A 72,089-nucleotide genomic window follows, 5' to 3' on the forward strand; every position below is an offset into this window, starting at 1 on the left:
CCCGCCTGTATGTGACCTGGTTTACTGGTTTATGTTTTGCATCTGATTGCGACAGGCATCTCATTTTGACACTGTATATTCGTGAAAAATTAGGATTTGGACTCGTGTAAATATTACCGGTAGCTTGCCAGAGGGTCACATTTGGTCGCACCAGAAATTTGTGATTACATAGCTGTATAGCGTGGATTAAAATCACAAATACAGTACTTTCCGCAACGACGATTTTAATGCAAAACTGTTTTCCTCATTAAAAAAACTGCGGAAAATTTGGAGCGCTCATTGCAGAAGCGGGCGTTTTAGACATCCGGCAAATGAAAGCTCCTTCCCACCAGCCTGTCGGTTGTCCGCCCCAGTCACCCGATGCTGCAGCGGCCATTGTTCTGTTCAGCGTTCACTGCTACTTCCGAGTTTAACATGTTATGTCCAGAGCTACGACAAGGCAGTCAAAAGAGAGCCGTCTCTAGGAGCCTTGAGTGAAGCCAAGCTCCATGAGACGGCAGGTTACTGTCGACGCAGTGGGTGTAGCCCATACATTGCCAATAATGCCTCCGGTCGCATGGCTGGATAATCCGTGGCACTCATGCAGATCCCGGTGACGCCGTCCCATGGGCTGCGATCACAGTAGCAGCCGGGCTCACACTCTCCGCCAACTCCAGACAGATCGCACAGCTTGAAAGAGCAAGAAATAAAAAAACAGCGCGTCTCAGTTATCTCTAATTGTGTTCAGAAAAACAGGATATAACTTTTTCTAAAATGCCAATGCAGAAGTGTTTTACTATTTAAAGTAAACAAAAACATTACTAACGAGCTATTGAGGCAGGGAACAGTTTCATCTTAGGGAATTTAGGCGCAATACAATTTTTAATGATCTCCATCCTAAGCTGCTTTGAGCGCAAGTATATTAGCGCTGGTGCACTCGCTTCAGTACGTGTATAACGGCGCATGTCAGCGCCTGCACCGCCATTTTTTTTTTGTCTTCCGGACATTCTCCAAAGGCAACAGCAATCTGGCCCACGAAATATTACAGGCAAGGGCGATGAGCGAAAAGCGAGCGACTGCGCTTGTGCTCTATCCGAAGAGTTATCTGCACAGAAAACACATTCCTTCGCGGCACAAGCGCTCTGACCTATGCACAATCTGCGTCTTCTTTAGCTATTTACGATATATTCACTGTCGCTACGAGAGGCTCGAACGCGCTTTAGTTTATATTCCAGGACGCTGCCCTCATGAACTGTGGTAGAGGCGCGTTGTTTCGGGATAAATTAGTAAAGACGGAGGAATTGCAGAGGCCACTTTAATGCACACCGGTACATGAACACCACCACCGTTGGGTTGCGTTTCCGAAAATTAGTTTCTTTCTCTTCGTCTGACTGCGTCAAACTGGCAGACGAAGACAAATTCTTTGGTACTCGTAGCTAAATACACGACACGATTTCCCCAATGAAGGTTATTTTAATAACGCATAGAGAAGGGGAAATGGGAGGGCGCTTTTATAACTTCATAATCGGATGAGTGCTGTATACAAAACAACACGATTTAGTTCTCGCTAGAATGCACCTTCTTACGAGGAAAAAAGCGCGCTGGGATGTCCCACTTTAATAACTTTTATATGTTATGCCCTTCTACTGAATCCTATTTTGTTTAGTCACCGAAAAAGTAATGTTTTTCGGACGGTATATCAAGAAACGGAGTAAATTAGCTTATTTCTTGTCCTTCTGTCCTTGTTTATTAATATCTGTTATGCATATTGTACTCTGAACAGTCCTCTGAACATTCAAGGCGTTTTTGTTCGCTTATAAATGTTACTTTTTCTGAAGTCTGTACTTGGTTTTATATGTTGTGTACTGTTCGTGTTTTGTTGAGTACTATATAGTCGGACCAAGTGGTTGCTATGAACCAGTGAAAACGAGTAGCCGGAGCCGCTATGCAGCTCCAAGCTCTGCTTTACTGTTCATGAAAAGAAAAAAAAATCACTCGTTATTTGAAGAAGGCAAACCTTAATGGTAGTCATTTGCACCAATGTTTCACGACGGCATTTGACGTTCTACTGTCTTGATGGCCTTACTTACTTACGCAGCACTTAAAACTCTACGACTGTCTGTAGTTAAGGACGGAGCAGCACCTCTGTCCCTGAGCCATCAGGCCCGATGTGCACTTGCCGCAAGTGGTTGTTCTGATATCGCAATATGGAATTATTTTTGTCGAGTCCTCTGCCCTTTCACTGCAGACAAACTACGTGTTTTAAGCAGGTCTCGCTTCTTTATATGATTATTTAAAGGGACGCTGAAGTATTACTAACAGAGCTCCAAGATATTGAGTCAATGGAATGCTCGAATCCTGTAGGTAAAGCTTACGAAGCTTTTCAGCTTTTGATGGCATTTAAAATCGTGACACAACCGCCAATTAAATGTCATTCATCTGACAGCGCCTGATAAGTGCGGAGTAACTCCGTGCTGACAAAACGAAGGGGGATATTTCTAATTTCCCCTGCATTCAGCCACGCCGCACCGTGCGTCGCAGGATGCGATCAGACAACACTGTGCGGGTGTTAGTTTCCGGGCGGTTAGCTTTCTTCCTTCGAAATAAGTCTTTATGCTGAGAACCCTCAAGGCAGTGGCCGTTTTATTGGCTGATAACGTCGTCATTCCAAGTTCCAGCACAACAATAGTAGGGATTGTTGACCTGCATATTCCAGACAATCGATCTCTTTAATCTAGCAAGGAGAATAGCGTCCTGAGGTGCACTCATTCTACCAGGGTGATGGTCATGAGGAGCATCGCCAGCGAAATCTTTGGCCGCTACAAGCCTGAATAGTGTGGTTAAAAGCTATCGTTTATCTCGCAGTAATCTCTGCTATTTCGCGTTCAGAATATTGTTTCAGCGAGAGTTCACCGATTTCCACGCGGTCAGTATTTGGACCATAGGCCACTTTCCGAAGAACCGCCCTCATTAGCGTTCAAAGCTGCGGAGTACCTCTAATGATAATGGGTGCACCTCAGGGTGTGGCGATTCCGTTTTTCATTCGCCACTGGATAAAACGAGCCAAAATGTACTAGACTTGGGATAGCTGATTTGATAAGCAACACTGACCCCATTAGGACGTTCAGGGGATGGGCCGCAACGGCCATTCTTTTTTGAAAATGCTATCGCTTCCTGTCAAAACAAAGGCGTAAGTGCAAGCAAGCAGGCCGGATGCTGTTTGCATTAAGAGCCCTCATCTGGCCAGTTAACCCGACACGATCTGCGCGACTGCGCACCCTAGGAGGGTTCTTCAGCACATGTTCGCGCTTTGCAGGCCGCACTGAACGCGACAATGCAATGCAAATTCCCACGACACAGAAGATAAGCAAAGGACGCCGAGGAAAGTGCTGATGAATAGACAAGGACTGTTAGTCTAACACGCCTATGACTGGTGTTTCACCTGTTATGTTGTTTTCATTTTTAAGTGCGACTTTTTGGAGGTGTACTATAATCAGCGCGTTAGAGGCGACAGTTTATTTTTGAGAAAACTGCATTATCGAGTAATTCTTCTTTGAAATGAATTGTGAATTTCGGGTTTTAAACTTATGAAGCGACACAAGGGGTATTAGGGAACCCGCATTGGAGTGCACGGGCTTAACTTGACCCACTAGGATTCTTTCCCGTGCTTTGACATCACAAAGTGCAATGGCGTTTTTGTATTTTGCCTACAAATAAATACGGGTGCTGCGGCTATGCTAGAACCCGCGACTTTCGGATCTGCAGCTGAACGCTGCGGTGGGTCGTCTGCAAACATCAGGTGCAGTGTTGTAATGAATAACCTCAGAAGAGAAGCATCTTTGAAATCATAATTACATGACCAAGGATATCGAATAATGATAACAGTTGAGGTATTTGAAACGCCTTTGCGAACAAATCGGGCAAAAAGTTTCAGCTCCTAAGAGCGGCCACACCAGAGCATGCAAAAGAAATGAAAGGGAAGTAATGTTGTTACCGTTGGTCTGCATATTACGCCGTTTTCCAAATTTTGGCCCCGTGATAGGCATCTGCAAGCAGAAAGCGAAGACATAAGTGATTATGGATAACTTAATTTGGCATGAATATATCTGCTTAAACAAGTGCCAATTGTATACGCTCTGCCGCATAACGTGCTGAACTCTGCGAAAGCTGTCACAACGCTGTAGCCACTGTTGCCGGGTGGCAACTCGGCATCAGAAGCGGCTCTTTACGGGTCGGGTACGGGAAACGCCTCCAAACACATTTCCCGATGCTGCTTGCTGCTTGCAAGGGTTACAAGTGTGGGGTGCGTTGACGGTCGGCTTCCACCCGGCGCCAGCCGTCCATACATTCCACAGTGTCATGCACAGCGCCATCTTTTCTGCACCTTCGCTTACTTTCTCGAGCAGGGGGGGGGGGGGGGGGGGGGGTGAGGAGACTTTGGGGTAACGTGGACTATCACAACGATCAGCAATGGATCCGGCCCAGTGCACTCCGTCTGTGCAGTGTTGCTCACAGCTGTTTGTGTGAAATATGCTGCAGCACTCGAACGCCGCAAGGTTGTCGATTAGTTTAGCTCCTTAGGCAACGTAGGTTAAACGAGTTTTTGTACAGTATCTAGAGTTGAGCTTGGGGTGGTCATTTTCCTCCCTGAAGGATCTAAATTATGAGGGAAAGCCGCAAATCTTGCATGCAGGGCGCTGACTTGGCGCTGTGGTTAAAGCGAGTCCAGACACAATCCGCTTGATACTGGCTTCCAAACTGTTTTATTATAGGTCGATTACTGTTGCGTTGATTGAGACAGCTTGCTACTAATGCGTCAGCTGCACAAAGGCCTATATCAATAAGTTACGAACAAAATTTCCGCCATGGATGGATAGGATGGATAGATACGGCTGAACCCTTTAAATCGGGCGGTGGCTCAAGCCGCTTAGCCATGACATAAAATTTTACTCTTCTCTTGATTTTAGCCACCAATCAGATAACCTTCGCTTGGTTATTTCTACCCGCTTAAAATCTACTTTCCCTCCATTGTCCTTAAACCCCAATGCCTTGGGTAAATCAGCCCCGCTGCTTTCTACTGTAGGGTGAAGCCCTTTACAGAAAAGTATCAAGTGTTCAGCCGTTTCCTCCTCCTCTCCGCACGCAACGCACAACGTGTCTTTCTTGTGGTACCTGACTCTATATGTCTTAGTACGCAAAACTCCCGTCCTGGCCTCAAACAACAAAGAGCTTCCCCTACAATTATCATAGATATTTTCTTCGGCAATTTCTTGCTTAAAAATCCTGCATGCTCCCAGTGCTGAATTCGTCAGCATCCCTGTTTTCCAATCTCTCTGTTTCTTTAACCTTTTTCTTAATTGATAATTGCTGATTTGCTCCCTTAATGCTGTCCAGATATTTGCTTGTCAATTTTTAGTTCGCTTTCTCCGTTTCGTATCAATATTCCTTATATACAGGTACCTGAAAACTTTCCAAGCCCACTGATTTTCCCCCATTTTTCTCAATCGCTCCTCAAATGCTATCTTACTGCTAGCTCCTCTGCTCTCGAAAGACGCCCATCCCATATCACTCTGTACCCCCTGATTTGGTGTATTGCCATGTGCTCCCAAAGCTAGCCTCCCTACGCCACGTTGTTTAATTTCTAACCTTGCTTGAACATCTGGTCTCATGCACAGGACCGCATTACCGAAAGTCAGGCTAGGAACCATCACCCCTTTCCAGATCCCTCTTACCACTTCATACCTATTGTAATTCCACAGTGCCCTATTTTTCATGACACCTGCATTCCTACCATGTGTTGGATTCGCGGCGCCATCTGTTTTAAACTCCACAAATCACAAACATTTTCGTTGAAACAATCGGCGTACAGTTTTGTTAAAATTCGGTGTTATTGATAAGAAAACATCGTTTTGAGTGCGCACATGCACTCGGACAAAGTAAACTTCCGCAAAGAACGAGAACAGGAACTGCACGAATGGTTTGTCAGCAACGGTGTAGTGCTAAACGATGCAAATGAGTTGGCTTCTCCGCAATGCATTGATGTTTTTCAGCCATATTACCGCGTTTAGCCAAAAAGGCGCGAGCGGCACCGGCCCATCGATCATATTGGCATAATGGTCAGGTCTCGATATAGCTGTGAAATCACCGTCCGAACAGGGCGACACAGTTTGTGACGGCGGAGATCACACGTACTCGTCGGTCGGGGCAGCGTGGCGAGGCACATGCCTTGAGGAAGCGTCTGGACGTGCGTGCAGTGCACTCTCAAAACCAGTGCTCAAAACCAGTGTTGCATATATATAAATATATGGCTGAGAGGAGCGACACCTCGAGGGCCTTTCCAAGGCAGCCCTGAGGTGGTGGGAAAGAATCTCCCCTTTTTTGTAATTTTATTATCATAATCTTATTGTTGTTTTGATATTTAAAAAAAATCTGCCTCTCCGGAACACCTGCACCGATTCTCTCTCTTCCTTTGTTAAAAAAAAAAGTTCTTCCTGGTCTCTTCCCCCCCCCCCCCCCCCCTAGTGTTCTGAACTCGTGCTTTGCTGTAAACTTGTAAACTTTGTACCTCGCGCATTCTCTATAAAAAACTGCGTGTTTCAAACGCTGTACTACACTCGAAAAAGGCTGGTCCTCCAGCCGAAACGTTGTGAATTGAATCCTGTTATGTTTCTTCAATTTTTGGTGATTTTATATATATATATATATATATATATATATATATATATATATATATATATATATATATATATATATATATATATATATATATATATATATATTTATATATATATCCTTCTTTCGATCCCGTGCATTCCACTTAGCATTGTATACGCGTCCCAAGGTCATTTCAAAGAGTCAAACTGTTTATTCAGGCAACGTGTGGTACAGTTGCCTAGGGCGCAGACCAAAAAGCAAATGGATGCCTGACAAAGAGTCTGTGCCCTTCTTGCTCCCAGTCGAGAGCACAACACATTCAGCGTATAAAATAAACACTAAACGAGGAAATACAGAGTGGTTGGTTAACAATGAAACTAGAGTTATTTCATATTGAGCATTTATGTGCAAAAGTTGGGCAAATACTGCGAGAAACAACGGAATAAAAACAAAATGAGTGGTCATGCCTGCAGTCACAACAGATACATAGTGATGCTATTTTTGAAAGCTTTCAATGATTGACTTTCCTGGATAATGCTTACAGCAGGATGGTGATCATTTAAGAAACTGGATGTTCTGTAGCTAAGTTTCTATGTGCCGTAGTTTGTACGTATTTTTTCCTTATTATAACATATGTTCCGGGTGTTGTTATTTAACAGTTACATACTCTTTTTGTTATTTTTCTCTTTTATCGCATTATTGTTTCTCTGTTTTGATATGTTCTTGTCACAAAAATCTTGATTTTGCCCCCCCCCCCCCCCTCCCCTTATGTAATTCCTTCGGGCCTTTAAGGGAACTTCCTTCGGGCCTTTAAGGGAACAAATGAATGAAATGAAATGGAAACAAATGCGCAACTGTAGGTATTTTACCATAGCTCTACAGTAAACGTAGTCAGTGTTAGATTTCCGCTCAAACTGACGCCTCAGTTTAGCCTAACGAAAAATGATGGTGAAGGGAGAGTGACACAAAGCTCACTTTGGAAAATTTGATGCGAAACCTTCGGCCACTAAATAACAAAGATCTCCATAGCGGCGACATAATTTGAGAGGTCCGTTCTTCCAAAATGAAGCTTTCAATATGACACATGAATGATGATTCATTGAGGCATTTTTGTCTCCAGTTCGGCGAAAATGCACTTTGGGGAGTAACTATTAGAACCGCCTTCCTAAGCTATTGGCACCAGTTTGAAGGATGAATGGTAGCCTAATGCTATGATTTGTTTCATATTCGCTCCACTGGAATGTGTTTAGTGTGCTGAGCAGGATTAGAAAACTACGGTCATATATATAAGTATTACTTTACGAACGCGTTACGCAACTTGCTTTCCAGAGTCGAGCGGTAACATTTTTACAGGAGGCGGAGAAATACCTTGCTACCGGCTCTCGACCCGGACGTCACAGCTCGCAGGTGCTGGAGATAAAGTGGAACTGAGGTAATTAATAAAAAAGGAATGGTTAAAAAATGCGGTCCCTGATGCAGCCACTGCGACAAATAATAGAAACTTACGAGTCACTGACTGATGTTCGATATTAACTACAACTGGGTAATGCGCTATTTTCTCACATAGACAGATGGCACTTCACGAAAACAGAACAGGTTAAAATAATGGACGAACTTCCTGAGACGCGCGACATCCAGTTGATTTATTTTCGTGTGTGTATTGCGTTTTGCGTGTTCCTCACGAAATTTAGCGGATTATTAAAAATAATGGTAAGTGTTGCATAACACAGGCAAAACGAGAAACCTCTAATTGGGCCGTAGGGCATGACGATAATAAATGAGTGAATGGTTCGCTTTTAGAATTGTTAGTATGGAGACTGGACTAAGAAATCAGAACTTGAGCGACAAAGGTCTCAATACGACGCTTCCGTTATGAGTCATAACTACAAGTTCCGCTAAAACCTAGTGTTTTGGCTGATTATTTAAATTACACAACCTTCATAGACTACACTTTCGACGACAGAAAGTTGATCGGCTTTCTCGCCTTTGAAAGCTCTCATGAATCTCTCGCAGTCAAAAGTTTGCTGCATTGGAGCTTTGTAACCTTAGGTGTTCGGAAATCTGTGGGGATAAAACGAATAGCCGCTGAACCCAAACAATTTCGGAACGTTTCTATCTAGCAGTGTGGCTCCAAGACGTCTTCTTTCAAATGGGGGGGGGGGGGTTGATTCGATGCGCATGCGCGATTCGTTGTGCTAGTTTTGTACGAGTGGCGAAGTTTGTGATGGCTGAACGTCACAGGCCAAGAGTATAAGCCACGCCAATTTGGTGGGTTCGCGTGTCGCCTGAACGTGGTGCGTTCGAGAAGAGGTGACTGCTAATGATTATTGTAGCGAGAGCTACACTACCCCAGCTCTTCGAGCCTTGAGCATGACACCCCTTGAGTTCCGTGGTGCGCCGTGGTCACGGGGCCACGACTGGTTACGTGATGCGGAGCACCTGCTGCTGCCGGCGCCGCGGCGCGCCGGCAAAACCGAGCTGCAACAGCAGTGTGCATGCGCCGTATCGAGTGGCGAGGAGGGTGGAGAGGGGGAGAGAGAATCCAGCGCTAGGAACGAAAACGAAGGAACGCCCAGTGTAACGGAGAGGCGAAAGACTGACTTTGTAATTCGACTGAGCGAGTTCCACTCGGCCAGATGTAGCTCTCGCGTCACTCCAGGTTTAACCACAGCTACACCACTGCTAATTTTTTTTGCAATAGCGCGCCGCATTTAAAACGGCGCCTCCTACGCAGCGGAAATCACGGTGCACTTGTACTCTATAGAGAGTCTGTCTTCGAGCGCGATAAAGCTGCAGGACAAAATAAGAAAGAAAGACTGATTTGGAAAATTGAAACACAGCCAATCCATCACCAAGACGGAGAAGGGACTTTAAAGGTCGAATGCAGTGGTTGCTTGCGCCGTATTTGAATCACGTTAGCCACCGGTTCCGAATGCGGGGACAGCGTGCGTTAACCGAGAGATTAAACAAAGCGGATACGTGCAAGCGTGGGCGTACACCTGTTTACCAGATGCTTCCTGCGCACGCGCAGTGGGCCCACCTGGCTCCACCCACGGCAATACACGCACGTAGTAGGCGTCCGGTAAACACGCGCACGTCTACGCATGTACGTCTTCGCCTGCACACCCCCGTCATGATAAATGTCTCCACTAGCTAATTTTTGCATAGCGCATACCGCTTTCCGTGTACCGCGCCCAACAACTGCGCACGTTTGCGCAGCAACGGTGACACAGCAAGGCGTATTCATCCTAGACGAACGCAAAAGGCACGGGAGTGACTCCCGAACTGCAAACAAGAAGATGCGGTAGCTGTATATAGGAACCTTTAATAGGAACCTGTATACCGGTCCTCACGCCCGCAGCAAGGACTCGCGCAGCTGCATGAGCAGGCGGCATTCTCAGGCAACGGAAGTGTCCCCGCGTCGTCGTTGCTGTCATCAATGCCGCGACTGGCATCGTATTGTGGCCTATCGCTCACCGTGACGTCACCGGTGCTTGTGGCGTATCTTCTATAGAAAATAGTACGAAAAACCGCCCCGACACGGTGAGAAGTCCCTTTGCTAATTTCAGAAATCACGGTCTCTACCATTAAATATAAATCATCAGCTCTCATCCAAAGCATAGCTCGTTAGAGTGCTAAAAAGCTTTCCTTGTACGCGTTGAATGTTTTAAGCGACAATCTTCCACACTGCTGCATAGTCCCTTGAAGACGAACTCAGTTTGCTTCGCCAGTGTAGTGCAGATAAAGACAGCGGACACAAAGCGCATTCCTCGACGAGAGGGCGGGGCGGCAGGACTTTGGCGAATCAAAATAGATTACTTATAAAATACTGAGGTCACTTGAGAAACATGATGGGTACTTAGATCCCTGGTCAAGCCGTACGGCGACCTATGTGGAAAGGGAATGCTAGCGTGCTAGCGCGCTTAGGTTAGACTGTTGCCGGCTTTCATGATTCTGGTAGCTTTAATACTGAGCGAAAAAGGCAGCAGCAAGATTTACTCGTTGTGAGGCCACCGTGAAAAACGACATTATAAAAAACAGCCCAACTGAAGTAAAACTCCTGCTTAGAATCATATGAACTCCAGAAATTGTTTGTTAGGTAGTGCCCTTGCTTGATGTGCAGTACGACTGTACCATGCGAATAAGCGTAAAGATATGAGGCGATTGGATACATATCCCATAGAGAGATTTCCCCACCTCTTTGTTCCTCAGTTTGCAAAAACTCTCACAGCCATATCGGCATGCTCATCGAAGACAACAAAATCATATCAGTTGTTCACACTGCCCTTCGAATGTACTTACACGAAAAGCAGAGTGGCTGGTAGCAGAAACCATGAAAAAGCAGCGCCTCTCATCGCTTCCGGGCACGAGAGTGAAATGTTAGAGGTTGAGGATGGCCAGATGGCAACTGTCTAACGAGGCTGCTTGATATGCAGCATGCTGCACACACGCGAATTGCGCAGGAGTCAAGCTTTTGCAGAAGTGAAACGGCTGTGTAATGTCAGAAGGGGAAAGGTTTTTGAATAAGTAGTTAGTTAAATGCATTCTCTCAATATTCTACTTGATGTGTTTTCTTACGAAGATTCTAGTTAAGATATTTTTGTGCTTATAGAGCTCGCTATGCCGAATTGCTTATTCTTTAGCCTATAACATATTGCTATGTGGGCCAAGACCAAATTTTAGTCTGAGGAATGAAGTGCCCATTTAATTTATTTTACTTTATATTAAACTAAGATATCCTGCAAGCTTCTTCTTTTACCTACATTTGGGAGTATAGATCGAAAACATCCGCATAGTTTGAAGTTACTGCTCTTGCATCATTCATAGCAGGACTACGCATGTTCACTTCACTAATTAAAATGTAGCAAAAAGGTCATGATGCAGAAGATCTGATGCTAGAAACTAGCTCGACCAAGCTCTGGCTTCTATAGATGAAGCATTTTCGCAAATTTGTCACCTTTTATCTAAGTGATGTAAGCTTATCAAGAGGAAAAATTCGATATTTGCGCGCTACAAGCTGAGGTATATTCACGAGACGGTTCGCTTTCGTACCGGTTCGCTTCTCCGCGGTTCGCAGCACGCTATTGGCCGCTTTTCTGCGTGCCGTCAGGAAGCCTGGCATCATGCGGCGAACCACTGAAAAGCTAAGCTGATTCAAAGCGAACCGTATCGTGGATATACCCTCTGGCCCCGACTGGTCCGTCTATGTTTCCTGCCATTCCTAAAGCAACCATCTCGTCATGTGCGTTCGGTAAAGGCCTTAGTGGCGAAAGCTACATTACCCGCAGTCTCGCCGTTTCGCTGTGGCTGTCGGTCGCCAGTTCTGCGCATGCGCGAGGAGCCGGGTGACGTAAGAGCTTCGCAGCTGGTGCGCCGCGCGCCGACCACGGAGCAGACGCCGCTGTCCGACCGTGGAAAGACGAGTGACGTCAGAGTTGAACAGCTGCCGGCGCGGCACGCCGAGCGCGGAGCTGACGTTGCTTGCTTCCGGCCAAGGAGACTGCGCATGCGCGTGGAGCCGATTGACAGCCGCCTTCACCACATGTAACCTCTTTAATGTCTCACACCTAGCCATGACGATAAGGAAAACAACTAGACGTAACCAGGGATATACCTTATCTTTCGTTACGTGTATCCTGGCATAGCAGAGATAAGCCACCGCCAATTTTCTTAGACATTGAGTATCCTGTGCGCTCAGCCATTGGTGTACTGATGTCCCCTTTTATACCGCCTTATCTCATCTACTGCTTGCACGCAGAAACCAATGCCGCGATTGCTACCTCTGTCCCCTAGAACGACTTCGTTGGCATTGGTTTCGGACATCTGCAAATGCTTATTGCTTTGTATTTAATACAGTACCTGGTACTCGCTTTCGTTCCCTCTATGCTGTACACTACGCAGTTTATTATTAGCCTTGACTTTATTTCATATTGCATTTTACTTCTGATTTATCGTATTTGCTTCCATCAAGTGAAGCAGGTTAATTTGCCTTGCTTAGCTTATTGTAATCTGCCTCTAAATGCACTACCCAGTTTTTACCTCCTAATATCTTCCTCGCGTTTTTTAAGTTCAGGTAATGTCGTAGGAAATTCAGGTCTTTTATGCTGTGGCTCTGTTTAATTTCCGCTTTCTTCTGTGATAGCAAATAGATTTGCTATACCGTCAACCTAAAAACGCGGACTTAAGAGAAAGTGGGGCAGAGCTCCGCAAGAAAATTTTTCTCACAAATGGCTTTGGTGTAGAGTCCTAAAAAGTTAAACGCGATCTACCTACCACAGTGTCACGTCAACTTTTTAAAATGGTCTCTACCAGTGGTAATTTTCCTGTATATAATTTATTAGACTCCTTTACAGCATATTATACATAGGGACTGGGGAATTTCGGCTTAAACCAAAAAAAAACTATAAAAGTACACCGAATTCAGTTTTCGAAATTCAGCTTTCACTGGAAAAACGCAGTATTATTTGCATGCAAGGCATAACCAGCTTCCTGTTGAAAACTTCCTGTTGTCCGTGAAAGCTTAAGTGAAGTAAGCAGGAAGCCAGGAGCATGATGCAGCGATGGTATTGTTGGACAAGCTGCGACGGTCTGCAATTTAAGGTATTGCTCCGCTGGCTTAAACCCCTCTGAGGACCGGGAAGCACCACCTCCTCGCCGGCTGATAGCAATGCGTTGTTTGTTCGCTATCATTACCTGCTAAGAGCACTTCGTAGAGTATGTAGGCTAGTAAACTGCATTCAGGACACTGGCACGGAACGTGCATGGGCGTCACGGCAAAGTATGTTTAGGCTGCCGTGACAATTTGGTGGCAGCTCCACCGCTGCCACCAACACGCATACCACGTGATTCTCCGTCCTCGCGCTCAATCCAGCACGACAATACAACAAAAACATGTCAGCAAACTTCAACTTAGATTCTTGTCTGTCGACTGGTTCATTAAACCTGGGCTATATGCTGTAGGTCGTAGAAATCACCAATGTCATCATGCTGCTTTTTTTTTGTTCTTAGTTTAGTAAAGGTGTCAGATAGGGCATCATGTTTAGAACCTTCAATGAGACCGTTCTGTAATCGCACAGAGTTTTTGAGGGCCACGCATGACCGTCGTATAGCGTTCAGCCAGCTGTCATCTTCCTTGAGCGCGGCCGCTAGTTCTTCAGGGGCCTACAGTCTTCCAAGAGACTACGTCCGAAAAGTTGCCGCCGTCATGGCGACCTGTGAGGAGGAGAATCTAGCGGGTTAGTAATAGGCTCCGAGTAGGTAGGGAGTAGTGAATTTCATGGCCTTAGCGACAGTGACCACTGGTCGGCGTAAGAGGTCGGACGCCGTAATTGACCGGGGATGTTTGCTTTTGAATGCGTATATGCCCTGGTCCTTGACGAGAAGTTTAGAGGACATGTCTGGGCTAGAGGATGGTAACCTCCGCCATACCAAGGGGTAAGGCAGATACGCAAGCTGCAAGGCTCCTTCTTTTGGAATATTTTCGAAACAGGAAAAAAAAGGTCCGCCTAGCGAGTCAGCCCTAAAAAATTCGTTCCCACAGCAGCACGAGGCTAGAACGTGTCCCGAAATTACCAGATGAACACCATTCGGCTGGAAGCTTCATTGGAATTTATCTCCAAGCTACTGAGGTGAAGAAGTTCCACAAAACCAAAACCCATTGTTTTCTTTTTCTTTCTACCTTCCAACTCCCCTTACGCAATGAGGTAATAAATAACGTTAAAAAAGAAAGACACCATGGTCGCGCGCTTTATAACTGACCATGACCAACATGAGTCGCAACAAGCCCACATCTCGAGGCAATAGCGCTTACCTATTAAGCTAGAATAATTTAGTTATTTCTGAAGTTAAGATTACAGAAATCGCACTGGCAACTGCGGGCATCAGGCAGAAGTTATCGTTTCATTGGAATACCTTATATCAATTTGAAAGCACGTTTGATAAGAAATTGCAAAATTTAATAAAAAGTCAGTGTAAACACACTTGGATTCCATGAAACTTGTGCAACCTTGCACCGAAACAAATTAAGGGCGCTTAAGGGGCAGGCCTGCTTAGCGCATCCTTATTAAGAGAAGAAATAAGAAAAATTAAGGGTTTAGAAAGCGCACTGTAATTCGTATTACGCCCTTCACGGTGCAATTTATTTTATATCTTAGCCTTATATATTGAACGTCAAGCGCAACAAACTTAGAACTCTAATAGATTTGCGGATACAAAGCTGACTACGAGTATGCGTTCAAAGCTGAGAGCTTACGCTAGTTAAGCTTTACACCATACAATTTTTTTACATGAACCACTCGTCCTGCATCCCCCTAACGGGGTCAGTCAATACTGCAAAATTAGACAGTGCATTCTAAGAACCATTATTTTACATTATAAAAAATAGGAAATCGCTTGCAGCGGCACGAGAGCACGGACTTCCTGCGGTCCAAAACCTTAGCGACTAAAGCAGGTCGGGCCGCTTAATTTTTGAGTTCCTGATCGCGTGTTTCATCTCACAGGCAATGCTTGAGTTGCTGTATTATCCTTAACACTTCATTTGCAGTGCACATAATTACCTTCTCACAATCAGAATTTTACCCACAGCCCTGTAGAATATTGCGCTAATATGTGCGACACTGTGTGATATCTATGTCGCTAACCAGTTGCGTTAGCCTTTATTTCGTTATAGTCTGTTGTCACGTGAGACGTGTCCATGAGTCTCACTTTGATTCCCTCCATACAATTATTGCTATTCTCTTCATAGCGCAGTGAATGTTAACTGCAAAATCGTGATGTCAAAATGGCTCTCTTGCCTGTTTACGCTGCGATTAAGGTTTTCGCTAGTGAAGCTGTGAATACTCAACAGAATGTCAAAAATAAGCTTCATTAGACGTGAGTTTTCTCGTGATCTGACCTGACACTTCTCCAGATTTAAACTATCACTTCTGTCAGTCGCCCCAGCGACTACTTCATACTTGCGTTTGGTTCGAAACTGACGTCTTTCGTAGTTAAATGTTTTATGCCGATCATCACCACAACGCCTCTGCGATTTCTCTACCAGTCCTCTTCACTCCGTATGCTTATTAACAGATAACGCTTGTGCGGGTTGTTTCTTGACATATAAATGTTTTGTTTCACACGCCCGTTTTGTGTCAATTTTATCGCCCACACACTGAGGCGAGAAAACGTTCTTTGCTTTGTTCTTTCATTAAGTTGTCCTTTTCATCCAACAGCGTTGAAATGTTATGATAATACAGACTACTAGAGGCATTCAGCATCTTAAATAGTTGAGCACAACGCAAAACAGGCCATCGTAAGCTACACAAAGAGGTCTAATGTTTGGACAGTACCAAATGTGTGTGGTCTTCCGTTTTCTAATCATTTATTGTTGAAGTAAGAGTTGAATGCACTGGTAATATGTCGCTGAGAATAGCCTCAGATAAAAAAGAAATAGAAAAATCTGTGCTTTCATCGTTTTTAGTGAATGCTGTCTTCCTTCATGTAAAGCGGTCAGGTTGATGCGCGTAGAATTTGCAGGTCGGCCACATCAGTCTCGTACGCGCAACTATACGCCAGCAGAGCACGTTTCCTCTGTTGCTTCCTGTGCTCAACACGTCGAACCTTTTATGGGCGCGAAATGTCAAAAGTGATACGAAATGCGAAAAGCTTTCCTCATTACTTCAAAAGATCATTACGGATGCGTTGTTCATAAGATAATTTATTCAGTCAGCTAACGCAGTTCCAGCATCATTATATTGCAGCTGTGTTGGCTACCATCGAAATGAAATGTCAGATGCCACGTGATGAGGTCCGGGAAGGCACTAGAAAAGAGAAGCGCATGTAAAGCATCCATGTCGCTGTTGACGTAACAACTGTAGCGAAATATTGCTCCTGCAAAACGCGAATTCCTTGTACATGACCGGTACCTTAAGGGCCTGCTAGCTCACTAGTTCTCCTAGAGATACACCGGAAGAAAAAGCATTAGATGCTGATTGCTTTCAACCAACTACATTTATTTCATATTTCATGAACTTGCACGTAAAGTAAGGAATTTACTGTGCCCATTTGTGCTTTCAATGGGCGGTTTAAAGATTCATTTCGGTTTGATGTACTTCAGATATTCAGAGGAAGACAACTCACTTTCAAAACCCAATGTTTTTTCGTGGAAAAAACATTTTGTGATCGAGGTGCCCAAATCCACAGTGGTTTTATTAGAAATGACAGACAACATTTGTACAGAGAAATTTTTCGGACAATACACGCGCTAGTTTTTACTCATCCCGATGGTGGAAAAGACATTAACTTGCACAACGTGATCACGTGCTTGAAATGTAGGAAACAAAGGAATAATAAGGCAAGCCGACAGATCATACTCCGAGAAGTAAAGTGAAGTGTTCTATTTCAGTTTTCACAACGATAGACTTTACGACACATTCTTGTTCTACATCGTGTCAGAGACAGGTTTAGTAGACCTGGCTAATTCAAGCTTCCACAGATAAACTGCATGCACAGTCAAATCAAATCCTTTTATTCAGCATTTTTTTTCCGTAATAAGCCAGGAAAAACACTGGGACAGGAACAAAAAGCTACTATCCTAGTAGCTTGACGGGGTTCCTGCCCCTGTCTTGGCATGGGTAGCAGACAACAGGCACTTAAGTACAAAACTTAAATAACGCCATAATCATACACGCGCTCAAACACATCATCGCATAAGTCATTTACAGGTCAGATTAACAACAACAATAAGACAGAAAACATAAAAAGGATAGAACATTCAAATGCACATTTGTGTCAAATACAGACTTTGCCACTCCGGAATCATAAAAAAAAATAGCAGTTACATGCTTTGTGATATGAGGTATTCTTGCCATTTTTTCTTTGAGATGTTACATATGTCAATATTATTTGCTTCCAATATATTAAGGTACTTCGGTATGTGGTACTGTAGTCTGTATAGGCCATAATTTGTGCGTGAAAAGGTAATTGACCAGAATTCTCTTTTTCTAATGGGATAGGGTGCTTCTGGATTTTTCCTGAGATTACAAAGCTTTATGAAAGTAACGCGGTCGTCTTTTATGGCTTCTTTGTATTTCATAATGAGGTTAAATTGGTGGACATGCTGTAAAGGAAGCACATTAAAGGAGGAAAATAGGACTTGTGTATGGGCATCATAGGGAGCATTTGCTACGTGACGAATGGCTTTCTTCTGCAGCAGGCGCAATTTGTTTATGTTGCGTTGGCTTGTGTCAGCCCAGATAAGGCTACAATAATTGATATGGCGGAGAAACAAGGAATTATAAAGCATAAGTTTAATTTTCACTGGAAGCATGTGCCGGAACCGAGAAAGCAAACCCGTAGATTTCGCTAGTTTTCCTGCCACATGGTCCACGTGCGTATTCCAACTTAAGTTTTGAATAAAGATTACCCCTAAGCTTTTAACTTCACTTGCTAGTTATATTTCCTCTGATCCAAGCTGCATGTCGGGATCCCTAGTAATATTTTTTTGCACAGGCGCAAATAACAGAGCTTTTGTTTTGCTAGTATTGATTTCTAAACCGTTTGCTTTAGTCCACTGAAGCAATTTCATTAGTGTTGTATTTGCGGAAACTTTTAAATCGTTTAAGTCATTCGACTTGAAGAAAAGGCTTGTGTCACTTGTATATATAATTAAATATGCATGTCTGCTAATATTTATTATATAATTTATATAGATGTTAAATAGTATCGGTCCCAATACGCTGCCCTGCGGTACCCCTGCAGTAATATTTAGTACACTAGAACGCCATTAATTAATTACAACACACTGCTTGCGATGATTAAGATATGATTTAAGAAGTGTACCAGAAATACCGCGGAAACCATAATGGTCTAATTTGGTAGACAGGATTGTATGGTCGATTCTATCAAACGCTTTTGAGAAATCAATAAAAACACCCAAAGTAAGTATATTTTCCTCAAAACCTTTAAGCAAAAATTCTTCCTGCATTAAGAGGGTCAACTCGGTAGATCGACCTTTACGAAATCCAAATTGCTGCTCCGAGAGAATGATATGCTTGTCACAGAAAGACATTATTCTCTTGCATATAACCTTTTCTAATCCTTTGGAAAAAAATGGGTAGCACAGAGATTGGCCGATAGTTTGATAAATTGTTTTTGTCACCAGATTTATGTATAACACTTACTCTGGAACACTGCATGCTTTCTGGGAAAGTACCTGCTTGTAAGCAAGCATTAAAGATAAAACAAAGTTGGGGTACTAGAAGGTCGAGGACATATTTTACAGGTTTGATTTCTAAGTCATCAATGTCTGTGGCCTTGCTGTTCTTTAGAGACATGAAAACAGAATATACTTCTTCATTAGTACAAGGCTAAAAAAATGCAGTTTTAGAATTTTGTGAGCTTAAGAATGTTTTAGCGGCATTCCTGTCAACCGCTTGCGAACATGAGGAGAGTGTTGCAAAGTGTTCATTAAATTTTTTCTGCAAGTTCTTCGCCCTCAAGTATTTCATCATTTAGTGTTAAAACGAAATTCACCATTGTGGCGAGTGCCACACTTCAAGAGTTTGCCGAGTTCGCGCCATAAGATATCACTTTTTGTACAGGAAAAAAGATTTACAAAGTAATTGTTTTTAATTTTACATAAAAAGCTTGTTACATAATTCTTGTATTTTTTGAAAGCTGCAAGGTCATCCAGGTTCTATGTTTTTGTGAACTTCTCGTACAATTTTTCCTTCCTTTTTATCATTACAAGACATTCATCTGTCATCCACGGCTTACGCAGTTTTTTACACTTTTTTACCACTTTATGTTTAAGACAGGAATAGTAACATGTTTTGAAAAGGGCCATAAATGTTTCATAGGCTCTTTCAGCACATGTGCATTCAAACACTGGGTCCCAACATATGAGTGAAATTTCGTTTCGGAATATTTCTTGAGTCTCCGGATTTATTTCTCGCAGAGTATATGTCTCCGAACAGAGTTTACTCCTTTTAAGAAAGTCGCCTGCTTTGCAGAACATGTAAATAGGGAAATGATCGCTTAAGCTTGTCGCAATTCTCCCCGACATTGCACAGTCATGAATGTTATTTGTCACAAGTAAGTCTAAAAGGCTTTCGGAGTGATGACTGATTCGTGTAGGTACAGATATAACATTGTGACAAAAATATGAATCAAGAAGTATCTTAAATTCACGTGCCGGCACTGTGTTTTCTAATAAATTAATGTTGCAGTCACCACCTAGAATCAAATGCATCTTATTAACAGTTGCAAAATTGAGCCACTTTTCTAAATAGCCGAAAAAATTGTTTATATATCCTTGAGGGGGGCGGTAAAGGACTACGAAGAGTTTGCTTTTACACTGTAGGGTTAGAACTTCATAGTCGTCATTAACTTCTGAAAATGCTGGTTGCAAAGAACATGAAAATTTTCCCGATACTAACAGCAGCACACCACCGCCACGTCGGTTTTTCCTATTCAAATAAAAAGTTCTGTATCCAGGCAGGCTCAACACATCATCCTCACAAGTGTACCATGTTTCAGTGATCATAACAAAATGAAAACTGAAACGGAATTCACTAAGAAACAGAGTGAGTTCATCTGCTTTGTTTCGCGCGCTTTTGGGCATTACAGTGCAGTATGGTGAGATAGCTACTGTCGAGAGGGCAAGCGATATCTTTAGGTGCAGCCATAAAAACAACAAGAAAAGATAGAAGAGATAAGTTTCTGTCTGCGTAAGGAGTGGAGACAACATTGTGAATCTTGTGCAGATCAGCTTCACAGTCAATTCTTATCACACGAGAGGTTTCCGATTCACGTGCGTACACTCTGCCGTTCTTGACTCATGCAGAACGCCATTTCACGTCACGTTTCCTTCCGATCGTCATGCCTAGCAATTTTTTCAGCTTCGGGCACAGATGCTCGTTTAGAAAGACCGGTTCTTTCACAGAGAAGCCTAGTTCATCTGATTCAAACTTCATCTTTTTTGCTTTTCCAAGAACGGCATCACGCTTCGCACGATTATTGAATACCACCACAATGTTTGAGCCAAGTCCAGTTTCCTGCTGCCTTTCACTGTCACTTTCATTGGATTTATTTCTGTCGGTGGTGGTATTCCGTGTAGGAACCCGATGGCACACTTGAACATCTTGTTCTGTTATTGGCTCTCTGACTACATCGCCAACCTTGGCGAGGATATCAAATAGGTTTTCATTTTCTTTTTGGGGAAGCCCTTTAATTTCAATGTTATCCCGCCTAGAGTACTGCTCCTGTGCAGTGATTCGCAACGACTTTTCATTTGTAATTTTTTCAGTTGTTGAAGCTCATCTGTCATTTCAGCATTAATTGCTCTGAGAGCAGCGTTTTCTTTCTTCAAGTTAGCACACTCCTTTCGGAAGTCCTCAACATCTTGGTTCATGTGTTCTAGACTGGCTTTTAGCTCACGGATTTCTTTGCGCATCTCGCGTTTGAAGTCAGCCAGTTCAGTTCTCATGGCAAATTTCACTGCGCTTGCAAGGCTCAGTACACAAAAATGTTTGACAACAGATGGCAGCAAAGGCAACGGAAAAAACTACCGGCAGGAAACAGCCAAAACTCAAGAGTTCCAACCTGTGAACAAGTCGAAAAATGAGCGTCCGCTCTGTCCGTCGCCTCCGCTGCCAACTGAGAGCTGAGCCGCTGGCGTCATCCTTTTCAAGGCAGGTGAAGCGGACCACGTGGTTCCACGCTGGGCTTGCTGACGCCAGTCTGCGCTGCTGCCTCCGTTAATCAGCTTGATCGGCACTCGGTAAAGGTGAAGGCTGGCCGGGTGCGCCTGTGAACAAGTCGAAAAAATGAGCGTCCGCTCTGTCTGTCGCCTCCGCTGCCAACTCCGGTGCCATCTAGTACCAAATGAAAAGCCTTCGTAGGTGACTTTGTTGAAGTGCCGCTTTTCATCGAAAGACGCATTGATTAAAGCGCGAACAATGAAAAACATGATGACCACTTTCGGAAAAAACAAAATACAAGAAGAAAGACATATTATGCATTTACCATAATGTTAGTCAATTGTGCCTACATGTTCTCACAGGCTGAGATACAAGTATCATGTCAAACCTGTGCCCCCGGACATCTATTCAGGTGATGTGCGATTATCCACACTAAACGAAAGCTATATTTTTCCTCCGTCAGTATTGATGAGTTAAACTTAGTTAATATAAGGTGACATCTTTTTTGCACCATAAAATGAAAGCACATGTCAATCAATTGTCACTCCCTTGGTGGCATGGGTGTATAAAGGCATTTTACACCCCAGTCAAAAGACGCTGCAGGATTCTAAGACAGAAAATTTCTGTAGTCTGCAGTCTTGTCGTATGTTGGGCATGTCTTGTGTAGTCTTTCTTGTCTTCTGTAGTCTGTCTTGTATTTTGTACTCTATCTTCTGTAGTCTGTCTTGTCCCTTGTAGTCTATCTTCTGTAGTCTGTCTTGTTTTGTGTATATTGTCTCGTCTTCTGTAGTTTGCCTTGTCTTCTGTAGTGTGTCTTGTGTAGTGCTCGTATGCTGTGTCGCAGTCGTTACCGTGTCACCTGTCAATTAACACAGGCTTTGTGTATTCTGGAGCGGGCAATGTACAAAAATGCACAGCTTGTTAATGGTCGCCGATCAGTTAAGACAAGATTTGTGCATTCCATGTAATTCATGAATAAACCATTATAATTGAAATGTAAATAATCAATTTCTATTTACTGTTAAGTACTTTTTTTCAGGCTTGCTGATGCACGCTGTCCGGCTTTGTCCTGGCCGCAGGTTCCTAGCTACATCGCCCATGAGCCAAGAAATGTGGTCTTTTGTCTGGGCTGAAAAAAGAAAAATGGAGATCACTGCAGCTACCCACACAAAAAGAATGTGAAAGCGTTGACACCTCGACACTGCTCGCCTTTCAAATTTGGCGCCATGGTTGTCTTCTTACTCACTTGATTGGTTATCGATTAACACTTATTTTACCCTAATTTAAACTCAGCAACCATTTTGAGTTATCAAATTTTCTGCCATGCATCGTTCCCGCCCACTCACTAAATACCCGCCCAGTCTATTTACCCGTCCATTACCTTTTGCTTCTCATTAATTACCTAATTGCCTCTAATTTATCATTCTTTTTTCTGTCTCCTGGTTACGTATCGTTCACTTATCACCGGTCACGTGATTTCCCATTTCGAGTTTTCAAACTTGGCACCACCCTTTGGCTCCATCCACACTTCCTGTTTATCAAATTTGGCTCTACGCTGTAGCTCCGCCTACTTCCGTCGTTTTCAAATTTTGTGGCACTTTTGCTCTAGCCCGGCCACTGTTTGTACATTTTTGTGGCTCTAATTTATAATCCGATTTCGAAATTTTTTTTCACGCAGCATCCTCACATCATCCTCTACCAATTAAAACCGCTCGTTTGACGCTCTCTTCTGAGTTGCCCACAACTGCTGCGGACATGATCCCCGGAAACATAGCTTAGTAAAGTTCTCAATTTATTTAAAATGTTGTAATACAGAACAAGGCTCACAACTGGGCGAGTTGGCACTGACTCACCTTAAAACCGTTCAGAAGACACAACACAGGAGAAGACATGAGCACAAGAAGAGGATGGACTAACAATTGAAATTTTATTGAAGCAAAGCCGCAAAAGAAGACCAGCAAAGAGATGCGTGCGCACGATACCCTAAAGAAGTGAAAGGGCGAAATGCAATCGAATGTCACTGGGATACTAATGAATCATCTAAAAAAGCAAATTCCTTAAGGGGAAGATTTACCTATGGCTTAGCCAAACGTGCCCCTAGCGTTACCGATGTAGTAAGCCTCAACTCTCTACCGAGATTTTTCGCTCTGTAAACCACTGGTGTGTTGCGGAAATTCGGCGTGCAAAGAAAGAGGTCATCCTCAAATTTGAATTCATAAGATTGAGCGTGCAGTGCCAGATTAGAATATGCCTTCCCCTCTATAGAACGAAAGTGCTCAGTCAGGCGCAAATTCAGGCATCTGCCTATCTGCCCATTGTAGTTGCAGCCATAAGGCAGTGGAATGCAATAAACACCATTAATTTTGCAAGTGGTGAACCTTTTTTTATGTGACACTGTCCATTGTGGTGATTACCCATAGTTTTATCAAGCCTTTTTCGCAAAGGCTTCTTATTTTGCACTTAGCTGTTAAGACAACAGCAACTTTGTACTTTGCCGCGACTTTCTTAAGACCGTGTGAAATACTGTGGAGTTAAGGTATATCAGCATCATCCGAGTATGTGTTCCTTTCCATCGAGCTAGTGAAAACGCGCTCTGACAGGCTGGTGAGATGAGCAAGTGGAAACCCAGCTGCCATTAGCTTGAAAACTTGCTATGAGATTGCGTCCTCAGCACAGTGGTGGCATGACTTATGTAAATCTGACGTCATGCACGCGATTGCACACCCATCAAGTGTTTCCATCTTTACTGACCTTAGCCAGCGACAAGTACACCTTTTCATCATCCTTCCCCAGCCACGATTGGTCCGACTCGTACCTAAAAAGAGGCTTCCCCGATCTTGGACTGTAGCCCCAACAAACATGGTCGTCCACAAAGCGCAGGTGTGAATCACGAAACTGCTAAAGGTTCTGCTTAGACAGTTCTGACGTAAAAGATGTGGCCTTGACCGCATGCCTTAAAGACTCCTAAAACATCTTATGCCAACTTATCTGAACCCTCCATGTCCAGGAAATTTAGGTAGCAGTGAACATAACAAAATGCTACTATACTGAGGTCATCCATACAGGGCTCTAATGCCTTATCGACTTTATAAGAAAAAATGTTGCTGCGCAAAAGTACGACCTTGGTGTAAATATCGCCCTGACAAATGACATATGTGGATTTGCAGTAAAAGGACAACAGCCCAATGAAGCTAGCAACCGAAATCACGCAATCTTCTGTAAAATCTGTTCATTGTCCATCCAGATGCAGTCTCGCACACGCTTTAGAAGTCTATCATGTGACAAGGAATAGTAAAGGTCCTCCATGTCGATGCTCACTGTAGAACACCTGCCAGGTGGCTGTCCACAACAAACTAGAACTCCACAGCACTCCACTTTTGCGAGTTGGAAGGCCGGTATTTACACTAGAAATCGGGCGTATAAGAGGGTTTCAGCTTGCGCCGTTCCTCCACGAAATTTTTCTGTCCAGAGTCGATACGGCATCAAAGCCCTGTTTGGAAGACCTCGGCATAGTAGCATTTCGTTATGTTGATGGCTACCTAATTTTTTTGACAAGGAGGGCTCAGAGAAGTATGCACAAGACGTTTTAGAAATCTTTAATTCATGCGGTCAAATCCTATCTTTTGTATACGCAATTCAATATAAGTGATGAAAGGCACTTCATATGCTTTAACCGGCACCTATTTAAAAACCTTTCTAAAAAGCAAGCGTATGGAAGAAAAACACATTCCCAGTTAGATGCAATGGTGGTAGATTCCTGGCGATGATGAAGCGCACCAATAGCCGTGTTCGAGGCTCTGTGGGAAATATGTATTCACTGTCAGCAAGAGCCTCGAACACGACACATAATACAAAATAATGGCCCGCGCTCTTCTTTGAATACGCAATTCAATATAAGTGATGAAAGACACTTCATAAACTTTAACCAGCACATATTAAAATCCCCTTTGAAAAGCATGCGTATGTAAGAAAGACACATTCCCAGTTAGAGACAATCGTGGTAGTTTCCTGGCGATGGTGAAGCGCACCAATAGTGAGGCTGTGTGGCCAATATGTACTCACTGTCAGCAAGATCTTCGAACACGACACTTAATACGCAATAATGGGCAGCGCTCTTCTTTGAATACGCAATTCAATATAAGTGATTAAAGAGACTTCATAAACTTTAATCAGCACCTGTCAAAGACCCTTCTGAAAAGCTTGCGTATGGAAGAAAAACACAATCCAAAGAGAGGCCATGGTGGTAGCTTTCTGGCGATGATGGAGCGCAGCAATTAAGCATGTTTGGGGTACCGGTGACAATATGTCGTCACTGTCAACTAGAACGCTAAACACGACACTTAATACGCAATAATGAAGCGCGCTCTGGTTTGAAGGCGCAATTCAAAATCAGGGATGAAAGACACTTCATAAGCTTTAAGCATCACCTATAAAAAAACCCTGCTGAAAAATATGCAAAAACGTGCTACGGAAGAAAAACACATTCCCAATTAGAGACTATGGTTTTATTTTACCGGAGATGATGCAGCACACCAAGTGAGCATGTTTGGGGCCTCGGTGACATGTAGTCAGCCTCAGCCGGAACCCCAAACACGGCACTTAATAGGCACTAATGGGCCGCGCTCTTCTTTGAAGGCGCAATCCGGTACACTTGGTGAGACTTCGTAAGCTGCAACCCTCACCAATAAAAGAATCGTGCAGCAAAGCATGCAAAATAGTGCGAGTGAAATTTGCACATTCCCCAATGAGAGCCCATAGTACAGCGGTGGTGTGCCTGAATCCTGGAGGCTGCTACTCCTTGCTCACTCGACGCTTGGTGTCGCTGCAGTTGAACCGGTCTGATCTCGCTAAGTCGAGTTCATGTAAACTTGCACTGGCCGATTTGGATTGACCATGCTCAGCCCGCCCCACGAATCGACCCGACGCTATCGGGTTCATTTAAACAGGGCTCATTTAAACGTAGCGATTAACCCACTTTCACTGAGGCACTTACCCATCACCTGCGATTTCACGCTATATTCGTGCCACTCTTTATGGCAGTGCAACAGCCCACAGCAAGGGGAGAAAGGACCGTCTTCTTCCTTTTCCTGCTCAACCTCTGCTGCACTGCAACTGCGACGCCATGAGAACCGGTACAAGCCAACGTTCGCCTCTGGCTCCAAGCTAGTGAAGCCAGAATCTGTCGAATCGGCATCGAAGAATCGGTTCTTTGATGAATCTTTGGTCGAGTATTGCTCTTTTTTCTCTTATTTTTCTCCTGACCAAGCACATTTCCGCCAGAATTCTCAGGACATCAGTGCAGGTGCTGTACATTGTACGCGTGTAAGCGTTGGTGCACCCTGTCTGCAGAAAAGAGCTCGCGGGTGGTAACAACGTGATGTCAAAGTTTCATGGCGTGGCTAGCAAAATCATTCAGTTTTGCTTCTGAACCGGTTTCGCATGTGTCGAGCGTTCCCCAATCGTCTTTCTTTTCCCAATTAGAGACGCCTCGGTATGCACCCCGCCTAGTCGCACCTCCTGCGCTATGCTGCCAAAAGTAGCATAAACGCTCCGAAGGGGCGCTATATAAATGCACATATAAAATATATAAAGACATGTAAAATATAAAGACATATAAAATATTAAGACATAAAATGCAAAGACATAAAATGCAAAGATATATAAAATATAAAGATGTATAAAGAAGAGAGTGAAACTGGGCGCATAATGAGGCTTTCCTGTATTAGGTATGGAATGATCGCTTTCAATCCCGTGACGTCATGACAATTCAAGTGTGCTTCCCTTTTTTTGGGTACAGAAAGAGCATACCTGGCTCGCGTGGTCATCGTGTGGTCTTTTTTTTTTTGGTATTAAATTTCAATTTTGACCATTTTTTTAAATATACCAATAACAACAACTTTGTCCAGAACACTTGGAAGTCGCTTGAGGAATGTAGAAATCTGCGTTCAAAGTCACCATCAATATCAACAGGACCGATCTCAGTGCTTTCGCAAACGCTAAGGCAAAACGCTAAGGAAAAACGCTAAGGCGCCCGTGTGCTGTGCGATGTCAGTGCACGTTAAAGATCCCCAGGTGGTCCAAATTATTCCGGAGCCCTCCACTACGGCACCTCTTTCTTCCTTTCTTCTTTCACTCCCTCCTTTATCCCTTCGCATACGGCGCGGTCCAGGTGTCCGCCGATATATGAGACAGATACCGCGCCATTTCCTTTCCCCAAAAACCAATTATTAGTATTATTAATGAATTCAGAATCCAACCCCCTCGCCGAACACTGCGAACGCGCCGACCACCGGCTAGCCTTCAAGGAGGCGAGCATCTTGGCCGTGTCGTCGCCTCTTGACCGAACCTGTTCAAGAGGCGACATGTGGAGTCATGGCACATCCGGCTCACAAAGGAGGAAATGAATAGGACTCCAGGAACGCTCCCGTCCGCGTACTTTAGTGGACTGTGCCACGTGCTAACAAAAAACAGCAACCCTCTGCTGCTGCTGGCACACTTTAGTCACCCCTGAAGAAGGGACCGAGTCGGTCCCGAAACGTTGGGCTAAAAAAAATATTGGTTGGCGTCACTTTTCTCTCACTACAGCAACTTCTGTAATTTTCATGCTAACAATTACTAATATAAACCACAGTACTATCACGGTGGAAAGAAACGCGAGCAGCGGAAAGCTTTACTTTCGGCACAATCAGCGCAGCCTAGCGTCGGCACGCTGGCCCGAGGACTCGTGTCCAACTCCGATATGCTTGGCTGTCGCTAGGCAGATCGGCGCTTTCAGTCGGCGCCGCCGTAGCGCTAGGATCTTGTTCCGGCCGGCGCTATCGCGCCGCGTGTGTTTGAGCTCAGACAGGACCAGTGGACGATAAGCTTTGCTTGCTGCTATAATAATAATAATTGGTTTTGTGGGGAAAGGAAATGGCGCAGTATCTGTCTCATATATCTTTGGACACCTGAACCGCGCCGTAAGGGAAGGGATAAAAGAGGGAGTGAAAGAAGAAAGGAAGAGAGGTGCCGTAGTGGAGGGCTCCGGAATAATTTCGACCACCTGGGGATCTTTAACGTGCACCGACATCGTACAGCACACGGGCGCCTTAGCGTTTTTCCTCCATAAAAACGCAGCCGCCGCGGTCGGGTTCGAACCCGGGTTCGAACTTGCTGCTATGCCGGAAAGTAAAATACGGCATGATTTAATGCTGGCAATATAATTGGGCGTATAAGCGAACAGAAGTGTTGAGTGCAAGCCAGATCATATTGGGTTCGTAGATCTGCATCGAAAAAAAATGCAAAGGTTAAAGAAATAAGAACGATGACTGAAAGTGATGCTGCACATGCCTGTTATATTCTACGCTGTGGGAGCTGAGCTACCGGCAGGAGTTTCATCACATTGAAAAGAACACCATGCCAAGAGAGTCTGAAGCCGACAAGATCGATATGATCGCTTCATACCGCCAAGAAATTCATCAGAGAAGAATCGCGGAGATTACCGGAAGGGCGCTTTAGACAGTCAGCACAGTTTTGAAAGCCTACAAAACTGAAGGTAGACTCTTGGACCTTCCTCACGGTTCGCGGCCACGTTCCACAGCCAAGGAGGTACACCTACTGATCGTTGCAGCCGCCGTAGACAACCCTTTTTTAACAGAGCAGCAGATTAAAAACGAGTTCGGACTAAACGTGGATGCCCAAGTTGTTCGACAGGGCCTTCACGAAGCGGGCCTTCGAAGCTGGACAGTTGCAAGAAAACCTTTGCTTTCGGATCACCACAAAGCCGCCCGTCTACTGTTCCCACAATTGCATAAGGATTGGACAGTGGACGATTGGGGACCGGTGATGTCCACAGATGAGAGCACATTTACAACAAAGTGTAACGAAAGACTGGAAGTGTGGCGTCAAGACAAACATCGGTAAGCCTTTGTATCCCGCGTTCTTGAATTCCTATCCTGTTTATAAAGACATCGTCATGAATTCGTTCATTTAGTGCTAGTGAGGTAAGAGAAGGATCAAAATGTAACGAATATGAACCGACTACAATTGTTACATGAGGTTGCGATTGCCGAGTGCTTAGAGGACATAATATTGTCATATGCATTTTGCGAACTGCGTCGGTGGCATGGGTGTTGCTCCTTCATAGAAAGTCGAGGAAGAAGAATTGTGTTTGTGCGTGCGCGTGGACTACTTGTGGGCCAGCGGTATGTGGTCTTATTTTGCACCCTGGACATTATATATGATTTCAATGTGTTCAAGTCAGCAACATGTTCTGCAGTTACCTTAGCTGCTTTTCGGTTGCTGGACGTCATGAATTAACGGCACAAAGCGCTTTCTGAGCGAACTAAAAAAAAACATATTACAGTCACACCGTGTTCCCTGTTTTAGTGCTCTGTGCCTACTTAAAAAAAATATACAAGTGAATTTAGTTACAGCAGCAATTCTGCTAAACACGTTATACCATTTTGAAGCGCGTAGCCCAAACTAACTTTTTTTTTTCAATTTTGTGCAGCTTTGATCCCGTCTGCTTCAAGCGAACAGGCCTGAGCGGGCGCTGATCCGTGAATGTGTGGTTAGCCATCACAGCCGATGGCTTGGGCCCCTTACTGTAATGTAATTGAGCAGGTTGTCGTGCCGTGTGCTTTTGGTGGACCATTCAAGGATGGGCTGTTTTATTATCAGCATGACCTTTCTCCAATTCATACTTCACGCTCCGTGGAAAGCTTGCTAGAGAACCTTGCGAGCCGTAAACTTCCGTGGCCAGCGAAACAAGCAGGCATAAATCCAACTTAAAATGCCTCGGGAATTATAAAATCACGCTTGTCCCGACTTCAGCTGCGTAAAATGAACAAAGACTCCCGTTGGGCGGTTGTTGATGCCGAGTGGGAAAGGCTTCGCGGCCCTGAACTAGCCACAGAACTGTTGGCCTCTATGCCGAGGCGCATGGAATCTGCCATTCTTGCCGAAGGAGACTTTACCAAACACTAATTAATGCACATGTTTTTGTAGAGCAGTTGTGTTTTGTGATAGGTTCAGGATTTGTGCCAGCTTGAGTTTTTGTTTGAGGCATTCAATAAATGTGCTATGGCCTGGAAGACATTTACGCTTGAGTTCTTACAAGAACACAGTCATCGTGACAGCATTAAAGCGCGCCGTATTTTACTTTCCAGCATATCAGCAAGCAAAGCTTATCGTCCACTGGTCCTGTCTGAGCTCAAACACACGCGGCGCGATAGCGCCGGCCAGAACAAGATCCTAGCGCTACGGCGGCGCGGCCTGAAAGCGCCGATATGCCTAGCGACAGCCAAGCATATCGGAGTGGACACGAATCCTCAGGCCAGCGGGCTGACGCTAGGCTGCGCTGATTGTGCGGAAAGCCACGCTTTCCGCTGTTCGCTTTGCTTTCCACCGTGATAGTAGGTACTTGTCTCTAAAGCACCTTTCTAAGACAACAGCGTATTCACTAGACGCGCCTTTGTGAATTCCAAGCCATCGAACTGGCGTGGCGGAGTGGCTAGCGTGCTCATCTCACACTCCGGAGGTCCTGGCTCGATTCCCCAACTCCACCAATCTCCTACTCTGTTTATTTATTAATGATTCTAGGATATTGCGCTCACGGCCAACGCCGCCGAAACCGGCTTTTCTGAGACACGTGGCCCTTAACGGTTAAAGCTCGGCAGGTATGCGCTTACTCGAGGCAGGGTCAATTTGAGTCAACCCACCACGTGCAGCCTAGTTAACCGGACTCAACCGGTTATCAACTGATCTCCGTTATCTAAGTGATGTAAATATTGATCCAGTGTTTACACCTTCCCCAGTTAGGGAGAGGAGAGGACATAAAACCTGACGCAAGTATTGCTTCTTCGATGATGTTTGATGTCTCTTTGATAACAGAAAACATGTAAAATGCACTTCTGCCGCTGCACCCCTTCTTCGCCTGACATACTGGGCTCGAACCCAGTGTGCATTTATGGCCTAAAAATGCACTTAAAAAAACGGAAACATCAAAGTGGCCGTCCGCGAAACGGGCGTATGTCAAACGACAGAGCGCAATTAATAAATTTTTCAAAGAAGGTGCATCTACTTTTCTTGTCGCTACTCATTGATACGCGGAATGAACGGCAATGGTAATAAGTCGAGAGTACCCTTTAAAACTAAGTAGGCACGCGGTAGCACATAAAATTCGAGAGGACACTTAAGATCCGCCTTAAGGGTATGACGCGATAGCGTAGTGTGTTCGGCTTTTCACTCTGAGCAGCTTAACACCTCTCAGTGCATATTTAATTCTTCAGTTGTTTCAATTATTTCATTGATGAAGTACATAAACTAAATTTTCTTAATTAGCATCATCAAGCATACGTTTTTTTTCATTCTGAGCATTTTGGCACCTCGTCAATCATCAAAAATTACCGTGACACCACAAATAGACCACAAATTACCATGGACCACAAATTACCATGGACCCCAGATTGCGATGACAATTTTTTTTTACGCAGCCCCCGATTACTCCCGACACGCGACACTTATTACGCCCACGGTTTTTCGACCGAACGAGCTTTGTACGCTATCGAGTAAAGTCCACTCGCTCATTCACGCATGAAACGCCCATAGGTAGCTGTGCCCCACTGTATATACGTTAATACTCATCGCATGAAGCACCTTAGGAAAGCGAACGACCCCCAATACCGCCGACGTAGCCATTGCATCTATGCTTCATTTATGGATACCTTAGTACTCAACACGGGAAGCTATGAAGGTAAACGGTCAGGTGCACACATAACCTAATAACTAATCGGAAAAAATGTGAGCCTTGAACAGTAATTGAGACTGTCCTCATTGGTGTCCATGAAATAGCTAAAATAATGAACATTTTCAGGGGTGCGTAATCCAACCAACTCCACTTTTTCTTCAAGCGCAGAAAACTTGGAGATAGAGAGAGAGGAGGGGGCTAAACATTTATTAAGAGCATAAATACTGGATGGGTTCAGTACGAGAACCATTTGGTCGCCATCATAATCCGGCTCCTCTCAACCGATTTCTGGTCGAGGGGACTGTGGCTACGAAGGGTTGCCTCCCAGCGCTCATATGTCGGATCGGGACTGCTGTCGAAGTTTGGATTTTCTTGACATTCCCAAACTGTGTGAAAGTGTGTGCCAACTTCTCCACAGAAAGGGAAGGACGAATCGCATGTGCCTGGGTACCGTTTACGCATCAAGTAGGGATTGAAAATTGAAATCGGTTGTTGGACAAAGGAAATGGCGCAGTATGTTTCACATCTCGGCGGACACCTGAACCGCGCCGCAAGAGAAGGGATAGAGGTGGGACCAAGAGAAGAAAGGAAGAAATAGGTGCCGCAGTGAAGGGCTCCGGAATAATTTCGACCACCTGGGGATCTTTGACGTGCACTGACATCGCACAGCACACGGGCGCCTTTCCGCTTCGCCTCCATCGAAACGCTGCCGCTGCGGAGTAGGGACTGGGAAGAGTATTAGTTTGTAGTTGCCTTATTATGTGCTCTTCAAATTTGCTACAAAAAGTTCGGCTCTGGATTTGAAGAGCACATATCCAGGCGACTAGACTAGCTCAGCTTATCCAGGATATACATAGCGAAACCTGTCGGCGTTCTTTGTGTTCTTTGGCGTGGGCGTAGACAAAGTCCTAGACCAATGATTGAGGAAAGGAAGGGAGCGTAACTGGCTCCCTGGGTCAGTCTACGCCTCATTCGCGCATTGATGTACGTGGAGGTGGTGATAGCTAGAGATGCAGGCTGCAAGCAATAATGCTGACAACGTTGTGGCAGACCTGCGGCATTGCAGCAATAGGCCGCAGCGTTCATTGGGTGCCCAACCCCTCTACCCGCCGCGGTGGCTCAGTGTTAAGGGCTCTCGGCTACTGAGCCGGACTATCCGGGTTCGATCCCGACCACGGCGGCTGCATTTGGATGGAGGCGAAACGAAGGCGCCCGTGTATGCGATGTCAATGCACGTTAAAGATCCCCAGGTGGTCGAAATTATTTCGGAGACCTCCACTACGGCACCTCTTCCTTCCTTTCTTCTTTCACTCCTTCCTTTATCCCTTCCCTTACGGCGCGCTTCAGGTGTCCGCCGAGATGCGAGACAGATACTGCCCCATTTCTTTTCCACAACAACCCATTTATGTTAACCCCTCGCGATCAACCACTAATTTAACGGCCACATGCCAGGGTGGCAGGGTGTGCGCGATTAAAGAATTAAGTTGGGCTAGTTGGTGCTTTTGATCCACAGGCTGCGACATGTTGCTAGCGCTAAAATACACACAAAGGACAGAGAGCATGCAGAAACACACAGGACAGAGGCTAGACATCAACGGTCGTTTATTGCACACGTATGGGAAGAAATCACTATGTGCTTCTGCGCATGCTCGGTACACAATTCATATCTGATTAACACGATCGCTGGTTATCGCCGACGTATCGAGTACAAAAAAATAAAAGCTAAATTCCAAATAGATTGAAGCACGCGCTTTTTGCAGGTACGCAATTTCTTTACTCGTGAGGGCTATTGAAAGGGTGATCACGAATTTTTCTCCAGCTTTGTTGATACAAAAAGCCTCAAATAATTTCCTAACTACCTTCTTGTCGAACCGCTTCAGCACGCGAGTGCTGCGAAAAAGAGGGGTGCACTGTTCCTCCTCTATTTCACCATACTTCATTGTTTTGCACTTGCGGCGATGGGCCGCCAACTGGCCAACTCCCATAAGCGCTTCGACTGTTGTTCGATGCTTCCGCAATTTTTCATTCGGGCACTGGCCCGTCTGGCCTATGTAGCACTTGCAACAAGACCGTGGTATCAGGTAGACCACTCCAATGATTCCGTTAACAAACCGCGTGGCGCGCTTAGTTCCACAGGCTATGGCTTCCTTTGAGGTGTTCCCCATGCTGCACATCCTGGACATTTTGAGCGGCGCCGAGAAAACGACGCGTACGCCGCACTTTCCCGTCACATTTTTCAGGTGATGGGACAGGCCGTGCATGTATGGCACACACGCTGGACGTCCCTGGGGACCATCACTGCTGAGGTGTCCCGACTTACGTCCATGCATTACCTCTTTGACAACGCTCTCGGCGACGGACGTGAGAGCGCTGCCTGGGATGCAAGCGCTTCTCAGACGGAGAGCCTGTTGTTGAACGCTTAAGTTCACCTTGTGTTCGCATGATTTCTGAAGGGCAGTTCAAAGCTATCCCTCTCTTAAAAATTTTTGAATGGGCCGAATTATAGATTAGGATTGGCTTTTTTGACCGAGCACAATATGTCTCAGCACTCCCACGTCCGTCGCCGAGAGCGTTGTCAAAGAGGTAATGCATGGACGTAAGTCAGCACACCTCAGCAGTGATGGTCCCCAGGGACGTCCAGCGTGTGTGCCATACATGCACGGCCTGTCCCATCACCTGAAAAAGATGACGGGAAAGTGTGGCGTACGCGTTGTTTTCTCGGCGCCGCTCAAAATGTCCAGGATGTGCAGCATGGGGAACACCTCAAAGGAAGCCATAGCCTGTGGAACTAAGCGCGCCACCCGGTTTGTTAACGGAATCATTGGAGTGGTCTACCTGATACCACTCTTTTGTGGCAAGTGCTACATAGGCCAGACAGGCCAGTGCCCGAATGAAAGATTGCGGAAGCATCGAACAACAGTCGAAGCGCTTATGGGAGTTGGCCAGTTGGCGGCCCATTGCCGCAAGTGCAAAACAATGAAGCATGGCGAAATAGAGGAGGAACAGTGCACCCCACTTTTTCGCAGCACGCGCGCGCTGAAGCAGTTCGACAAGCAGGTAGTTAGGAAAATATTTGGGGGTTTGTATCAACAAAGCTGGAGAGAAATGCGTGATCACTCCTTCTATAGCCCTCACGAGTAAAGAAATTGCATACCTGGCAAAAAGCACGCGCTTCAGTCTATTGGGAATTTAGTTTTTCTTTTTTTGTACTCGATACGTCTGCGATAACCAGCGATCGTGTTAATCAGATATGAATTGTGTACCGAGCATGCGCTGATGCGCACAGTGATTTCTTCCCATACGTGTGCATTAAACGACAGTTGATGTCTAGCGTCTGTCCTTTGTGTTTCTGCTCGCTGCCCTTTGTGTGTATTTTAGCGCTAGTAATATGTCGAGGTCTGTGGTGTGCGGGCTGCCTATCCGGTGTGCGGAACGGACGCACTCAACGTTACAGACGCCAAGCCGCGTCGACTTGCCCGATAAACCACAGCTTTTGCACTCTAACCAGGTTCACCAGAAGTTAAACCGCAGCTATTTTTTTCTGTCGCTAATATTGACAATTGGTTGCCGGGGAAAGCAAATGGCGCAGTATCTGTCTCACGTCCCGGCTATAGTGTCTAGAAGGTTTTTTTCTAGGCACTATATCTCAGCGGACACCTGAACCCCGCCGCAAGGGAAGAGATAAAGGAGGGAGCGCAAGAAGAAAGGAAGAAAGAGGTGAAGTAGTGGAGGGCTCCGGAATAATTTAGACCACTTGGGTATCTTTAACGTGCACTGACATCGCACAGCACACGAGCGCCTTATCGTTTCGCCTCCATGGAAACGCAGCCGCTGCGGTCGAGTTCGAACCCAGGAACTCCGGATCAGTAGCCGAGCTCTCTAACCACTGAGCCACATCGGCGGGTGAATTAATAATTGGCAAATCAATTTTTAGGATTTCGTAACTGTGATTACCCTTCGCGCTGTGCTTCAAGGAATTGTGGCCTTCGCGCGGGCGTTTCAAACATCGTCAGTTTGGCGAGCGCGCTGCAGCGCCCACCAGTTTACGTCGTTCGGAGGCGCACGTGTCACGTGATCTTCACTTCCCGTCGGCTCTGAGGGAGCGAGTCGCGGTGAGCAACACTGTGCTTTCAGGACGCGAACCACAGTTCAATCCAAAATATGTCTAAGCGCTAGCTAAATTTCATGGTTCACACAAAAAAAAATTCATTCACGAGTTTTTTGATGCCTCCTTGAGCAGATTGGAATTGAAGAAGACAGCATGCTATTACTACTTCAATCTCTTGCGCTTTGTGAGAGCTCTGGTCTTTAGTTTTACTTCATACAGTGTCATCCAAAAGCCCGACGATTTGATAGTTGTGGTACAGGTTGCTTTAGCGGCGGCAATTAGGACAACATTAAAGCTTCTCAACTTCGATGCATCGCGGTTGCTGGACGCGGGTAGGAACTTGAAGACGAACATCATGATAATGATCATGATAGAAATCTACTCCGCCATTTGTAATAAGGGAGTAATTACTCATTGACAATTGAGTATCACACGTCTGCTCTACCTCAGGGGTTCCACTAAACATTTGACCAACACAGCTCTTACTTGTAGGTATTGATCATTCGCCCTCGCCCTACCATCAATATCGCATGCATCAATGATTATGCCCTTTTCAGGAAAGCTTTATCCGCTTTTATGTTTGTTGATGACGTGGCCTGAGTGTTGCAACAATTTTTCATTTATAATGCTCAAATGAAGCCATGACATTTTGAACTTCGTTTCAATCCTGTAACGTCATAAAAAATTATATGCTTAAGTAGTCGGCTTTGAATTTTTTTTCTCTTTTTGCATGGCTGTCTGCCCTTATGCCTTCGTACTCGTGAAAGAACCAATTTGAGCTGTGCATTTCGTTATCTACATTTTTCAATTTTTGATGATTGTTGCTAATATTTTGCCGGGCTTTTAATGGTTTGGTACTGTTTACTCCAATGTTTTTGCAGTTTGGTTACTAATGCTGTTTTTTCCCTAAAACCTGCTATATGCAACTTGCTCCTCTTCAACCAAGATTCGTTACAAATTTTCACTGCAAATGTTCACCCCACTCCCATCTGCAATGCTTCGGCGATTGAGGGTATTGTAAATAAATAATTAAATAAGCTTGCCGTAACTATCAGGTCAGTGGGTAGAGCGACAGTTCCGGTGAAGCGGTGGTGCCGGGTTCGAATCCCGAACCAGAACGAATTTCTCTTTAACTACGACGTTTCTGAGAAAGCTGCATAGCTTTCCTTTGTAGCCGTATGGCTGAATTCATGTGCATGTCAATGACTAGTTACTCCCTTATTACAAATGTACTCCACCTAGGGGTTTCCCCTAAACATTTGACCAACATCGTCATGATTTGTCAACGAAGGCAATAAATCCGCAATGCTGGCTTGACCTGTTGTTAACATGCGCTGAAGCGGAGAGAGAGGTCACTAACACTTGCATTGGAACAAAAATAGAATAATTGGTACAACAATGCACGTTCGTAGGCTTTAGCGCTGATTTGTTAGTGATGGGACAGTTTCATGTCACACGCAACTCACTATGAGGGAAAACTTTAAAACGCTCTGCTCTCACAGTACTCTTCCGAGATGCTGTTAATCAGGAATAAAACACTTTCACAAGTCGCTTATCTTGAACTTTTCAATGCTTCGTCCGCGCCATTTTCTTCACTCCTCAAATACCACATTTCGTGTTGGGGCGTCACTACAACCGGAAGGCGAATAAATGCCACTCACCAGCCAGACAACTAATGCCAGCGAATGTTGAAGGAAATACAGTTCACGTTAAGTATAGTTTCACCTAAGGCACCTTAAAATCACATGTCGATAGTCTCATGTCTTCTGGAAAAGCGATCGTACCCTAATTTTAGAAACTCGGCATACACTCTGAATAATTGAAGTTAACATTTGTGTCTTTCGCCATCGTTGCTTGCGCGCATCTCTCCCTGCCAGGCTGCTCCAACTCGTCAGTAATACAATATTTTTGAACTTGCGCTTTTTTTCGCGAATCACATGCCGCAAGACATACGGTGTTACCAAGTGTTGCAACACAAGCCAATGTCTTGTCTACGTCTAAGTCTTTGGCTGTCTATGAGGTCTTCAATCCTTTTCATGATGTTTATTTATTTATTTATTCAAGGTACCTACAGCGCCTTGAGAGGCATTATTGTAGGGGGGGGGGGGGGTAAGTACATTAACAGTAAAATTCAATACAGCACAAGAGAACAAAACAGAAATAAATGTTACAGAAAAATGATAAGAACTTCCAAAAGATAAAAGCATTCTGATTGCACCCGAGACACAGAACCAACACTGACAGCAGCATAATCAGAATATTGCAAGGTCAATTGCTGCCTGGAAATTCTCGCTCTCAAACACTTCATTAGGCAGCAGATTCCAGTCACTTATTGTGTTGGGAAAAAATGAATATTTAAATGTATTGATCCGGCAGTTATACCCTCTAATTTTCATGGTATTGTCCCTTCTACTCGAAACGTAGTGAGGTTGCCTTAAATAGAGGCTTTTATTAATTCCTGTTTTATTATTGTGAATGTCGTACAAAAACTTTATTCTAAAAACTTTTCTTCGGTGGGATAATAACTTCCAACCAAGAGCTTCCCGAAGTTCAGAACCTCTAACCTTAAAGTTGTAATTCCCAGTTACGAACCTTGCTGCCCGCTTCTGAACTCGTTCTAGCTTGTCCTTTAAAATATTTGTGAACGGGTCCCAACATACGCATCCATATTCGAGAATTGGCCTGACATTCGTAAAGTACAATGTTTCTTTTAGGCGTGGAGTCGTATGTTTAAAGTTTCTTTTAAAAAGGTTGAGAACGCAGGAAGCCCTGGCAGTTATCGCGTCGACGTGTGCGGTCCAATCCAACTTCGCTGTAAATGTGATACCGAGATACTTTACTCTGTCCTTTGTCTGTAGAACAGATTGATTTAGATTATAGTTGCCCCATATCTTCTTTTTTTTGTTTGTGAACTGCATGAGGTAACATTTACTGGTGTTGAGAGTCATCTTCCATTTGTCACACCACGCACATACCTTGTCAAGGTCAGACTGCAACAGAATGGTATCATTTGCGCACGTGACAGAACGGTAAAGAACACAGTCATCAGCGTACAGCCTAACACGGGAGCACAGTTCACTCGGCAAATCATTTACAAAAACAAGAAACAACAAAGGCCCAAGTACTGAGCCTTGCGGCACACCCAATAAAACCTGAACAGACTGCGAAGTGACACCGTTAATAAGTACCCGTTGTCGCCGTGCATACAAATAATCTTGAATCCATCCAAGAAGTCTAGAAGGTATACCTAAATACGATAACTTTGTTAAGAGTAGAGAATGTGTACTGAATGTGTACGAAATGTGTACTGAAGCCCGCTCGAACCACGCCAGCGGACGACCGCCGGCCTTTCATCATGAAAAAAGTGACGAGAGGAGAGGGAAAGGTGCGAAAAAGTTGAAACTGAAATTTTTACTTCATATAACTAAGCGTCTAACAAACGCGTTACAAAAAATCTTGGTGGAGAATATTCGTGAAAATCCCAGTCATAACGCAGCATTAATAAAAACCGCTTTCAGAGGCTATATAATGCTGAAAAACCGAAAATGTGTTGGGTCCATAGAATATTTCCTTTTTCCTCACATGTGCAATGTACTTACGACCACTCTGTTGGCTTGAGAACAAGTCTCATGGAAAGCCTCATGGCTTGAGGACATGTATAATAAGGACAAGTCTCATGGCGACAAGGCGGCTTTATTGATTTATTTCACATGGCGTACATCTGCTTCGTAGCTATCAGCGTCCGGCGGCCGGCAGGCATTGCAGTTGTGGTAAATGCACATTTTGCCAGTTACCGCCGCAGAAACAACCTTGACCGCATCTATCCATTCTTCTGGCGCCGGGACGACACTAAATGGATGGAAAAAAAACATCCGAGTTTTCACAATGTGGAAGAAAGGCGAAAAGAATAAGAGTCTGCTTTTCCCCCATGCACCTATCTGTTCATGGAGACATCTAAAGAGTCAAGAGAATGAATTGTTTATTAATGCTTAAGCACTATTTTCGTTATGCGCGGCGTGTACAGAAAGTGTCCACACTCTGTCCGCAAAATAACTCTGGTAAGCTCGGGTACGTTCCGAGGAGCGTCACATCAACTGCGCGAGACGTTGTTGTATTTGCCCTCAAGGCTGTCGCACACCCACTGCCATTTCTGTAAACTGTGCACAGTTACCAGTGGCGAGCGGCGCGAACTTGATTACTTTTCGTAAATAGTCTACAAAGCCCTCCCGTCTCTTTTGTACTATTGCTCCCCGCTATACTACTTCTCGCTATCCTCTCCCTCTCCCTTTCACCTCCGCCGGCTGCAGCTCGGACGCTTAAGATATTAGATAGCAATTTCCGCGGCCGGCAACATTCTTTTCCTTCAGTTTTTTTTAAAAACCACTACTACTACTACTACCATACCCACTGCGGGGGATTGGCCAAGACACAGGCGGTGATTGACAGGTACTTGCAATGCAGATTTCTTGTTGAATTTGAAAAAAAAAATATCAAACACTGTGGGATTGGTGACTCGAAAAAAAATCAAACACTGTGAGATTGGCAACTGAAAAAAATTGGCAATGGCTAGCTCGGCTATGCCAGGTTATACGTAGTGAGAGGTACGTTTTCCTGGCTGGTCTTGATTTGGTCACTGTATGTTTAGCAATGAGAGACATTAAATAAACACATCTTTTATTCATTTTGCTTGACAGAGACGAAGACTTCTCGATGATCTGTAAAGTAGCATGCAGCGGTTCTCGATTTTGTTGATACAGTATTCTATTTGGTAGAGCCTCTCAAGTATAAAAGCTCTATAGTAGTTCCCCGTTGTGCAGTCTGGACGTGAGGGTCCGAAGCTAAATTAAAGGCAAACTTTTCGTTCATACACTCACTATGAGAGTCCTGTTTCCTGTTCAAATCCCCTAAAGTCACACACAACTATGAAACCGTGCCGTAGGCTGGTATACACGAAGAAACCACATCAATCGTCTGCTTGACAGATGTTCCAGGTGCCATGTAGACACCTTGGATGAAAATGCCGCTTTCCAAAAGCCGAACACAGCAGGCTTCAATATTATTCACGGCGATCGAAGTGAGATGTCTGACAACGGTGGTACATTGTTTCCCGTACATATATACAGACTCCTGCGTTCTTATTTGATTCAACCCAACTGCCAGGCGACAATCTCAGGATCGGAAGAGTTAATCTTCTCTTGCCTATGCCGCCGTTTAGCAGCGGCTGGACTCTCCTCTGCATGCATGTCGAACGTTGTGATACAGAGCCCACTACTTATCCGCCTTTTATACGCAATGTTGCGCATGCGAAGCGCGGTTCGGGTGATAGAACGGCGTGCGGTGAGGCGGCGACGAAGAACGCGGCGCAGCTGTGAGTTCTCTGGTTACCATAAAATTGGCGCATGCGCACAACTGATCATCCACGTGGCGTCACGCTCGGCTTTGACGGTGGAGCGGGCGCGCGGGCGCGGCGAGGGTGAAGCGCACGCCGCACTTGGCTCCTCAATTGTAATCGTAACGGCGCATGCGCACAACTGTCCTCTCTCATGTACCGCGAAATGCTCAACTGGTAGCCCAGTGTAGCTCCCTCTACAAAAGAGAACGGGCTAACCGTGCGTGTACCCGCCGCGGTGGCTCAGTGGTTAGGGCGCTCGGCTACTGATCCTGAGTTCCCGTGTTCGAACACGATTGCGGTGGCCGCGTTTCGATGGAGGCGACACTCAAAGGCGCCCGTGTGCTGTTCAATGTCAGTGCACGCTAAAGATAAAATGATAATAATGTTTTTTGGGGAAAGGAAATGGCGCAGTATCTGTCTCATATATATGGCTCCGGAAAAATTTCGACCACCTTGGGGGTTACAGATCCCCAGGTAGTCTAAATTATTCCGGAGCCCTTCACTACAGCACCTGTTTCTCCCTTTCTTCTCTCAGTCCCCCCCTGTATCCCTTCCCTTAAGGCGCGGTTCAGGTGTCCGCCGATATGTGAGACAGATACTGCGCCATTTCCTTTCCCCCAAAACCAAACCAACTAACCGTGTTCTTTAGGAAGTTTTGAAGATTTTTTAGATGAATTTTGTACACGAGTAGCCAAAAGGTGAAATTCACAAAAATTTTAGAATTTGCTCGGGATGAGCAACATGGGTCGCGCAATCCTTACGGCTGGCTGTCGCAGGAGCAGCCATGTGCGAGTACAGTGGCGTATCGCTTAACCGCTGCCCCACTGCGGTCGTAGTGGTATGAAGGCTCACCGCCATCTGGGAATGTGAAGTGGAGAATGAACAATACGGCATATATGAGCATCAAACCACGAAGCTCCGAATGGTGTGCGGTTTGGTGGCCAACGCAATATAAGTTACACAAGAGCACAGAAAGCCACAGACATAATAAACCATAAATGCACCAATGGAGACAGCAGCAGTGCACAAGGCTTTCGCATTCATAGCACGCAATGAGAATAAACTGTTCCCGGTATAGGTTTTAGGAACTGTCGAGCGTATCGCTCTTTGGGGCTGTTAGCCGTCCCATGTAATATGATAGAGAGTCGGTCTATCATCTCCACCAAGGACAGGTGTCACTGTACGCGGTTGGTTGCATTCTATTGTGGATAAACGGGCACGACTACGAATTTGTCTGCAGCCGCAGCGACGATGCTGACTGCTCCCTGTCTAGGCATTCGGAAGTATACCCGCCACCGTAAAACAAACTATACAGGGAAGACTGGACCCTTGCGTCTTTAGTGTGCCTTTAGACCACTAGATATAACCGTAGATAGTGGGAGGGCTCCAGTCACTAAGAAAAGGAAAACAGTTATCGATTAGTTTGTGTGTATAGGGTCCAAAGTGAGGGCTTTTTTTTTGAGGTTTTTGAGCAGAGCAGAGGGGAGGGTCCTCAAGTCCCAGGCCCTTGATCTGACACGGACGGAAGGAAATAAGGGGAAACAAAATAAAAATGATGATTTTGCGTGGTTACACCAAATGTGAATTATGTGCGCTGGCACATTTATTTTCATAGCCACCGCGCTAGCTCAGTAGTAATGTTGCTCGGCTGCTTTCCAGAAAGACGCGGGTTCGATCACTATCTCATTTCGATGGAGGCGAAATGATACGAGACCCGTGTGCTGCGCAATTAACATTAACGAAACCCCTGTGGTCGGAACTATTCCAAGCCCTCTAATATGCGGCGTCCCTCATAGTCTGATTCGCTTTGGGAGGGTAAAATCCGCAAACCACTTCTATTTGCACTTCGGTTTCGGTTTTCCTGCAGTGTCAAGCAGGCTTCAGACAAATATCAGCGAAATCAGACACTGAGGCCTTAGCGCTAGCGCACTAAAACTTGATGGTATCGACGCTTTAGCTCCGCTTTAAATGTATGACGCGACAACTATTTGATGTGTTAATGCCCATATATGCGGAATTGGCCATTCTCTACTTTACATTCATAGATCACCGGGTGTACCCACAACACTACTGGTGCAGTGGTTAAGCGATGCGCCACTACCCTGTGGTGGCGGATTTATGTATTATTACCGTCAGGGCTTACGTGAAGCACTATATAGGCTTTAGGAGATGAGTACAAGACGAATAAAATACAACCCAGACAGAATACTACACACAAAAAGATCATTAGCGTGGAAAGAAAAAAAACGCTTAAAGGCAATAGAAAAAGAGGAAAAGAGGCAGCGAAAAAATTGTGGGAGCACTTTGCCAGTCTGAAGTGCGGCAAGGCGAAAGCCTTGGCATTGCCGACTGCGATTCTAGCTCCGCAGGTTCCCATACCAGTGGCACTCCCAAGGGCTTCTACCTTGCCACACTTACGATCTAGACGACGTTGTTGGCGCTTGCGGTCTGCTTTTCTCTGGCTTTCTTCTTCCTCTCTGCTTCTCTGGCTTCTCTGGTGGCGGCGCACAGGTGGCGCCACCATCGCGCGCACCGTTACCATGACGATCCCGGGTGTGACGTCACCCTCTCACGTCGCTATATCGACGTCCGCGCTATTTCGACGCATTTCATTGCTTTTTTGCTCTATAATTGGCTACAATTAACTAAATATTCACTCTAATATTATCAAACTTGTCGTGGGGGTTACATTCTGTCCCTTGTATCAGATACTGCCATTCGTTTTCTGCTATCTTGATTAGTTGCCGCGTTATTCGTCGAAGACAGCGTTTTACCGGACGCGCGAGTATGAGCCATTAAAGGCTTTCGCCTTAATAAACGACAGCGTGCTAGCAACACAGATTAAGAAAAGGCATGAAGTTATTGCTACGTTTGTAAGTGCTGTACGAAAATGATCGGTTTGTGTGATAGCCGCTGATGTGAGGGGCAACTGACTTCAATTCACAAGTTCTTAGTAAGAATGAATATAAGTACGTGACTGTGCGCTGTAATGCTTAATTTACTTTAAAGCGGTGATCAATACCAGAGGAGATGGTGATTTAACGTACCAGGATTTTAGCGCACAGTTGTTAGATCGGGTCTTTGGGAAAGAGGGAAAGACACGAGAATTTTCTCCATGAAGGAAGAGGAGGAATGTCTAGCGCAGTTTTAAGAATGGTGACGATAGTGTTACGATTTTAATGAATAAAGACGAATCGAACCAATCGATCCTGCACGCTTTAGAGGATATTAATCAGAGAAGCATGACCAGTGTCTCGTACCGAGCATGCGTATTAGGGGTTAAGTCTGCCGGCGTCTAGAGTTGTTTTCTAGGTGACAGTGGAGCTAGGGCATATCTACGTTTAATATAGCCATGCATGCGATTAGCTTTCGACGCAATATATTCGATGTGTATTTTCTATGAGAAGTCGTTAGTACTATGCACACCCAGGTATTTATAAGCTGCCGGGTCAATAGTAGCATTTTTAAGTAACGGGACAAGCCGAATAAAGCAAAATTCTCATTGATTTGAAGTTAGAAGCCTTCCATGAGCCAAACGGCGCCCCAGACAGCGATGTTATAAAACTATGCTCCAGTCTTAATGTCTCGTAACTTCGTTTATTCTTGCAATATATGGCATAAATGCCAGAAAACAGGCATATGGAGTTTAAAACAAAGCAGCGGTAAGAAGATTGATTACATGCACAGGCTGTTATGGACACGCAGGCTTTCAAGGACATTTTTCGTATAACGCATAGTGTCGATAGGTACGTTATTGTGAAACTGAAGGTTTTAAGGAACGTAAGGGGGTTCGGTTGATTAAATGTAGTTATGCGGCACAGAGCAAAGCTACAATTTAGGGCGCATTTCTGCATAAAATGTCGTATACAAGCAAATCAACGCTAGTAAGGGGAGCGTACTCCCGAGACTGCCAGTATCAGGCATCAGTGCTGGTTGGAGAGAGGAAGCCACGTGACATGTGCGCTAGTAACTAATGCAGGTTTGTGTTCGTACATGCGTAACCCAGCCGCTCGTTTTTGAAAGATCCCGCGAGATGACCAGAATTTGTTGTGAAACAAAGCAGCACGTGATGACCGTTTTGGAGATTCTGAAGTCTTAAATGACTGTTGCTAACAGCCAGATACAAACATTTATTCACAACCAAGGGTTTATCTCCAAGATTTAAAAAGTTAACTATTAGAATGTAATTGACCAGAGGAGTAGTTAGCATGATTCTTTTCTACATCTAGACGTTTTTACGAAAATTACTGCGCGGCCTGCAACGATTCACCTGATATTGAAAGCTGTGGGCTTGTCTCCGTCAGTAGGCTTCCTAGCAGCTGTCTCAAGCTTTCATCGCAGATCTGTAACTCGCACTGGTATTTTTATCCCAAGGCGGCACTACAATGGCACAACGCAATAGAGGCGGACAGGGACTTGACCATCTTTTCCTGTGTTTAGGAAAGCTTCGGCCGAATCATAATTAATGAAATATATTTACCAGTGCGGGACAGGCACCGACGGGAACGCGTGGTGGCTGTCTTGGTCTTGGCCCGAAAGACATTTGGCATCTGAAAATAAAAGCCTTTATTAAGGCCTTCGGCACTGCAAAATTATTACAAAGATGTGTACAAGTTGTTTATGGTGGTGAGTTTATGTTTTATGGCGGTTTAACGTCCCAAAGCGACTCAGGCTATGAGGGACGTCGTGTTGAAGGGCTCCAGAAATTTCGACCACCTGGGGCTCTTTAACGTGCACTGACATCGCGCAGTACACGGACCTCTAGAATTTCGCCTCCATCGAAATTATACCCCTGAGGCCGGGATCGAACCCACGCCTTTCAGGTTAGCAGTCGAGCGCCTTAACAACTGAGCCACCGCGGCGGCGGTTTTATGGTCGTAGGAGGAAATTCGTCGCTTAAGGACATTTGGCGAACGAACTGATAAAGCTTTCTTCATTATATTTCCTAACAAAGCTTCTCATTGTAGCTCTCCACTGCAACTCTTGTTGGCAGTACTGCATTTTAAGCCTACCTAATCCTCTGTCTGTGTACGCGCAATTTCGTCTGTGCGTCGAAACAAAGAGCTGGAAAATAAAATATACTCGGAATAGTTTCAGGCCTCCGAACAGTGAAGAGTTGGGCTTGTTGGTTGAAGATGATGGCAGAAACAGCGTTGACACAGGACGAAGCGAGAACACAACGTCGGCGGTGACTAGCAACTGGCGTTCATTTCCGAAATACAGAAATATGTACATTAACCCCGCAATAAACGCCAGTTAATAGTTAGCGCCGGTGTTGCGTTCTTGCTTCGTCCTGTGTCAGCGCTAATTTCTGCCATGCCTCATCAGGATCCGAGCCTGCGCCCCTATAGCGTACAACCACAAGGGTGCTAGATTCCTTACACAAAGCGACTATTGCTGACTCTTTTTTTTTATTTATTGGCTTAGCTACGGCAGCAAAGCCTCTGCACATACTCCTCAGATGCACATTCAGTCGCTAAAAAATAGTTTTCTGCGTTGAGAGTTGACAAGCGATAACTTTGTGATGGAAACGCACCGCGCAGAAGCGATGCGCGGACTCATAGGCTCCGGTGTGCTGTGCGATGTCAGTGTTCGTTTAAGATCCCCAGGTGATAAAAATTAATTTGAATTAGCTCAGCTAATCCAGGATATACAAAGCGAAAGATGTCGGCGTTCACTGTGTTTATTGGCGTTGGCGCTGACAATGTTCTAAACGGCGATGGCTTTGAGGAAATGAAGGGCGCATAACTGACTCCCTGGATATGCGGACGCCTCATTCGTGCTTTGATACATGTGGCGGTGGTGAGAGAGAGAGAGAGATGTGGCCTGGATGCATTAGCGGAGAGAGCGTTGTGCCTGACATGCGGCACTGCAGCAATAGCTACGCCACAGCGCTCATTTGGTGATCAATCTCTAGCGTTCAACCATTAACAGCATGCCACCTCGCAGGCTGGCAGGGAGGGCGCGCTGCCTATTCAGTGTGCGGAACAGAATCAAAGCAGGCTTTTGCAGTTGGACACCAACGCCACGTACATGAAAGTGCGATTGAGGTCTCCACTGTCCCACGGAGCCAACCGGTTGTGTGCCTTTCCTTTCGTGAAAATGAACGGCCTTTGCAAAGTTGTCAACGTCAATGAACTCTATAAACGCTGTCGGCTCACTTGTTTTGTTTGGTTTTTTGAGGAAAGGAAACGGCACAGTAACCGTCTCACATATCTCGGTGGACACCCGATCCGCGCCGTAAAGGAAGTGATAAAGGAGGGAGGGAAAGAAGAAAAACTGAAAATTGAAAGTTGGATTGCGGTGGCTGCTTTTTTATGGAGGAAAAACGCTAAGACGCCCGTTGTGCTGTGCGATGTCAGTGCACGTTAAAGATCCCCTGGTAGTCGAAATTATTCCGGAGCCCTCCACTACGGCACCTCTTCTTCCTTTCTTCTTTCACTCCCTCCTTTATCTCTTCCCTTACGGCGCGGTTCAGGTGTCCAACGATATATGAGACAGATACTGCGTCATTTCCTTTCCCCAAAAACCAATTATTATTATTATTATTATTATTATTATTATTATTATTATTATTATTATTATTATTATTATTATTATTATTGTGAAGAAAGGCGTGGCGAGGCATGCGTTGTGACGTCATGTGCCTCCTCGTAGCACCGCCACGGAGAAATCGCAAGTTCGCGGTCAGTAAAGCTGTCGCTTTAAAAATTATTCCGTTGTCCTACACTGCGGCTCTTCTTTCTCTCCTTCATCTTTCGCTTCCTCCATCATCCCTTCTTCAACCACGTGGTTCGGGTGTCCACCGTGAAGTGCCTTCTCCATTCCATAAAATGAAAATGAAAATTGGCTTTTGGGGAAAGGAAATGGTACAGTATCTGTCGCATATGGGCTGACACCTTTATTCTTTCACTCCCACCTTTATCCCTTCCCTTACGGCGCGGTTGAGGTGTCCAACGATATATGAGACATACTGCGCCATTTTCTTTCGCCCAAAATACCAATTATTATTATTATTATTATTATTATTATTATTATTATTATTATTATTATTATTATGACGACACCTGAACCGGGTTGTAAGGAAAGGGATATAGTGGAGACTGAAAGAAGGAAGAAAGGGGTGCCGTATAGGAGGGCTCGGGAATAATTTGGATAACTTGAAAGATGGCGTTCCAGCGTTTCAACGTATGTTTATGCCGTTATGAATGGAGTCCAAGATGGCATCGGTATGCCGTTACATGCTCCGAACTTAGCATGCAAGGAGGGGCCTCATCGGAGACGTCACGAGGGAACAGCAGGGATCACTACGGCGGTCCGGGAGAGATAAAGAACAAGCATGCTCAGGGCGAGTCTACACTCTAAACAAGCATACGCCCATGTGGGAGTAAAGGGATAGTAAGCAGTCCTCTGCCGCACTCTTTTTCATAAAAGGGAGTACGCTAGAGGACAGCTTACTAATGTTTAAATCCTATCTGATTAGGGTGTATGAGTGACAGCCCCGAGTTTCGGCCACAAACAACCGGCGAGAGCAGCTACGGGCCCGTGTACTACGAAGCGCGATGCAGTACGCACGCATTAATGCACAAGGGCAGCCCGAGTGCACCACAAATTAGGTTACAAATTTCTAATCCAGAACACGTTTAACGTTCCATTAATGTTTCCTAACAGAATTTTCTTTAGCAGTGTCCGCTCCTTGAACCTTCATAAATAATGGAAAGGATGAGCCTAGAAAATTGTCATGGGTTTATTCATAAATTTCGAAGCCGTCACTATCCAACAGTTTAATTTGTAAACCGCTTGTTGCTTTTGAAATAGTTTGGCAAGCTATTAAATGCCAAGTAACAGTGAAATGATGCTATGCATAACAAATACAAACTGAAATGATGACAGCAGAGGAGGAGCGTAACAGCGAAATGGTTTTTTTGTTTTGGTTTTTGTGGAAAGGAAATGGCGCAGTATCTGTCTCATATATAGGCGGACACCTGAACCGCGCAGTAAGGCAAGGGAAAAGGAGGGAGTGAAAGATGAAAGGAAGAAAGAGGTGCCGTAGTGGAGGGCTCCGGAATAATTTGACCACCTTGGGATCTTTAATGTGCACTGACATCGCACAGCACACGGGCATGATGCTGTTACACTCCCCCTCTGCTGTCCTCCTTTTAATTCGTCCTTGATGGAGGAAGTGTGTCCCTTCGAAAGTGGCTGCACATCGCTCTTCAGAAAAACCTGGCCATTCACGTAAATACATGCCCTATTTCAAGCAAACTACATCCTCGCCTTCTGAAGAAGCTCCGGACGTCCTCCCACCGTCTGAGGCCTCCTGGGAACCATGCATGAGTGCAGCTGAGCTGGGCACTGACGCTAGGCTTAGCGCCTCCGCTGCCACGCTGGTGGAGGTAGCTCTGCCGGCGTCTCTCGTGGCAGCAACCGCCACGCAGTCGACACCTGTTCCGCGGCGCCAGGTCCAGCTTTGTGCTACCGGCTCATCGGCAGATGCACCCCTCCTGCCTACCCGAAATGCCGAACTGCTCGTAAGTGATCTGCCCCCAGGGCCAATGGCCATCAACTCTACACTTCCGGATGGGCCTCAAACCGCATGGCATGATGAACCGGGCATTCCAATTGACTTATCGGCACCTCTACCCGTGCAAAAGTGTCCTCGTGCAATCCACAAGCGTCCCTCAAACGACTGCCAACCGATTCCATCTCCGGCAAGTGATCGCTCCCAAGGTAAGCGAACTTGTTTTACGATCGAGAACTCGGTGGAGCCTACACCCGGATCGTCTGCTTACAAAGTGACAATTAAATCACTGGCCAACAAAAGCCTCACGGGTATACTAAACAAGATTTTACAAGCTAACATGGACGCATGCCTCGGAACCAAAGGTTTTCGGGGCTTCACAGCCAGGAGAAAGTACAACACCATTGCAGTGTAGCTTCCGACTCTGTCCGCCGTAGAACGGCTGCAAACGCTCACCAGTATTTCACTAACAAGCGAACTCTCAGTGCCAGTACAGGTGTATTTAGTTGAAGGCACCGACTTACTGCGCTGCGTCGTATACAACGTCGATATCACTGAGGATCAAACTGCACTCCAGCGTGAGCTGTACTGTCCCACGCACCGTGTCATCCCGGCCCCACGCATGGCAAAGGGGCGCTCTTGCATAGTCACCTTGCAAGGGCCTCTGACACTACCAGCCCGTCTGTACTAGTATGGCTGTATTTTACGGCCTCGGCCATATAAACCGAGTGCGGTATATTGCTGTAACTGCTTCTGTACTGGGCATATGCGAAAATCCTGCCCCTTCACTGCTTCCGGTGAAAGTACATCGGAAGGGAATGTCCCTTATCGATGCGGCCTTTGTAAATACGACGATCACGAGATAACATCTCCAAGCTGTCCAACAAAACGAAAGGCAACACAACAGGCTCATCGTCGAATGACAAAGCATTGGCCAATACAAGACAGTATAATTTCATTGCAGACATCCAATCGGTTCGCAGCTCTCCAGTGGGCTGATGACGAGTGGCCGGAGCTCCCTGAGCGCATCTCGCATGATCCTTCAGCTCAGCAGTCTTCTAACGGTACTGTGCGAAAAGAACGCATCCGAAAACAGCCAGCAAAGCAGCGCAGTGTGCCTGAACTACCGCAGCAGATATGGCCGCAGTCGACGAACAAATCGCACGTCTTTTAGCGGAGGTCACCAAGCTCTGGCAACAGCGTGAACTGCTCGCTCTACGTAGACGGGCAGCGGAATCATCCGCCGCATCTATCAATGGCGCAGCAACATCGCCTTCCTGCTGCCCACCAGTGTCATTTCCTGCTGCCTCTTCCCAGATTACCGCAGTCCCACTGGACAACTCTGCGACCTCTTTGCTCCGGTTTATGGTGAACCAGTAGTGCAACCTGACGTCCGTGATTCTACAACGCTTGGGCTAGTAACCAGAAATGGCAAGTTCCAGTCGTGCTGGTGTGCTGCAGTGGAACTGCAGAGGCATTTCCACGAAGGCGGGAGAGCTCAAGACCCGACTACAAATTCACAAGCTCCAGGTATGAGCCATGTTGCTACAGGAAATAAACGCCTTGCCAACGATTACAGACTTCAGTGCCTACATGTCTTCTTCAATGATAGACCGTCGTGCACAACCTGCTGCTCCCCCGGGAAAGGCGGTGGTGTATGTGGACTCACGTTTTCCGCATGTACGCCTTCCTCTCGGAAACCGGTGCGCGTCGTATCAAGAGGTAGTGGCAGTGGCTGCTAAATTTAAGAAGGGAATCGTTGTGGTCGTTTCATTTTACGTTATACCAGCCGGTGGTGCATCCTCTCGTATCAATTTTGGCTGGTTAATAAGTGTCTGTCGGCAGTATCCCGGGTGTCCGATTTTAGTCGGAGGAGACTTTAACGCTCCTCACCAGGACTGGGGGTACCCCACTTCGAGCCCTCGTGGCAGGCGTGTGTGGGACGCCTTCACAGATGCCCAATTTGGGCTGCTCAACCATCATGGGACAGTAATACGGCCAGTGCGTCAAACTCGCAGTGCTTCCTATGCTCCAGAATTGACGTGGTGGTGGGGTCCGGGTGCTCCCTCCTGGCACATAGAGCCAGACTGCAGGGGAAGTGATCATCACCCTATCATAATCGGCCTTCACACCTCACATTTCCGACCTTTACGCTACAAATGTTCTGAGATCAACTGGGACAATCTTAGCTCCTGTATGGACAATCTCTCGTCAGACTCTTCGCCAAACCATGTTGAGCGCATACAAACAGCGCTCAACAGTGCTACACCTACCACATGGACTGATGACGGTCGACCGGCACCAGGCCTCGGCCTTCTTAACTTGTGGGCGGCACGCCTGCAAGCCGAGCTGGCTGCTACGCGAGAGCCTTCTTCAGCCGCTAGTTTAAATATGGCAGGCATCCCAGCGCATGTATATCAAATGCCGTCTGATGTCGACGTAGATGGAATTGCGTGTCCATTCTCTATGCCTGAGTTGCTGGCTGCAAAAGATGATGCGAAACGGAAAACAGCGCCCGGCCCGGACAATATTCAGGACGAGGTGTACAAGAACCTGAGTAGCGCTGCACTCCCTAAACTACTAGACACCATAAACAAACTATGGTTGGATGGCGTAGTGCCCGAGAGTTGGAAATCCCCTGTCGTGATTCCTATCCCGAAACCAGGAAAGTCTCCGACGGAAGTTGCCAACTTGCGACCCATCTCCTTAACTCCTACGCTGTGAAAGCTGGCGGAGAAAATGCTAGCCACACGATTGTCATGGTGGCCAGAGCAGCACGGTTTTTATCACCCGGCAAAAATGGGCTTTCGTCCATATATTGCTACAGAGGACGGGTTGGCTGTCTTGGCATCTGCAGTTTTGTCATCTACCCGCAGCCGTAATGTGCGGACCGTTTTAGCAATGGACGTTGAAAAGGCATATGACATCAGTCATGCAGCCGTTCTGAACTCCATTGACATGCTTCATTTCCCTCTGAGAGTGCATAGTTCGGTCGAATCATTTTTGAAAGGCAGAAAATTTGCAATACGCCTCAGAGGCGATGCGGTCAGATCATTTGCTCCTCTCTGCGGCGTGCCCCAGGGATCAGTATTGTCGCCGACGTCATTTAATATTGCTTTCATCCCGCTGGCTTGGCGCTTACATGACATCCGTGGCATAAAATTTCTTCAGTACGTTGACGACATCACGGTGTGGAATACTCACCAAGATCTCCGTACTCATGAGGCTGCCCTTCAATCTGCCTCGGATGTCACCTCTAATTACGCATCATCCATCGGACTTCAGGTATCCGTGCATAAAACAACATACACGTCAGTCGCTGACCGCTGGGGACGCCGTAAACTTGCTGCAAGTCCAATCGGTCTTTGTCTATCAGGCACCCCACTACAGGAGAGTCCGAGTGTAAAAATCCTTAGCTTAATGATTCACCAATCAGGATCAGCGACTGCATGGCTTTCTCAGGCAGAAAGGCAAGCTATTCAGACTTTGGGTTTGATTTGAAGAATTGCTCCTAAAATTGGTGGCGCAGGCTCATTCGTTGCACGGCAAATGGTGAGAGCAGTTCTGCAGCCACGCAGTGTTTATCAAGCCCAGTTTCAACATCTTACAAGAGCCCAATGAGATTGCCTTGAAGCCGTGAACCGAGAGGCTATGAGGACCATTACGTGCCTTCCACGCATCACACCTGTCATAGCTTTACAAGAGAATGCGCAGCTCAATACCATTGATGAGCTGGCGCAGCAGCGCCGTGAAGCAGCCCAGCCTTAAGGCCAGTCTATCGCACTCCACGCATGCACTGATGACTTATGTAACGTCCCACTCCATTCTTCAGCCGCCAACGCCAGTTCTTCCCCCATGGAAGTTTGAGCAGCTCAGCGACAATAAGCCAACAGATAATCACCGGCCAACATCTGCTAATTCGGCATCATTGCTTCGCCAGAAATTTGAGGAACAAGATGCTTGCCCGCCTGAAGGATCCATTGTTGTGTACGTAGACGCAAGCATACAAGACTACCAAGCAACAACAGCTATCTACTGCCCGTGCAGACCTGCCCTGAATCAAACCTCTAGGTTTCTGCTTACGGAACCCCCTTCGTCCTTTTATGCCGAGCTCGTTGCAGTTCAAGAAGCACTCTCCTCTGTGGCCGACATAACTATGCTCACTGCGGCCCGCGTTGTCATCCGCACTGACGCCCTTCAAGTTGTCCGGTTGCTACGACGTGTTAGCCGCTGTCCCACGATATGTCACGACATCCACCGGCTAGCGGCACGCATCCCGCAGCCAGTACGTATTGAGTGGCTCCCACGGGATTTGCTGACCTATCAAAGCCAGGCAGATTTAGCGACCGGCCATGCGACTACAAACTCCTCACCGCCTCGGCTCCTTCATTTGGACAATTTTACCCTCCTTTCATCAAGAAAGGAACTCCTCCGGCGCCGCACACGTGCTCTCATCCCTAGGTGTCCGGTAAACCTCCCCCGCAGTTTTACCCGTGCAGAGGAGGTTGCGCTTAGGAGGATCCGGGTCGGGGTTGCCCTCACATCAGCCATCACTCGGAAGTGGCCTCAGTACCGAGAATTGTTTCCTCGGCCAGGGTGTCCGATATGTAAACACGAGGACATTGAAGCCGACATCCATCACTTACTGTGGGACTGCCCTGCTCTCAAGCCTACAAGGATCCGGCATGTGTTGGTAGCAGGTCTTTGACCAAGCAATCCTGCTTCATACATTGCCTGGACGCAGGGACCGCACCATCGTTCTCTACTGGACTTTATCAAATCAGCTAACGTTTTCCATTCATTTAATCTCTACATCATTCATCACGCCTTCACCCATCATTGATGCCCTGGGGCAATAAATTTCGCTTAAAAAAATTCGTCTTTACTCAGTGTGCCTTGGAGCGATCACTCAGGGGCGCTCCGCCAAGGTGCACTTGCTTCCTCCTCCCCCTCTTCCCCTCTCGTATTCTCCGGAAAATATTGTCCCCTCTCTGCTCTGTTCATATTTTTCTTAGCTTATTCGCAGCGCTCTGCGGCCGACTGATTTCAAGGAATTGTATAAGATGGACGGCTTTCTTCACAGTAAGGACCATTTGTGGCCAGACGAAGGAACATCACGAGGGACGCATAACTTTATAAAGCCAACGCATGCTATTCAATGAATGTGCCGTTATATATTTCCGTTATCTGTTCATACTAGTACAGAAGACAGAAAATGAGCCATGATGGATTATACCCGAACAGTCTGACTTCGGGAAACGCTCTGAGATTCTACCACTCATGGCTTCATAGCTACTAGTCTTTCGTCCTCCGTACTGTATCCCACTGAATAAACAGAATTTTAGAAAATCATCAAGTTGATTTTCCCACTTTCAATATTTTATCAATAATCTCGTCGCGTGTCAATAGTCGGATAAAGAAGACGCGCTAAATGTGTTGGCCAGTTCTTCGCGCGAAGCCATTGCAGGAAGCGGGTCAACATTTTTAGGTTATGAAATACATGAACGGCGCTTTGTTAGGCACGTTATAAGATGGCATTGCCGGAATTATCTTGGAACAGAACGCATCGGTGAATCCAGCTTGACATCTCATAAAAAAGGCATTAGTGAATCTGTGGTAGGGCTAAGCTCTATAGACTTAAAATATGTTTGCAATACTGAAACATTTCCCGAGTCGTATTACGCTGCCTTTAACTATCTCTCCTGACTTACGTGCACTATACGCAGGAAGAGATAAAAGCTGCAATGCTTACTGCGATGTAAGAATCGAAGCTAGGAGAACACATGCGAAGAGAACTGGCGACTTCATCTCACGAACTGTACTCCTGGGCAGCTATGAAAGGCGCTTATAAGTAGAGACCTAATTAGGGGGCGGTGGGCGGCGTGTACCACGTACATTGGCTGCAACGCTGACGAGGGGTGTGGCTGTAGAGCCTTCCTACTCATTTCGACGCACGCGTATATGATGTGTCAGCTGACGTGCCATCGTTATTTGCGCAGAGTCATTACAGAGAATAATTTGGCGAATGTTGTTATATGCTTACTTTTTAATTGGCGCTTCCTTTTTCGACAGGTTTTATGGCGCTATAGTTTTGGTCTCCTTTCTTAGAGAAAAAAGCATGTATATATTGACCATTTCGCTGTAAACAAACCGGGCGCATGGTGACGGCAGCGGATTCCCAAAATGCTTCCGGACTCATCGGCGGGGTGCTTGTATTGACGCCGGCGCGGACTGGACGGCGTTTTAGGCCACTCTTTTCCGGCTTTCGGTACACCTTCTTGAAACCTCGAGCGGATATATTTCAAACAGCCAGACAGCCAAGCATAGAGGCGGTAGCGGGAACGCAAACTGGCCTGAAAACTCCCCCCCCCCCCCCACTACACAAATAACTATACTGTCAAAAAATTGGCGGTGGCTTAGCTTTGGTTAAACCGGGAGTGACGCGATATCTACAGCGGGCCGAGTGGAACTTGTCAACGAGACCAAACATGTTACGAACCACGTGATCAGCCACGGCGCCGCGCCACCGGCAGCTGCTCCGCACCACGTGACCAACCACGTGACAGCATGGCGGCGCAGCCACAGGGTGGTGGCGCCACCACACGGAAGGCTCTAAATGCTACCGTAATGTATTTATCGCTACAAAAGAAGCACGAACCGGCTCCCGCTTTTACTAAGAGTGAGAACAATGCTGCCTACTGCGCAGCAGGGGCGGTTCTAGCCTTGCAGATCACCTTCCCATTGCAAGCGGGGGTCGTACGGAGCAAGATAAACATTTTCGTTTCAGTGGGAAAAGTATGCTCGATTCGCCATTCATCAGGCCTCCGGCGTAATCAAGTGAAACTTCAGCGCCTATAGCTGGGCACAAAAGAGGTGACGACCAAAGACAGACACAGACGCCACGTGCATGCTATGTGGCCTTGCGCTCGACAGAGAAATGTATGCAGTGCGCATTTTTAACCCATGGGCAATAAACTTGCCCAAAGCAGGCTGGCGAACACAGAGAAGTGGCAACCATTACGCCGGTTGCATGTGTGGTGCCAGAGCATTCTTCGTGATACTCAGGACGCAACTCACTCCGAACTAGTGTTGCATGAAGTGGCCCACAAAGTCGGCATCGGCCCCGGTAGTAGACCCTTGCTCTGGCGCACAAGGACGCCTAGTTTCACGCATCATTTAGTGCCTCGCCTCGTTTTCCTCGGTAGTTTCGCTGTCGTGCCGTTGTAGCGTGGCTTCCTGAGTCTGTTGTTGGTGCCTTTGGTTCTGAGAGGAGGAGTTTTGCTGAAAAAGATTATTGGTATCGTGCTCAGCAAGCTCTTTATTGATGCAGAGCATCTGTGCACTGCTGTCGCATAAATATTCTTATCGGTAATTGGGGCAGCAGTTAGGTAGCACCCCTGAGCTTTGAGCCTTATGCCGCTTCAATGAGACAAGTCACATTTTTGACTATCACTAATCGTACAGGTAACGGGCTTCCGTTTTCGCATGAGTTAGGTTCTAGATGATCTGCCGCACACGTTATATGCTGCGCCGTCTCGATGCTTTGCCTTACCTTACCTTTCATTCATAACAACACGAAGTTTAAAACCATAGAAATGACGAAAATTTAGAGCCCTTTTCGAAGAAGAAAACGCCATTTTTGGGGAATCTTGCTCAAACCACTTTTAAGAGCGTTAGCTCTTTCTCATCAAGTTTCTCGATTTCTTGGCGTCTGCTACCACCTCCCTTGACTGTGAAATTTTCCAAGTCTGAGGAACTCAAGATGGCAGCCGCCATACTAAATCAATATAGCAACCCATCTGGTGACTGATTGGTGATTTCATTACTATATCGAATTGGTGACTGATTGGTGACTCATTCCTATCAGTTCTAGTAAACCAAACAGCTAACGCTCGTTACTTCAACGTCTTCCAGACGGTGGCGACAACTTTTTTCTTACCAGCAGCTTGAAATCAAATAAAGAGCAGCATTTTCTGAAATTGACATCTTCTCGACACGGTTAACCCAGCTGACGCTTCATGACTATAGGCCAACGCGTCCATGTACACGTCTAAGCCGTGCCTTCGCATAATGGTCAATTGCTACGCGGCACAGATAAGGAGGTTTTTATATTGAAGCATTTCTGCCACCATGTGTCTTTTCAACGAAAAAAAAATACCACCGTTAGTCTCTGTGGCACGCGGGAAGGAAAGGGCACAAGACCGCTGGCCCGAACTCCTGGTAACGCACAGCGATATGTCCTTTCATTTTTTTTCCTTCTGCCGGTTTGACGGAAGATTTCGAACAGATGAAATTCTCTGACATTTCGTCACAGCAGAAATATGAGTAAACCAAATCTTTTTGATATATTGTCATGAGAATTTCTTTTGTAGCACATAGGCGTCCGGAAAGTCACGCGTCATCCTTATTAATTTGCATTTTATTTTTCTATTTTTCCTTTTTTTACCGTATGATCTATCGCACCAATACATATATCGTCACACTCCAATACACTTCCCACCAATACACAAAAAAATCGTCAAAAAGTGCAGTCGCCGAACACGCCCCTCTAGGCTTACTTTTCATGTGAGTAGTCAGTTAATCATGACCTTTTCCCCAATGTAAGGCAGAATTCTGTCCTATTTTAATTAAAGATTGTCGCTTGAATTTCATCTTTTACAGATGAGTGATAAATCAGCATCAGCTTTGTCAGCTTATTAGGGAATTTTTAGACCTGTAACAACATAAAGTTTTTCTGATTATTGCATCTGAATTCCATTTGCACCAGCTAATGGGATTGGCATATGTTCTCCTACGTAAAAAAATGCTTGCTTAAAACAAGTTCGTTAAAGACTTTAAAATTCATTACCTCATCTTTATAAGTTCCGTTTCCCCTCAGATAGAGAGTAATTGCTCATTAGCATCCACCGGTACGCAGATATACAGCTAGTTAACTGGTTTCTCAGAAACTTCGCAGTTGCAGAAAATTCGGTCTGGTCCTGGGATCAAACCCAGCGCAGTTGGTCTACTAAGTGAAGCAGGACGGTTAGCAGGTGATAAGGTGATGACGAATTGAGGATGCATTTGAAGCGGGATCAACTTGTTTATACTTCGTTTTACCGAATTAAGAAGACCGCATACCGAGGAGATAACGTACACAAGGTCTTTCGCATACACGACTAAAAACAGTGATTCCGTAGCCGGGTTCGAGCACGACCCCGGCGGCCGCGTTTCGATGGAGGCGAAACGTAAAATACCGGAGACCTCCACTACGGCAGGTCATTCTATCTTATTTCACTTCCACCTTACTGTCTTTCCTTACGGCACTGATCCGGTGTCAATCGATGTATGTGAGACAACTACTGCGCCATTTACTTTCGTGAAAAATCAATTTTCATTTTCATTTCAATTTTGCCTTTACATTAGCGCTTGGATTGCTGCTGCTAAATATCACCAGGAAACCTCATTTGATTCCGGCGCACAATATAGAACTTCGGTATGAAGCTTCTGCGGAACTCAGGTAGAAAAATTGTGAGGTGCCCTGAAATCAGCTTCGTGCGAAATGGTGCCATGTCCGCCACTTGCGCAATCTGCCGGGCCATCGGCTTACGTCGCGAAGGCGGTTTTTGGTGGGTGCCACTTGATGGCGCTACAACTGCGGGCCAAGTACGGAGGAAAAAAAACCGGTTACGGAGGAAATTTGTGACATCTATGATTGTGACATCTGTAATTAACATACTGATAATGAAATTCTAGAGGCCCGTGCACTGTGCGATGTCAGTGTGCGTTAAAGAACCCCACGTGCTCTAAATTTCCGGATCCCTTCAGTGCGGCGTCCCTCATAGCCTTAGTCGCTTTGGACTTATACCACCTAAATCAAATCAAATCAGTTACTCATTTAGGCCTCAGTACATATCTCGAAGATGCGCTTTTAAAGAACTGTGCATTCACTAGACGCACCTTTATTCACCTTCAAACGTCTACCTGGCGTGGCGGAGTGGCAGCGTTCAAAACTAGAACATGTAAGCTATATGCAAAGTGAAATGCTATGCCACCACCTAGAGTGCTGTACGACGTCCGGCCGCTCAAAATTCAAAGGTCATCTGGTGCGACACCATGGTGGGCCACGTGTGGCAAGGCCTATAGCCATACTTGTCCTCTAGCTTACTTGCAGGTCAACCGGCCACGCACTGCGAAATTGGCTTGACCTAGAGTAGCCTGTCTCGGACGCCGGCGGCCCGGATTCGATTCCCACCCACACCTCAACTAAGAGTTTGTGCGGACACTATTGCGGACAGCCTCCGTCTACAATTTCCGTCCACGCAACTCATGAGCCACGAAAAGCTTTCTCCTTGAAACTTCGGAACACTGTCACTGTTGTGACCGAGCAACCGCGCAGTTGCAGTTCCGGCATGCCGGCGCCGCGCTGAGAATGGTGGGAAATCGCCACTTGACCCAGAGCGTATACGGCTGGCCACTGTTACACCTACGACATCAAGGCGGAGAGCACCGCACTCTGCTGGAGATTATTTAGGGCTAAGCTGTGGCGTCATTTACTGGAACGGGCGGACCCTGTGGAGTAGTCATGTGATATCTCTCGGATACCCTCTGTCGTAGGAGACTGCGGGGTCAGCAGGTCGCCCTCTGTAAAGACGGCCACGCTCTCGATGGACATCCCGAACTGGAAATGCACTTCAGTCATCGGTCCAAATCCCGCTGACAAGTCTCAGAAAGCATGCAGTTGAAGGTACATATGTAATTGGTCCGAGCCCTTGTCAAAACTAGCCTCCAATTTGACTAAAACATGTAAGCTATGTGCAAAGAGAAATGCTATGGCACCAACCGGGATGTTGTGCTACGAGCGGTTGCTCAAAATTCAAAGGTCAACCGGTGTGACACCGTGGTGGACCACATATGGTAAGTCCTATAGCCACATTTTACCTCTAGCTCACTTGCAGGTCAACCGGCAACGCACTACGAAATCGGCGTAAACTAGTCCAGTGAAGCCTTTCCTTAAAAAATTGGCTGCGGTTTATACTGTTGAACCTGGTTAGAAAGCGAAAGCTGTGGTGAATCGGGCAACTAGACGCGGCTTGGCACCTATAACGTCTAGTGCGTTCCGGACGTTGGATAGGCAGCGCGCCCACCGTTAATCGCGGGAGGTTGGTAACCCAATGAACGCTGAGGCCTACTGCTGCAGTGCCGCGTGTCAGTCACAACGTTGTCAGCGCTATAGCATCTCTCTCTCACCAACACCACATACCACAAAGCACAATTGAGGCGTCCACTGACCTAGACCGTCTAGTCCAGAATGTCAACTTCAACGCCAATGAACACAACGAACCCCGACGGTCTGTATCTTCGGTGCCGCCTTTCTGCCACAAAATTATCAATGCCAACGCATGCAGAGCACCACTGTGACTAGCGCCACGTAGCTTCAAGCGTGACTGCGGTGTCCACTGTCCCACTGCGTGACTACGGTGACTGCGTGACTGCGGTGTCCACTGCGCCTTGACTTTGCTTTCGAAGCTCCCGCTCTTCATCGGTTTCGGCGCAGTTCCGGGGTGAATGAAGGTCGGTGGAGGTCGGCGAAACCCGCGGAATAAGGAGAAGTAAAGCTTTCGCTTTAAAAACTGCTTTCGCGCAATATTTGGCTCTCGCAATGCTAAACCGCCGTCCATAGTTTCCTCCTTCTTTTTCGAAGGGTTAGCTTTCTACGCTTCTCAATTCTAGAAATTCTAGGCATCTATGGAATGTAAAGTAGATTTCGATGATGAAGTTTTATGACGCAACGGCATCTGTGGCCATAGAGCGCCATGGCACAAGGTTTTTTTCTGCTACTTAAGATGTGGCCGAAGACCCATTTCCCAAGCATTTCCACCTAAAGAAGCCGTGCACCCGGCAGGGGAATGCTTATACCGACTAGTGGGTACCCGGCGGCACTGGGGATCGAACTCCACACTTTCCACATGCTCAACCACTCGGCCACCACTGCGGTGAATGTAAAGTCGATAACTTTCTGCATATGTAGGAATTAACTCATGGTACGATATCACATACCTTAAGGCGGAGCTGAAGCGTCTCTTGATTATTTTTTTTTCAATGCCTGTGATCTCCGACAGCCGCGACTGCGCTTCGCGGATAACAATGCTCGGAAATCTAGCGTCAGAATCCTTTGGCATGGTTTTTGGTAGCTGCTCTCTATCAAGCATACCCACAAGAACTGCTCTGTGCATCTGCAAGGCGCTAGTCTTTCAATATTGCTTTGAACTAATTTAGAATGAGACTATGCAATTAGTAAAAGCCTGTTGCGCAAGCTAGGGCTGCAATTCCAGCAGCAGGGCCACAGTCTAGATTGTGCCTTTTAGGAGCGTTATCTCCTACTAGTGACGTTCGTCGCAGACGCGCCTGTCTGCAATGAACGTCGAATTGACGAAAACAGTTACCACACACCAAATCACACAGCAACAGTAGGCGCGCAGCACCTCAAGTGATACTATAATGTCGACCATGTATATACCTATGTACCATTATAGCAGCTAAGTGGAAGAGCCCTACCCCCCCCCCCCCCCCCCAGCACTGCCATTGTATAAAATATGGGAGCCACCCATTTGATGCAGAATGTGCCAGGTGCTGTCAATGACTTGCAATTTTCCTGAGGATAAAATTGCTAAATGACATGAAGCCCAAAATGTGTGGGGGATTCACAACGACAACCTTCCCGCCCCCAAAACAAACGAGCATTCCGAGGACCGTTTGTTGCAGGTGGTTCAGGATGGTGTCAAACGATTCGTCGTGTTGTGATGCACCCGTTTATAAAAATATTTAACTGATATAACCAGAAAATATACAGGATATAGCGAAGGTGGCTGTAAATCACAACTGTTGTGCAAAACTCATGAGGTATATGGCGCTGCTTGTGTCTTCCGGAAACATGTGCGGATGTTTGGATTTGGTCTTCTTCACGTTTGCTTATCACACCGATGTAAACACTGAAGCGCTCGTAGCTAACGCTCTTAAGTCGAACACTGGGGCAGTATTGGTGGAATATTTTTTACTTCGTTGCAAATACTGGTTCGAGAAGCATAGAAGCTGTTCCACATCTTTGAAGCAATGAAATCATGCGCAAGGTAAAGCAGTTGTTAAATTTTCATGACGTCGCTTAGAACTAGCGCGCTCTCATTGGAACAGCACGCAGGAACAGCATCATCTGGTATCGCTTATAATCTCAGAGGTACTCCGCTTCAAGGAAATAAGTTGCACTCACACAACGCTCGAATTTCTCACTGTCTGGAATCGTATCTAGAATCCGGTAAAAAAATGAAAAAGGACACAGTGCACAGAAATTCCGCATTACGGATATGTAGCAGACTTCTCCATGCCTGAACCTAAGGAAGCGTTGAGCTCACACATGCAAAGAAGGACCAGAGAAGGGTGGCTCACATGCACAAGATCGTTCATTTAATCTTTGATGTCCTTTTTATGTATTCACTCCCAAAGCTCATAATGAATTCGGTACTTCTGAAGACTTACTCATGCCAGCAGTGGACCATTGCACATGACACTATTCTTTAAAAGAATTGCTTCGCATATCTTCATTTCGTTTCAGCCGCCGCCTTCTTATCTCGTTTCTATAGATCTTTTGGTAACCGATCGAACGAACGCAAGCTTAACCAGTTTTTCGTTTGTCGAAAATCTGTCCTATCTTATACCATCGCTGTAGGTGCAGTGTGATCTGATCCTCCTCCTGAACCTGTTGTCAATGGGGCATTTAACAATAAGCAGCATTGACTAGCAGCTAGTGGGGCCTGGCGGGGGGTGCAGCCTTTGCAACTTTTCATTTTTAAACAGTGCAGTTGTATTATCCCCCGTCATCTAGTGTATTCGTTTTGTCATAATTCATGAAAGGTGCCACATATCTGACGTTGCCCGGATAAAAATCCTGAGGCAGTACGGTGGCATCTACCTGCACTGGGACGTGTTTGTGACCCAGTCATTGCGGCGCTTCTTACGCTACGAGGCGACGCTGACCTGCCCGCCTAACGCTTCGATCCCCAACAACAGAGTTTTAGTTTCACGTACGTAGAGCTCTTACGAGTGACCAGTGCGCATGCGCAGAACGCAAATGGTATGCGTTAGTCTCACGTACGTACGGAAGATTCGAATTTTTACATTGCGGTTTTTGCTTTGCTTGCGTACGTAGCGTTGACAAATATATCGGCGCCCTGGCCGCCCGCTTCACAGCGATAACAGCTTCGTCGCTAATCCCTCGACATGATATCGTGTTCTAAACTGTTTTATTAGCCTTCGGTTTGCCCATTCTTACCCTCGCTTAAAGTTTCAAACGACAAATTGCTTTTGTTTTTCAGCTATAAGGGCGATTTTCCAGCTGTTAAGCCTAACGAAGCGGCGCTCCGACACAGTTCGGCTGGCTTGGCTTTGACTCTGGTCTTAGAGTGGCTACAGCAGTGTCTGCATCTCTCAGTAGATGGCGCTAAGAAGAACGCGTGGCGTTTCTCGCGTACGTGCAACTAAAAGGGTTTGAAATGACATGCGCGTGTGCTACGCAGACTTCTCACGTTTGCGTACGTGAACTCTGTACGTACGTGGAACTAAAAGTGCCTAGTATCTTGATCTTCCACAAGAACTCACGATTCCTCAGGCTCTATATTTAATCAGACCGAGATTGAGTACCACCTGCTGCTGTGTGTCAAATCTATTCTTTCATGGCTAACACATGCACAGTCAGACCCACCGCACTGGCTAAGCGGTTATGGTACTCGGCTGCTGGCCCAAAAGACGTAAGTTCGATCCCGACTGCGGCGTTCGAATTTCGATAGAGGCGAAATTCCAGACCCGCCGCGGTGGCTCAGTGGGTAGGGCGCTCGGCTACTGATCCGGAGTTCCCGGGTTCGAACCTGATCTCGGCGGCCGCGCTTCAATGGAGGCAAAACGCAAAGGCGTCCGTGTGCTGTGCGATGTCAGTGCACATTAAAGATCCCCAGGTGGTCGAAGTTATCCCGGAGCCCTCCACTACGGCAGCTCATTCTTCCTTTCCTTCTCTCAGTCCCTCCTTTATTCCTTCCCTCACGGCGCGGTTCAGGTGTCCGCCGAGATGTGAGACCCACTAAGCTATGACGTTATACCTTTAAGACGGAGCTTAGGTTTCTCGTTTTTCTCGTTACTGTTGCCTTCCTCCTTTTGTCTTCTAAGACTGCAATATGCTGCAATGTGTAAATAAATAGTGGCTGTGGGTATCGGATATTGCTCTATTGCCACAAGTTAAGAACAAGCATTCGTTGAGGTGGAGAGAGATGATTGGTGGAGAAGCATACGGTGACGTGGAGAGAGATGATTGGTGGAGAAGAGAAGAAGATGACGACAAGGCTTACGTGGACTAACACCGAGGCTATAAAAGGGCGAGCGAGAGCGAGGCACAGGGGGGAACAGCAGAGAAGCGGAGGCTCCGGCGGGTCAGGTACAGTTTGGCTGGAAGAGAGCGACGCCGGCTACTGCTCCGGTGAGCTCGCGTTCTACGACTCCGCATCGTGTACTTCCTGCCGTGCCTGAGCCCGTTCCGGAGAGTCAACAGAGGACGCTACCACCTGCTACGGCCAGGGGTGTCTCCAGCGCTGTTGCAACCCATCCGGGTGGTGCCCTCAACGCCAACAACACCGGCATCATCTCCACGGGCGCTTGGACCTGGAGCTCATACGACGCAGCCAGCGACGCCGCCACCAAAGCCAACACCGGCATCATCTCCACGGGCGCTTGGACCTGGAGCTTGTACGACGCAGCCAGCGACGCCAGCCCGAGCACGTCGAACACCGCCAGCTACGCCAACCCAAGCACGGCGAACGCCGCCTCGACGCCGCCTACTGGATCCATGCAACGCCGCAGCCACACCGAACCAACCGTGAGCATGAACGCCGACCACGAATAGTAGAAGGCTAGTAGTAGACGCTGGTAGTAGTGTGCCCAGGTCATGTGTATTTATAGTCTTTGTGTTTTGTGTTAGTTTTGTTAGTTTTGTGTTCTAGTGTGTGTACCACGTAGGGTGTATTAAATGTGCGTTTTTGTGGGTGCACCTGTCGCCTAGTCCACTCTTTCGGTCCGAGTGTTCTCCGGAGAGATCCGTGACACTCTCGTCCCGTTGTTCTGCGCTGTTACTTCAAGAATGAGTAACCAACATGCCCGTGATTATGTACTCATTTACTGGATGTCCGATCCATCTGCACCACTGGAGTCATCTTCAGCACTTTTCTTAGGCTACTGTAGAAATTTATGTTCACTTCTTCTATATTTACTATTTTATTCACATTGATAACGACTATGTACTTAGGTAGACACTTTACTCAGGAACATTGATCAGGTTAGTTATGTGCTGGAGCTGAAAGTGCACGGGTAAATTATTTCCTTTTCTTAACAGGCATGTTCACATTTGTTGCCTGACTGTGCATGTGATTTCATGAAATTACCATTCTTATTTTGAACAGTTTTACGCTACGGCCTTCGTCAGACCCTGATTTCTTGCAAGTCAGCTTCATTGCTTGAACCGTCACCCTCAACCTGCAAAATATTGCGCAGTGCCTCCTATTAAGACAATTGTAAAAACACCGCTCCTATCAGAAATCGAATCAGGCTTGAATTTTCCTGTGGTGCGGCCATACATCTTGGCATATTCGGACACAATAAAAGTAAATTAAGGAGCTCTTGCATTTTTCACCACCAAACAAAAGCTGTCATGAAGGGGCACTGCGATACATCCCTTAGATATGGGGTTGATGTCACAGCGCTCGAGATCAGTTCACATAGCGCTCTGGTAACCAGCCGGAACTTTGAGGTTCCATACCGCAAACAGCTGCTGACTTTTTATGGAGGCGGTATTCTACTGCGACTTCAGTGCATAGCTAGGAGATCTTGGGGCGTGGCAATTAATTCGCAGCCCTCCTCTTCGGCATGGCTTTCACCAGCCCTTTATTTTTCCAAATACGAAGCTAAGCATTCGTAAAGGGGTAATTAGAAATGAACTGCAACCATGTGCAAACATGCGGCCACACAGGAAAGCTATGCAGCTGCCGCAGTACCCCCACAGTTGAAGAAAAATTCTTCCTCGCTCGGGGACCAACCCAGGATTCTCTTGAGTAAAAAGGCGACATAGTCCTCCTTTTTGCGCTACCTTATTATTCAAGTATGTGTCACCAAAGAGCGCCACAAAAAGTTTTTTTATTGAACCAGGATTTTCTGTCCTTGTTGCCTCAGTTTGTTGGCAACTACACCGGATGGGCAATGGTCTCGCATTGGACCCCAGATTACCACGAATCTTTCAACTATGTAGTTGCTGTGCAAGCTGCGTAGCTTCAATCTGTAAAATTTCTGGCAGTAGATTTTGTGCATGCTAATGAGGAAATGCTTCCTTATTACGTATTTACTCCCCCCATCTAAAGCTGCGTAATGCCGCCCTGGAACTGCAGGAGGTGAAGCTGACCTGCGCAAGCCCGTACGGCCAGGCAGCACTCCATGTGATCACCAGAAGGTTGGCAGAAAGCTCCGGAGCCCTGGACTGAGAGCCCAACCACATGCGCTCCAGCCACCATCCTCTTAGTAATGGCTCACTCACTCACTCATTTGCTCACACTCACTCCCTCGTTTGCTCACACTCATTCAGCTGCTCGCTCATTTACTCACACTCACCCACTCATTCACTCACACTAACTCACTTGATCGCTCGCTCGCTCACTCACTCACTGATTTACTCACACTCATTCACTCATTTACTCACACTCACTCACTCATTTACTCACACTCACTCACACTCCCTAACTCCACAATTGGGGATACTCCTGAAGATTGGACTAACGCATTTAGTGCAGTTAGGCACCACCCACTGCTTATATGTACTTACCCGATCACGCATGGCGCATTTCTGCTTGTCTGAAAACAGTTCGGTCTGTTTTGTAAAGCGGAAGTCTGCCGGTGCAAAACGAGGCAATGATAGCGTATCCACTGTTCAAGCATTCCCAAACTGAATAGAGTAACAGAAATGAAAAGGCGCTTGACGGTTTTCCCGGTAACGAGTTTGGTTAACACAAGGCGACCACAAGGAGGGACAAGTCTTGCCTTGTGGGTCTCCTGGTGTTACGATACTACGACATAGTTATGTCTATAAACTAGGTAAGCGATAAATTTTACTCACCTGATTCATGTTCGCGTTTATTGTGACTCCAGCGCTGCGTGCGCTAAGCAGTCGCCTTAATTTCAGGCTCGAGCCTCTGTCTCGCCTTATTCCCCTGCCTAAACCATGATCGCTGCCCGCGCTATGACGACGCCGGTGTTGTACGCTCCCTGCAACAAAATTGCATACCTAATATGCAGGTTTAACGACTCCCTGCGGAACTAGAATTCATGCGGACTCCCCACAAACTTCCTGGTCCTCAAGCGGCAGCATCTGGTGAATTGCATGTCCTACAACCTTGCGGCCGCTCTCGATGCTCGGCGTTGTGTTCGAACCGCATGGGTACACTAATTGGCGGGATGCGTTTGCAGTCCACTCATACGTCAATCACGGGGTAGAGTCTCCGTACGACGCTCTGCAAAACAAAGAATTCAATGTAACCAACGTCAGAGACCTCGACAATTCCATGGGGCAGATGACACGATCGGTGCTTTCTTGACCTCAAACTTCGTCGGTCCGGACACGCCCCTACTCAGTATCGCCGAGCTGGCCGCCAGAAAAGACCGTGGTGAAGCCCTCACCAAGGTGAAGCCAGGAAATGCGAAGCCTTATTACGGGCCAATAAAGGTCTGAAGTGGGTGTGCTCTCAATTCCATCGTCTTTGGAATCGGTCGAAAACGGGATGTTTTGTGATGATGGCTTCAGTACGGTAGCAATTTGAGCCTTCAGCGTGGCGGCGCAGCCACCCCCTGTGGCGGCGTGCAACCGTGTGGCGGCGCCGCCACGCTGTCACGTGGTGCGGTGGCGCGGCGCCGTGGCTGACCAAGTTCCACTCCGTCTGCTTGAGCTATCGCGTCACTCCAGGTTTAACCAGAGCTAAACCAGCGCCAGTTTTTTTGACGGCCGCATCCTCCAACGCCGTACGTCACCGCATCATTTCTGGCTGTGACACATGTCAATGCTTTAACTAAGCTTTCCCCGGTGTAATCGTTAATAGCAGGTTCATTAATTCAGCTACCAGCGAATATGCGAGTTATGTATGTGGCTATTGTCGTTGCGAACAGTAACGATAGGGTGACCACCGTATCCCGCATTCGTTTTCTTCGTCATTGTATTCGATTGATGCATAGCGCGATGCGCACTTAGTTGCCCCTCAGTAGTGCATTTTATTAAACGTGCACTAAAGAGGGTTCTGGGCTGGTCTTTTTACCGCGGGAACTTGATCTGCGCGCTCCGAGCATTCAGCCTTCGAATTATGGTCCTGTGCGGCCGATTTTTTTCAATAAATCGAATTAAATGTCCCAGCTCCCGTTTTTTTTAAAACTCAGTTACGAAAAGGGGAGTCAGCCAACGCGGGAGTGCCTTTAATTCAGTCAGCCGCGGGGCGGCTTGCCGCTCTGCCATCGGCGGAGTGATACGTAGCGATCAGGGAAAGCAGAGAGTCCACGCGTATTTTTATTTACCTGGGCCTAATTTGCGGATATGCAGTATGCGACTTAAACTATTTATTCACGGAAACACCCCCTTCCCCATTAAAGTGAAATTTTTATTATTTTTAAAAATAAACCACTAATAGCAAATTTGTCCAAAGCAGTTGGAAGTCTCTTGTGCAGTGACGAGACGCGTTCAAAGTCACCACGAATAGCAACAGGACGATCACAATGCTTTTGCAAATGACACACCTCACCCTTTTACGCAACTTTGATTTGTTCCGTTGTGAAATTATGATCAGTGAAGGAGACATGAAACGAAGGATTTCAGCAGTAATTTAGTTACTGAAGTGACTATCGCACATAAATAAAGTGAAAGAATTCGGCGACGCCGATAGCAACAAACGTGCTCGGAGGTCATTCAAGAGGAACCTTCAAGACAAGGAGCTAAAAACAACTACAACCCAGAATAATGTCGATATCGTTGCGCCTGGCTGCAATCCTTCCAGGTAACGCTGATCACATCTCGGATAACAAATGGATTTTCCCGCGCGCCAACGGTTTTGAACTCGAACAAACAAGTAGTACAACAGTTTCGCAGCATTACTTCTCTCAAAGAAGCATCGGCCGGATGCTTAAACGAAAATTAAGGTCAACAATAGCAAAGACAATGCAAAATAAACCCTGGCAGCGCAATGAGAGCTCATAAAGCTTTTCACTGAAGCCGCGTCGTCGAATCGGCGTCCACACTCGTACACGGTCACCAGACTTGTATTGCGTGTGTTAAAAAGGATGCTTGGACAAGTTTGTAAGCCATTTCCAACACAACAGCGCGCAGATTGACAGGGACAATGAGTCGTGTCTCCCTCGTTGTCCCTGTCAAACTGCGCGCTGTTATGTTTTTTAAAATATATATATAATATAGCGTGTAGCCACGGAGGAGTACGCGGAATACGGAATAGCCGGCCGAAGTGCCGAAAGGGAGGTGTGCCCAAGGTGTGTCAAAAGATGACTCACACTTATCTGTCCTGGCTAGACGAAACCAACACTGCCTCTAACTACAGGTTGTATACAGCACCCTACTATTGTAAATGAATTTTTGCAGAAAAGGTGCGAGTGAGGTTGGGGGGACCCGAACCGGAAAACGTACTTTTCGTCGTGGTGGCTGAGGGGTGGGTTACTGGAAAAATGTCCTTTCTCTGACCACCAACCCTTGAGAGCGGCTATTCTTTTGTGCTTCGTCTCCCAGCTTTTGCAGGATATACACAGAAAGTTTTCGGCCCCACTTTTTGTTCGTGGAAGAACTAAAACTTTCGTGTCCCGGTCATGGAGGTGTTGCGTAAGCATTGACGCCTACTCGCCCCTCCTTGCCTAAATAAATCAAGCTCAATAATTGCTAATTTTGAGTTTTCAAACTTGGTTCCACGCTTCTCTCCGTCCACACTTCAGGTTTTTCAAATTTGGTGTCACGCTTTAGCTCCGCACGCTTCTGGTGTTTTGAAATTTGGCGCCACTTTTGCTCCGGCAGGTACTTTTTGAACATTTTTGGCTCTAATTAATTAACAAACTACCCCAAATGCAACTCATGATTTTCCCTGCGAGATTTTTTGGTGCTCTGTCTGATGCAACCATTCTATTTCTTATAACTGAACAGATTCGAACGTTATCGTGATGACAAGCTCGTGATCACACGAAACGGCAAACATAGCCATACACTGCTTACGCATTAATAATGATAACCTCGTGTTTTGCGCATTATAAACATAGATACTAATGTGCCAAAAAGTTCAACACACGTCCCAATGTGCAGAGGTGCAATGCTGCGCGAACGCCAAGAAAGGGACACCACGCGTAGCGCATCCAGAGAGGGCCGCTATGTTTGCCTGTCTGGACAGGCTGCAGGCTCTCTTCACCGCTCTTGCGAGAAGGAAAAGATAGGTTGGGTCACGCACGCTAACGCATGCTCCACAACCCCGCTACTGGTGTGGCTATGCAGCGTGTAGTGGGCGGTGAGCGGCGGATTCCGGGCACCGAGTTTCCGGGTGCTTACGTGATAGAGCGTGCCGGCCAAGGGCGAGGGAGAACAACGGCTTCTGCGCTAATAGGCTTATTGTTTAGTGTGCTTCCAGTGGCATCAGAGTTGCGTCTTTGCCTTCCACGTGCCGCTAGTACCTCTTCAGGGCAGACGCAATTACGTGGCTCGCAAACATCCGTGCACTTAACTCAACCTCGCATGCGCCTCTTCTAGTCAAACGCCGAGCCATATATTCCCTTCGGGAGAGTTCGGCGGAGGGGCGGTGCCGACAGCCGGCTAAATTTAGTGGCGACGCTGTCGGCCATTTTGTGCCGAGGTACACCCGGAGCTCGTCTTACTGAGCCAGCTAGCTCGGTGTCCCGGAAAAGCTGTTATCGAGGAACACAACCGCAAATGACGCGCGTAT

General features: G+C 46.3%; 1 protein-coding gene across 1 annotated transcript; it reads right to left on the minus strand.

Moving 5' to 3' along the window:
• Positions 1 to 207: 207 nt before the first annotated feature.
• Positions 208 to 27,139, minus strand: LOC144109711 (uncharacterized). Its single transcript, XM_077642510.1, has 5 exons — positions 27,123 to 27,139; positions 21,183 to 21,366; positions 11,916 to 12,133; positions 3,974 to 4,025; positions 208 to 669 (listed from the first exon to the last, which is right to left on the minus strand). The coding sequence occupies exons 1-5, from the start codon at positions 27,137 to 27,139 to the stop codon at positions 502 to 504; spliced, it is 639 nt and encodes a 212-aa protein (XP_077498636.1). The 3' UTR covers positions 208 to 501.
• Positions 27,140 to 72,089: the final 44,950 nt, after the last annotated feature.

This window comes from Amblyomma americanum, chromosome 11 (genome assembly GCF_052857255.1).
Source record: "Amblyomma americanum isolate KBUSLIRL-KWMA chromosome 11, ASM5285725v1, whole genome shotgun sequence".
NCBI classification, from domain to species: domain Eukaryota; kingdom Metazoa; phylum Arthropoda; class Arachnida; order Ixodida; family Ixodidae; genus Amblyomma; species Amblyomma americanum.

Coding starts and splice junctions, on each gene's coding strand:
- LOC144109711 (XM_077642510.1), bottom strand. Junction 12,134..21,182: donor GTTTTGGCTGTTTCCTGCCG/GTAGTTTTTTCC, acceptor GCGCATGCGCAG/TCTCCTTGGCCGGAAGCAAG. Junction 4,026..11,915: donor GCGAAACGGCGAGACTGCGG/GTAATGTAGCTT, acceptor TTCTGCTTGCAG/ATGCCTATCACGGGGCCAAA.